The 71,094-nt window shown below is 46.4% G+C and overlaps 2 protein-coding genes and 1 long non-coding RNA gene across 4 annotated transcripts; 2 read left to right on the forward strand and 1 right to left on the reverse strand.

Annotated features, from left to right (window-relative positions):
• The first annotated feature begins 25,004 nt into the window (after window positions 1-25,004).
• On the forward strand, window positions 25,005-37,914 carry LOC115514517 (UL16-binding protein 1-like). Of its 2 annotated transcripts, none has more exons than XM_030316581.1 (5): window positions 25,005-25,186; window positions 31,231-31,494; window positions 31,731-32,003; window positions 32,712-32,843; window positions 37,720-37,914. In XM_030316581.1, the coding sequence occupies exons 1-5, from the start codon at window positions 25,096-25,098 to the stop codon at window positions 37,755-37,757; spliced, it is 798 nt and encodes a 265-aa protein (XP_030172441.1). In that variant the 5' UTR covers window positions 25,005-25,095; the 3' UTR covers window positions 37,758-37,914. The 2 variants fall into 2 exon arrangements, with proteins under 2 accessions (XP_030172441.1, XP_032449154.1); XM_032593263.1 differs by having other exon boundaries at window positions 25,005-25,174.
• A 2,001-nt stretch (window positions 37,915-39,915) lies between these two features.
• Window positions 39,916-53,038, forward strand: LOC115514519. The gene is made up of 3 exons (XR_003969002.1): window positions 39,916-39,927; window positions 40,965-40,967; window positions 52,864-53,038. It is a non-coding gene; the product is annotated as an uncharacterized LOC115514519 (long non-coding RNA).
• Window positions 40,519-49,556, reverse strand: LOC115514518 (UL16-binding protein 1-like). The gene is made up of 5 exons (XM_032593264.1): window positions 49,436-49,556; window positions 43,482-43,745; window positions 42,973-43,245; window positions 42,135-42,266; window positions 40,519-40,732 (listed from the first exon to the last, which is right to left on the reverse strand). Exons 1-5 carry the CDS (start codon window positions 49,554-49,556, stop codon window positions 40,725-40,727), a joined length of 798 nt encoding a protein of 265 aa, XP_032449155.1. The 3' UTR covers window positions 40,519-40,724.
• Window positions 53,039-71,094: the final 18,056 nt, after the last annotated feature.

Raw genomic sequence — 71,094 nt, forward strand, 5'->3', positions numbered from 1 at the left:
TTCTGTTTTGGTCCCATAAGAATTTCACGGTGAAGCCGGTCTAGGTTGTTGATCCCGGAGGCCAGGACAAGTCCCAGGGGGCAGACGACCACCCATGCCTCCTTAGTAGCATTCCTACCCGAACTGTCACCCACAAGGAGCCTACCCTTCCCATACCCACTTTCACTTCCCACGCTTTCACCTCCATAGTCAGACACACACGCACCCCTACATCCCACACTGTGCACGATAACCCACCCTCCACCCCGACCGTCCCTCTCCATACCGGCTGCTCCCCAACACCCTTCAGATAAACACATCCCCCCACTTATTCTTCATTTTTACTCATCCTCCTTCCACACACATACAAATCACCCCTCCTCGTGCTTTCCACACAGAAGGTCTCCTCACACCCCCCTTGACCGCCCTGCATACCCATTCCCCCACCACACATACTTTCTCCCACAGACACGAGCCCGCTTGCCCCCACCCTCTACAAAGACACACTGGCTTCCCCCTCCCCACCTACCTTCGCTCCCTCACACCCGATCCCCACTCCTTCAACACATCTTCTGCCCATCTTCTACAAAATTCTTCCACACAAAAGATTCCAACACACTTCCACTGTCATCTCCAGAAACATTGGTGTCACGGACACTTCCCTGACACACAGGTCCTCATACACACATGGTCCCACCCAAGCGCATCCTACCCCCTCACTCTGCATACACACACGCCTTCCCCTTCCATCCCACGCTGACCTGTGCAGAGTCGAAAATACAATCGTTTCTCAACACACTTCTGGGAAATACTAGACACACACACACACACACACACACGGCAACAACAACAAAACTCCCCAGAGTTCTCTCACACAAGTTGTAGTTGCCCCTCACACACACCCATATCCACCTTAAAAGTGAAAGAGCCATGGGAATGCAAACTGGTGCAGCCACTCTGGAAAGCAGTATGGCGGTTCCTCCAAAACTTAAAAATAGAACCACCCTATGACTCAGCAATTGCACTACTGGGCATTTATTTAAGGGATACAGGTGTGCTGTTTCGAAGGGACACAGGCACCCCCATGTTTATAGCAACACTATTAACAATACCCAAGGTTAACAACACAGGCAATAATAGATGCTGGCAAGGATGTGGAGAAAGAGGATCTCTTTTGCATTGTTGGTGGGAATGCAAGCTGGTGCAGCCACTCTGGAAAACAGTATGGAGGTTCCTCAAAAAACTAAAAACAGAGCCACCCTACGACCCAGCAATTGCACTACTAGGCATTTATCCATGGGATACAAGTGTGCTGTTTCGAAGGGACACATGCGCCCCCGTGTTTATAGCAGCACCATCGACAATAGCCAAAGTATGGCAAGAGCCCAAATGTCCATCGATGGATGAAGGGATAAAGAGGATGTGGTGTATATATACAATGGAGTATTACTCGGCAATCAAAAAGAAGGAAATCTTGCCATTTGCAACTACGTGGATGGAACTGGAGGGTATTATGCTAAGTGAAATTAGTCGGAGAAAGACAAAAATCATATGACTTCACTCACATGAGGTCTTTAAGAGACACAACAGACGAACACAAGGGAAGGGAAACAAAAATAGTATAAAAACAGGGAGGGGGACAAAACAGAAAAGACTCATAAATATGGAGAACAAACTGAGGGTGGGTGGAGGGGTAGTGGGAGGGGGGATGGGCTAAATGGGTCAGGGGCACTAAGGAATCTACTCCTGAAATCATTGTTGCACTAGATGCTAACTTGGGTGTAAATTTAAAAATAAATAAATTAAAATTAAAAAAAGTAAAATAGCCCGCTATTTTATTAGCGAAACAAGTTTATTTAGGAAGGGCAGAGGAGGGGAGCTTGGGTGGCTCAGTGGACTAAGCCTCTGACTCTTGGTTTCAGCTCAGATCCTGATCTCACGGTTTCGTCTCCCTCTCTCTGCCCCTCCCCAACTCCTGCTATCTCTGTTCTCTCTCAAAGTAAATAAATAAACTTAACAACAACAAAAAAGGAATAGCAGGGGAATTGCGATTTGGAACAAGCCACCTATGGCAACCCATAGGCAAGTCTGCAGGCAGAAAGGGAAGGTCGGCTTTTATTAGGGCTGAGTAGGAATCAGGGGAGGGTTATTTTGAACAGTTTCATTGGAGAAGAGCAAGCGTTTGAGGTTGTGGAGATTTCTCCTTGGCTGGTGGTACTCAGTGCGTTGTTGCTGGGGCAGGGGAAGATCTTCCTTCTTTTTCTTAAAAAAAAGTAGTATTCCATTGTATATATAAACCACACCTTCTTTATCCATTTGTCAGTTGATGGACATTTAGGCTGTTTCTGTAATTTGGCTATTGTTGAAAGTGCTGCCATAAACATTGAGATACAATGTCCCTATACATCAGCACTCCTGTATCCCTTAGGTAACACACCATGATTTTTGAGAGACAGAGAGAGAGAGAGAGAGACAGAGACAGAGCACAAGTGAGGGAGGGGCAGGGAAAGAGGGAGACACAGAATCTGAAGCAGGCTCCAGGCTCTGAGCTGTCAGCACAGAGCCTTATGTGGGGCTCGAACCCATGAACCGTGAGATCACGACCTGAACTGAAGTCGGATGCTTAATCAACCGAGCCTTCCACGTGCCCCCTACATCATGATTTAGAGGGGAGGACTTTAATATAAAAGAGTGACTATGTAAGGAGATGGCCTACGGTAACCCCAGGGCTGAGGAAGGACAGGCTTAGAAGCCCCTCTACTGCTCACTCCCTCACCCTTGTTTTTCCATGTGTTCATTTACTGGTCACTGCACCCACTGAGCTAGCCAGGCACCCTGAGGGCTTTTATGGAGGCTTTATTATATAGGTATGTAATAAATCATTGGCCATTGGTAATTACCTCAATCCCCAGCCCTTCTTCCCTTCCAGGAGGGAAGGGGTGCATGTGTGTGTGTGTGTGTGTGTGTGTGTGTGTGTGTGTGTATGAAAATTCTACCCATAGTTCCTCTGACCTCCATCCTCCAGTCTCCAAGGTCAGCTCATTAGCACAAACTCTTATTTGCTGCTAGGTTCCTCTTCTGAGTAACAAAAGGTACTCCTCTCACACCTACCACTCAGGAAGTTTACAAGCATTTTAGAAACTGTGCTGGAGGGGAGGGGGTGGCCTGGCTGGCTCAGTTGGTAGAGCATGTGACTCTTGATCTCAGGGTCAAGTTCAAGCCCCAAGTTGGAGGTAGACTTTGATTAAAAAAAATAGATAAAAAGAAATAATAAAGACAATAGTCTTAAAAAAAAAAAACACCTTAAAAAAAAGAAACTCTATGCCACAACCTAGTGCTAAGACCGTGTATATATTTCTTATTATGTCATATCACAGGCTACCAAACCAAGATACCACAGACAGGGAGCTTCAACAACAAATTTTTTTTCCCATAGTTTTTACTAATTCATAGTTCTGGAGGTTGGAAGTGTAAGATCAAGGTCCCGGCAGGGTTAGTTTCCTCTGAGGTCTCTCTCTTGGCTCATAGATGGACATCTTCTCCCACGTCTTCACAGGGCGTTCCGTGCAACATATCTGGTGTACTTCCTCTCCTTGTAGGGACTGCACAGGCAGGTTGGGATCAGGACTACACCCTAATGACCTCATCTTAATGTAATTATGTTTCTAAAGGCCTTATCTCTAAATATAATCACATTATAAGACACTGGGGAGTTACCGCTTTAACATATGAATGTGAGGACACACAATTCTGGCCACAAATCAATAGCAATGACTTCCGTTGTATAGAAAGGTAACTGTTACTACATAAAATACCTCACTAACTATATATATATATATATATATATATATATATATATATATGTAGATCCCTCATTTTCCTCTTAACTGAAACCAAAAAAATGCCGCCAATTCCACCCGACACGGAGGGAAGTCTAAGGGAAAGGGTGTCAGAGTAAAACTGTCAGGCCTCTAATCAATTGTCAGCAAATATATTACTTTTGCAAATTTTTCAACATGACCAAGTCAACACGTTGTAAAGCTCCTTCGGGGGCTATGGGAGGAACCAGAGCAGAGGAAGGTTCTGAAGCCGAAGCTTCATTAGCTTCTTAGCAAAGCCACCTGAGCTGGAAGACTCTTCGTTTGACAGCCAGCCTGTCCTCAATGTCAGTTTTTGGTCCAACATTGCTGCTCTCTCATGATCCAGAGAGACCCGAAGGTCTGACCTCGCTGCTGTCACCGTCATACTGAATGACAGACTTTTTGTCCACTGAGCACTTCCTATTAAGGGTGTCCAGGTCCAGACTGAGATTTGACGGTGAGGTCAAGGCAGAGAGAGTGAGTATCTGTGAGAGAGAAAGGGAGCCGAGGCCCCGACGCTCACTCAGAAGGTCCTTCTGCAGAGGGAGGGGTCTCCACTCCAGCTCCTCAACCTTCTGCGTCCTTAGTCCCCACCTCTTGCCGCCTGAGCTTTAGCAAAGTGCCTGGATGCCATAGACCCCTCGGACACACAGACTGTCACCCGGAGGATACGTCTGGCAAGTATTTTTAGTGACTTCTGCCAAGGTCTCAGGTAATAAAAGTACAAGGCAGTGTCTGCCCTCCTGGGACTTGAAATCTAGCCGGACAGGACTTTGAACCGAAAAGACACCACAGGACACATGGCTAATTCAGGATGGTTCCTGGGCAACCAGGAAAGGCTTCTTGGAGGAGAAGGTGGGACTTGGCAGGTGAGGGAGAGCTGCTTACCTGAAACGTGGGTGAGCGCCCACCCCCACCCCCTGCCCCAGGCAGTCTCTGGGGAATCACATGGCCCAGGGTCTTCCAGGCTTCCATCAGCAGTAGTATCCAAAAAAAAAAGAAGACCTGCCCTGAGAGATGCCAGTAGCGTCCTCCTGAAGCAGTTTTGGGAACAAAATCTGCAACCTACTCGGATGTGTCTACACACATTCACCCAAGGGCACTGTGCCGTCTTCACTTTGAGAAAACTGAAGGCTCTATTGAAATTGCAAAGTACGACGATACCAAAAGAGTCTTTTGTAAGTAGTCACATGTTACTCATAAAAACAAAGATGTGACTTAAAGAAAACAAAATTCAGGGTGCGTCGGTGGCTCAGTCAGTTAAGTGTCTGACGTAGGCTCAGGTCATGATCTCAGTTGGTGAGTTCGAGCCCCACGTCAGGCTCTGCGCTGACAGCTCAGAGTCTGGAACCTGCTTCAGATTCTGTGTCTCCCTCTCTCTCTGCCCCTCACCTGTTTGCTTGCTTGCTCTTTCTCTCTCCCGCTCTCTCTCAAAAGTAAATAAAACATTAAAAAAATTTAAAAAACCAAAACCCGAAAACAAAATTCACTACGAATAAGCTCTCTGCCTCCTGTCCAGAGCAATGAAAACAAACACCTTCAAAACCCAAAAACTAAAACCAAAAACAGCTATTCCGGTGTGAGCAGAATTGTCGGAGGTTATGTGCTCTCCTTTTCCCAACTCCCACCAAGTTCCTGTTCCAAATGCAGCCACTTCCTCTCTCCACTTCCGGCAACTTCTCAAGCACCAACTTTATCTCTCCATCCCCCACCCACTTTCTCTCCCTGCCCTCCACCAGTTCCTCTCTATATCCCACCCACTTCCTCTCTTCATCCCCCCACTTTCTCTCTCTGTCCCCCCCACCAGCTCCTCTCCACCTCCTACCCACTTCCTCTTTCTATTCCCCACCCATTTCCTCTTCCTGCCCTCCACCAGCTCCTCTCTTCTTCTCACTCACTTCCTCTCCCTGGCCCCACCAGGTTTCACTTCTCACCCACTTCCTCTCCCCCCCCCAACTTCCTCTCTTCACCTCCCACCACTTCCTCTGCCTGCACCCCACAACTCCTCTCTCCCTCCTGCCCACTTCCTCTCCCTGCCCCCCACCAACTTCTCTTCACCTCCCACCCACTTCCTTCTGCCTCCCACAAACAACTCCTGAACTGCCACCGTCTTCCTCTCTCCACCTTCCATTAACTTCTTACTTTCACCAACTTTGTCTCCTAACCATCTACCAACTTCCTCTCCCCTCATCCTCCCTTCTTTGCCCTTGCCCTTCCCATCTCCCCCACCATCTTCCCATATTCCTCACCTCCACTCTCCCACTCTTAACTGTTCAAACCCTTTCCTCTTAAGTGATTAAGATTTGCCCTCCTCCAGTGCTCCTCCATGTTAACCAAACTAGCTGAAGACAGCACCTGGTCAATCTACAAAAGATGGCTTATAATACAGTCCAACAATCCTGTTGCATCCAAGACCTAAAGAAAATCTAAGTAACGGGACGCCGGGGTGGCTCAGTGAGTTGAGTTGACTGCCTGACTTTTGATCGCAGGGGTGTGGGATAGAGCCCTCTGTCGGGGAGCCTGATTGAGATTCTCTCCCCTCTCTCCCTCTCTCTCTCTGCGCCCCTCCCCCCTGCTCTCTTTCTCTCTCTCAAAATAAATGCATAAATAAAATTAAAAAATAAAATACATGAATAAATTTAAAAATAAATAAATAAAATTTAAAAATAAAATAAATTTAAAAAATAAATAATAAACAAAATTAAAAAAAGAAAATCCAAGTATTACTGATGTAATGTGCAGTCCCGGAACAAACCGTCAGGAAAGAATTCTTGAGACTTTTTTTTCGGTGCAAAAGGCGTTTTTATTAAGGCATTGGACAGGATCCATGGGCAGAAAGAGCTGCTCTGGGATCGTGAAGGGTGACTGATTATATACTTTTTAGTTGGGGCGGGGGAGGGGCAGAGATAAAGGAAGTTTCCAAAGGGGTTTCATAATTTAAAGAAGACTAATAGGACCTTGGAGGTCTGGCTAATACTGAGCTTTCTGCCTCTAGCAAAGCATTAACAGTAAGGCAGCTGTCAGTTCCCCGAGGAATGTCTCCGCCTGTCTCGAATATTTGTCAATGGGCTGCAGGCTGCAAGGACACTTAATGTGATCTACATTTCTTTGGCCTTTGTTCTTCTCATCAGTTAGGAGTAGCTGGTGTGCACCTGCGTGCTGCAAACTCCTCCAAGGGCATGAGGAGCAAGGTCAAAGAAATAGGTCTTTGATTATCAACCCTTTCATCATCAGCCTGCAGTCCCCTTCCCCCCACCCCGTTGAGGACTCAAGGTTGATGACTTCTGGCACAACCCTGGGGAAGACCCCGGAAGACGCCCGGCCCAGCTCCCTCCCCCTTCTCACTCCCCTCCTGGAGTGGCAACGGCTAGCGGTCCCTGGGGCGGGGATCTGTGGCCGTCCTGCCCCGCCCCGACCAGGCTGCACCTTCCGTCCTGGTCTCTTTGGAATCATAATGGCCCTGAGTCCTTACTGTTCTCAGTCCTTACAATCAGAATGTAAGTACAATCTCTCCAGGCCCAGGTTCTTCCTCTAACCCTTCAGTTGTGCTTTTCCAATTTAGAGAACCGGGCTCTATACCCTATGAAACCGAAATGCCTGGAGAGGAGGCTTCCAGTCTTCCTGATACTTTGGGGCTTAGCCTAAGGTCAAAGTTCAGGCTGTAATTCGTTGGCCTCTGAGAACAGAGCAATTTACTAGACAAACGGCTTCATTTCTAATTCTCATAGTATTTGATGAGTAAAATGCTTCCAGGGGAAATGACAAGGAGCATTTCCTACGTGTGTATTGTGTACATTTCTGTGTCTCAGGAGGCTAGGGCTTTTTATAAAAACACTGACAAATCTGGGGCAGTTTGATTTCCTACAGGTTCATATATAATCAGGTAATTGCTGGTCTTTCCAAGTGGGACCAGTCCGCTGTGGTGAACTTGGGATGTCACACACAGAGGGACAGAGCCACAGCATGCATTGCAATATTTGCATGTCCTGTGGTACCAGCTTGGACATGTGGGTCGTGAAAGAGAAACATGGTTTGAAAAGCATGGAGCTGAGCCTGGTCCAAGGGGAAATTATTTTATTTTATTTTATTAAAAAATTTTTTTTAATGTTTATTTATTTTTCAGACAGACCAAGACAGGGCATGAGCAGGGAGGGGCAGAGAGAGAGAGGGAGACACAGCATTGGAAGCTCTGAGCTGTCAGCACAGAGCCTGACGTGGGGCTTGAACTCGTGAACCGCCAGATCATGACCCAAGCTGAAGTTGGACGCTTAACCAAATGAGCCACCCACTTGCGCCCTAAGGGGAAATTATTCTAATCATGAAATAATTCTCTTTGCACCTCTCCTCACCGCCTAAAGGGATGTGTATTAGTCTTCTGTTGCCGTGCGACAGATTACCGCCAACTCATCTGCCTCCATGACAGTCATTAGCTCACGGATCTGTAGGTCAAAAGTCTGGTGTGATGTGGTTGGATTTTCTGCCCACGGTCCCACAAGGCTGTGATTAAGGTATTGGCCAGGTACCAAGGGATTCTTAGAAAAGAGCTGAATAGGAGATGCTTACGAATTTTGACGCTCCAAGAAACCAAATGTGTTGGCTTTCTTCACAGACCCATGTGAACGTATTCATGGGCATCTGGAGTTAGAGAAGCTCCCAGTCTAGGTCAGCCCCCATCAGAAACTTCTACTGTGGAAAAACTACAGTTCAGTAGGAACACGCAGCCTACTCACAGGGGTCTCTTTGTTCTTGTCCAGGCCAATAACGCAAGTGGGAGACACGTCACTGCAGGGGCCTGAAGGGTATCTTGGTGGAAGCATCCAGTGGCATCCAAAGGGGTGAGTTTTCTCACAGGCGTTCCCCTGTAAAAGCTTAGCGTAGCCAGATCTGGCTGTTGATTTGATGTGCACTTGACAAGTCTTTGCCCTTTGATTTCTCCACCTGTGTGGTGGGATCATAGGAAGGATGGACTCTTCTCACTGCAGAGGAAACTCAAAGTCAACACCACATCCAAACTTGGTCACAGACTCTCACACTTCCCTTCTGTTCTTCTCAGGGCCCATTCATCTTTCCTAAATATCATGTACCCACTCTCCCTTGCAAGACCTACATCCACGCCCCCCTTTCTCTGTTTTTTTTTTTAAATAAAAACATTTTTTTTAAGGTTTATTTTTGAGAGACAGAGAGAGCATGAACGTGGGAGGGGCAGAGAGGGAGAGAGGGAGACACAGAATCCAAAGCAGGCTCCAGGCTCCAGGCTGTCAGCACAGAGCCTGACGCGGGGCTCGAACTCACGAATTGTGGGATCATGACCTGAGCCGAAGTCGGAGCTGATTGAGCCACCCAGATGCCACCCCCCTTTCCCTATTAAGATGGTATTTAAGGCAATTCTGAACTGCCTTGGGAGTTACTCTTTTTTCCCGGGCCTCTCCCATGTGTACACAAGGTATACATATTAATAAACTTATATTTCTTTTTCTCTTGTTAATCTGTCTTCTTACTGGGGTCTGGGCCAAGAACTTAGAAGGGTAGGGAGAAAACTATTTTTTTCTCTCCTATAATACTAATATTTAAAAAAAATCATCCTTTTCCAAGCTGAGGGTTTATCTGGCTTATGCTGTGGTGGCACGAGAATATGACCCTCGGGTCCTCGCCTACAGGTGCTCACTTGGTCACAGGCCCCAGGCCGTGCTCTGAGGTCCATTGCTATGGATGTGTCAAGCCTGTTCCCAGGCAGTGACTGAGCCTGAAGGGATACTAAGGCAGGTCCTTCCTGGGGGACATGGGACTCCTCTCTTTTACTTTTATGTAAGGACTTTTTTACCTTTTTACTTTGACTTAAAGACTTCCCTGAGGCCTTGTGGTACTTTCCCTAGACTGGATAGCAGTCAGGATACCGCCACCCAAACTCCCGCCCCTCTCTCCTTCACGTGGGGTCTGAACCTCAGCCTCCCCAGGGTGCTGCCTCTTTTCTCACGGGGGCTTCCCCCATCGAAATGCCTGCACATTAATCCCGTCTTGGCTTCTGCTTCTCAGAGGACCCAAGTCAGAAGGATTTGATGGCTGAAATTCTGTTTCATTATATCTCGTGTTCTGGTAACAACTAACATTCCACATTTCCTCTAATACATCAAAAGCGAGAAGCTGTGTGACTTCGTGATTTGGGCCCTTCAAATTCTTCGGTCAATTCAGCTCGGTGAGTTTTTTTTTTGTTGTTTTTTTCATTCTAGAGAAGTAGTTTGGGCAATGATGTAAAATAACACGTTTTGTTCAGTCAGAGCTCCCTAAAATAGAAATTGAACCCAAATGTTATTCATTTGCCAAATCTTGAAACTATTTCACATCTTTAGGGCAATTCTGATTCTTTGTTTCAGTTGGCACAGTAATCTGGAAAGAGGCAGAAAGCACCAGTTCTGATCTGAAAGGCGTAGGGAGGTAAAACTATCAATAAGCCAAGGTTAGAGCTTATTTTGTAAACACGTTCTTGAGTAAATTTCTCATTCCGCACAGAGGATGGTCCTGAACTTCATGTTTCTCGACAGCATCGCAAAGTCTTTGAAGTGGATGCTGTCTGTCCCCAAGCAGCTGAAAACTCCTCATAATCTTTAAAAAAAAAAAAAAATTTTAATGTTCACTTAATTTTTGAGAGAATGAGAGAGACAGAGCGTGAGTGGGGGACAGGCAGAGAGAGAGGGGGAGACACGAATCTGAAGCAGGCTCCAGGCTCCGAGCTGTCAGCACAGAGCCCAACGCGGCGCTCGAACCCACGAACCGCGAGATCATGACCTGAGCCGAAGTCGGATGCTTAACCGACTGAGCCACCCTGCCACCCCGGTCTCCTCATTTTTTGTTCCCAGGCCTCCAGGCTCCCGTGTGTCCTACATCCCACCTGAAGGTCCAGCCCAATCTCTAATGTAACGTAATAGGATACTTATTTTCAACACCAACTAAGAAGTAGTTTTGCAAATTCAAAAGTGAACCTCAAACTGATCAGGCCTCTGAATTGAACAGCTGGTTGATAGAAAACATTGTCAGCAGAACAGTAGAAACAGGCATGGGGATGCATTCAGCCAAGTGCAAACTATGAAAATTCTATAGGACAATCTTGTTCCTTCAAGACATTAAGTCCAAGGAGAAAGATAAGAAGGGGAGCATAAAAGTTAAACAAGGTTGTCCAGGTCTGGACTGCGTCATGAGTGGAGTCGTAGCCAAGAGAGTGAGCACGTGAGACAGAATCAGCTGGGGGCTGGATGGGGAGAAATGGTCCTTTTAACTCCCGGGTCTCCATGACAGCACAAGGAAGGCTCTGAAGGGCTGGACTGTGAGAGGGAGGAAGCTCCCTTCTTTGTTCCCACATCCTTAGCTCCTGAATCCTCGACCCGCTCTCCCCTCCAACTGTCTGGGGTTCAGGAATAGCGGCAAATTCTATAGACCATCGAGTGTGTGCACTGTTACCAGATGAATTCCTTTGACAAACGTTTTTGGGGAGCAGCTACTGTGTGCAGAGCATGGGGCTAGGTGCAGGGCAAGTAGCAACAGTATAAGGCGGCTCCTGCCCGCCAGGGGCTTATGGTCCATCTGGCTGACAGGAGGCTTAACAGAAAGTGAACAGGCAAAACATCCTGGGAACGTGGTACATGAGTACTGGGCACGGCCAGGTCAGAGGCCTCCTGCGAAGAAGGCAGGACTTCGCGACGGAACGGGTGAAGGGCGGGAAGATGACAAGCAGGGGCCCTGAATGTCCAGAGAGTGTGGGGGAGCAGGGTGAGGAAGGATTCCCTCGTTGGGGTGATAAGAGTCCAAGGTAGAGAGTGGGCGGGGCTTTCCAGGAGCCGGGGAGGAACAGCTTCCCTGGTCACCTCCCTGTTAATCCATAAGCCCCACTAGAACACATGTGGAAGATAGACAGACAGACAGACAGACCTGAACAAGGAAAGAGGCAAAGCCCGAAGCATCTGGGTCACAGGATTTACAAAAGGATGAAGAGTACTTGTCTGTCTTCCTGCGCCAAGACCGAAACTTTCCCTCCAGGACAGGACAGGACAGGACACAGCACAGCCGAAGCATGATATGTCCAATGCGAGAAAAGAAATCGTGCCTTCGAAGAAGCACCCACAGCAATGCCTGCAAGCCGAAGCAATAGCAAGAACGTCATCATCTAGGGGTCAGAGGGACTCAGTGTGCGAAGCCAGGTCTGAGGTTATCGCTCCCTCCTGGTTTACCAGGTCCTGCTTCTCTCTTGGGGGGGGGGGGAGGTGGGACCCCCCCAGCGGCAGGAGAAGCAGGAGGCAAAGAGGGGACGCTGGGCTTGGGACTAACCTAGTCATGTTTTAGATTAGCACGGCTTGTTTGGACTTACCTGGTGTCACCAGGGACAGGGAACTTAAGGCTCCAGATGGGAGAGGCAGCCCCCCGCCCCAGAGTGGTCACATGTAGGGTGTTGAAATGTTTCTGGGCAGTTTGGTCCTCCAGGATTGTATTTTCTCTGTTGGCCTGCAGGATGCAAGGGCCCTTAGCCTTTCTCTCCAGAGTTCTTAATTGCTAAGAAAGTACATGCTCACCGAGTAGTCAACTGGAACACAAAGAAAGTTCATCCCTGCTCACCCACTGTTCTCTTCGACTCTCACTCTCCAAGTGTCTTTTCCCAGTTTGACACAGATCCTAGCAAACTGTGTTTTCAGTGTAAGTATTTGCCAAGAGAGCTGTCCTGCTGTTCGGCACTTTGGTTCACTTAGTGAATCATGGACATCCTTCCCTGTCCCACACATGTCTACTTCGTCTTTTTTAACAGTTGCATAGAATTTCCTATGGTCTGCACTTAACACTTTGAAAATAATTTCTTTTTTAAAAAAAAATTTTTTTTTCAATGTTTATTTATTTTTGGGACAGAGAGAGACAGAGCATGAACGGGGGAGGGGCAGAGAGAGAGGGAGACACAGAATCGGAAACAGGCTCCAGGCTCTGAGCCATCAGCCCAGAGCCCGATGCGGGGCTCGAACTCACGGACCGCGAGATCGTGACCTGGCTGAAGTTGGACGCTTAACCGACTGCGCCACCCAGGCGCCCCGAAAATAATTTCTTAAAGAGACTGATTCTCTTTCTACCTGGTTTTGTCAATCTAATTAATTGGAAGAAACCCTAGTATGCAATGAAGCCATTCTATGTAATGAATAAACTGCCCACCTACGCATTAAAAACAGGTTCTGGCTATGCATCCTCGATGGGAGCTTTGAGGAAGTGCTCACTGAGGCAGTTCCTGTGATCCATGGTTCAAGAGGAGCCATAGTTGACACAGAGATCCTGGGGTCACACTGTGTGAGGAGATTAGATGGTCAGTAAGGGCAGCCGCTGTCTCCCTGCCTGCCCAGTTCCCAGCCCTGCCACCGTTCCTAGTAGATATTTATTGAATACACGCATGTTCGGTAAATGTCCCTTTTCTAGAATTAATGAAAAGGGTGCCAGTCCTGGATCATCAGTAGATGCTAAAACCATGGGCAGAAAGCTTGTTGGGGAACAAGATATTCACAAAGAGACTAAATGTCAACCCACATTTTTTCATCATGCAAATGCCATACAAATAAACTCATCCATTAACATCATCATCATCATCGTCATTTGCTAGTCTTTGTTGACATTCTGGAGACTGGCTTGGGACTAACTCACTTGATTTCCTTTTATCCTGGCTGAAGAAAATTTTTACCTCCTTATGTGCGGTCGCCATGTTGTGTATTTTTTGTTTAAAGATTTACTTATTTGAGTAATCTCTGCACCCACACAGGGCTCAAACTCACCACCCTAGGATCAAGAGTTGCATGTTCTTCCGACTGAGCCAGTCAGGAGCTCCACTCTTGTGTATATTTTAAGTTCTCAGTTCAGTCATGACCATGACCAAAATGGCCTTAATGTTCTAGTTCCCAGCTAGACTAATCTTAACATTAGCTCCTAACATCCCTTTTCTTAGAATACTTCTTTAAAGAAACTTGTAATTGTAAGTTCTTTCTATTTATAGCCCACGGATGGTCATTCTCAGGGCCCTGGGAGCGATCTCTTTGAAATGTAAACATCAAAGGAGATGGGGAGGCTTCAACTACAGAAGTATTTCTCATAGTTTTGGAGGTTGGAAGTCCATAATCAAGGTGCTGGCAAGTTTGGTCCTCCTGAGACCTCTCTCTTGGTCTCCCTCATGGCTGCCTTCTTGCTGTGTCCTCACAGGGCCCTTTCTCTGTGGGCACCCACTTCTGATTTCCCTTACCTTTCATATAAGACGCCAGACCTATTGGATTGGGGCCCCACTCTTAAGACCTCATTCATTCTTTTTAAAAAAAATTTTTTTTTCAATGTTTTTTTTTTTATTTATTTTTGGGACAGAGAGAGACAGAGCATGAACGGGGGAGGGGCAGAGAGAGAGGGAGACACAGAATCGGAAACAGGCTCCAGGCTCTGAGCCATCAGCCCAGAGCCCGACGCGGGGCTCGAACCCACGGACCGCGAGATCGTGACCTGGCTGAAGTTGGACGCTTAACCGACTGCGCCACCCAGGCGCCCCAAGACCTCATTCATTCTTAAGTACCTCCTTAAAGGCCCTGTCTCCAAATGCCCTTACCCTGGGGGTTAGGGCTTCAACCTATGACTTTGTCATAGACTCTGTCCATTACAGAAACTGACTTTGATGGGAGCTAATTAACAAACATAGATGGTCTAATTACAGACAAAAACATTTGCAAGCTCAGGAAATAACACATCCTGTTGATCAACCTCCAATACTTTCCACCACCTCTCCTACCTCTTAAACTGCCCCGTCCTTTGTTTCAGTGGAGTGGAGTTCAGGCTGACTTCTGGCCTCCCTCCTCTATTACAGTAGCCTTCAGTGAAGTCTTCCTTGCCTGTTCAACGCTGTCTAGTGCAATTTTTGCTTTGATGATGGGTATGTATAGATGTACATGGGTTATCTCTCCTGTTAACATCCATGATAAGTTTCTACATTTCAAAACCACGTCGTCCTTCTGAAAGCTATCATGTTTGTTGCGCATGACTGTGCTTTTATTTAGCAGAAATTACCTTGTTCCTTCAGAGCTCTAAGGGAATTGTATTATGTCGATGCCAGAGTAATTTTAGTAGTATACTGTGTGTGCTTCCCCCCCAATGTTTATAAGATAATTTTTTATTAATGTTTATTCATTTTTGAGAGACAGAGACAGAGCATGAACGGGGGAGGGTCAGAGAGAGGGGGACACAGAATCTGAAACAGGCTCCAGGCTCTGAGCTGTCAGCACAGAGCCCAACGGGGGGCTCAAACTCACAAACTCTGAGATCGTGACCTGAGCTGAAGTCGGATGCTCAACCGACTGAGCCACCCAGGCGCCCCAAGACAATTTTTAAACGTACAGAAAAATTGATAGAATTTTATAGTGAACCCCAATATACTGACCCCCTGAGATTCTACAGTTAACAGTTCACTAAACATGCTTTATCACATATTATCTGCCTGCCCATCCTTCCCTTCTTTCATCAACGTACCCTATTTCTGATGCATTTCAGAGTGGCAGATATTACAAAATTTGCCCTGAATGTTTCAGCATGCATCTCAGTAACTAAAATTCTCGTCTGCCTTTGAATCTGCACTCAGTTTCCCCATGACATCTTGAACTTCTGAAGAGCAGGGTCTGTCTCTGTCATCCTCATGAAAAATCTTCACTTCCTAGATCATTTTCTAACATGTAGGTATTAATATTTATCCAATGAATGTTGCCGAATTTCCTTTAACGGAATGTATAAAGTCTTTAGTGTTAGCGTTTAAACATTAAGGTTTAAAATTCAATTACCCCTAATAGAAGTGAAGACATACTGGTTTCTATTCTCGCTAAGAGAATAAATGGCCACTAAGTTTCTCACTAAATGGCCACTATTGGAGCCACACCCCTTCCCCCAACATAAGTGCTATAGGAGGGAGAGCTCTGGTCTGATAAAGGGGATCAGGAATCAAAATAGACTTTCATTGCTCTCCCGTTTTTATTAGCGTTAGTCCTGTTCAGAACTGTCATCTCCAAAATGTTTTCAGGGTAAGGTATATTGACCAGGTTCCCATCTCAGTTTTGGAGAACTGTAGGAATTGTGGCTCTGGAACTCAGCCAGAACATAGCAACCAAGTGTGCAAAAATCACAGGAGGGAATTACATGTTGTGTAGGGTTGGATTTGGGCATGAGACAATAGTGAGGGATGGTTAAGAACGGAGTTTATTTCACTTTCACATAGGAGTGTGGAGGTTGCCCTGGGCTCTGATAATTCATCATGGAGTCGAGGATCTAAGACTCCTTTTGTCTTGTCCCATTAGCCTCAGTTTGTTTTTCTTTTTAATTACTAATTAATTAGGAGAGAGAGATAGAGTATGAGCAGGGGAGGGGCAGAGAGAGAGGAAGACAGAGAATCCCAAGCAGGCTTTGCCTGGTCAGCACACAGAGCCCAGTGCAGGGCTTGATCCCATGAACCACGGGAGCATGAGCTGAGGCAAAGTCACGAGTTGGATGCTTCACTGACTATCCACCCAGGCGCCCCTCACCTTGCTTTTCATGCCACATTCCCAGATGGCTACCTGAGCTTGAGACATCTTGTCTATATTCTAGGCAGCCAGAAGGAGAGAAAGGAAGGGGGAAAGGACTTACATCAGATGTCTTTTGGGAGGATTTCTCACAATACTTTGTTTTAGGTCTTTGATGAGAGCCTGGTTACATGACTATACCTATGTACAGGGAATCTTGGGGAAACAAGGTGTGAATCGTGCAAGGTCCAGAGTCTAGCCATAAACCTGAGTTGTTAGAACCAAGAAAGAGTGGAAGCCAGATAATGGGTGGATACCAGTGCCTTACTTTTTTTTTCTTTCTTCGAGAGCTAAGATCTAGGCACCTGTTTATTTCAGGCCCAGAGCAGAGAGTAGCAGGGGGCTAGAAGTCAAATATCTTTGAGAACAAAGTTAGGGAAACAATGAGTCCAATCTTAGTTTCCTGCACGGGAGGAATTGTAGAGTTATAGAGGTTAGATCTTCAAATGGCTTGGAGGGTCAAGGGAGAAGGCTGCTTCTTAGCCCTGAGAAGTATATTTGGAGTGCGCCATTTTGGGGTGCTGGGTTCTTCTGCCCGCGACGGATAAAATGCCATACACCTGTAGCTTCCTTAGTGCTTTTGAGGCAGGGTAAGAACTCCTTTGGTTTTTAGAGAGCTGGAGGCAGACTTGTTCTGAGGACCAAATTCTGAGGACCAACACCGGGACCAAAAGGAATCAGGGAAACTTACGATGAGCAGGTTATCATCAATCGTTCATATCAACAGTTAACTACAACACAGTCATCATAATAAAATAGTAATTAATGCTGGAATATTGCCTTCAAGTTTCCTGAGCTTTTCCAATTTGATCTTCACAGTGTTTCTGTGTAGACACGATCCCCTCTTGCTGGCTTCTACGATTATGGAAGGGACATTGTGTAGAACGAGGCCAGGCTTCCGTCCTCCGCAGAGGAAGGGGAAGGTAAGCCAATGGAGGACGGTACGTCAGCGCATTTGCTCCGTAGCCAGGCCTTCGAGTACAGCCTGCTCACTGGCTCTCACACTGGTGTGCACCTTTGTACTGACTCCTGCCCGTCCCTTTGTCTAGATGATCTTTTTCTATCTGAACAAAGGGTCAAATTGCTTCAGGGCCCAGATAATGTCATCTTCCATCAAGTCTTCCCAGCCATTTCTGATGGAATTCGTTTCCTCTCTCCTATGTTCTAAAAGTTCGGGCTGCTGCCCGAATACCAGAATACCATTCTGTGTTCTAGGCAGGTATACATCTATATGGCTCTCACACCGGGTTGATTAGTTCTCTTCGGAAAGGGCACATGCTTGTTTGCCTTGACTTTCTAGGAGAAGGGTGACACATCCGAGATGTTCAGTGAATGTGTGAGGAACTAGTGTATTGAATTATTTGGGAGGTAGTGGGTGCTGAGGGTAGCATGCTGTGAGGGATTCGACAAACGCATTCACTGTATGTCTTTCAGGTCTACAGTCCATGGCCCTAACCACCTCTCCCTTCTCCTGAGTCCCCCACCCCCATCCCCTCCACCCCACCATCCTTCCTTACTGAGTGTCCTCTTGATCTATAACTAACAATCTATGTAAGAGTTCCTGCTCTTTCCTCAGAATCCTCATGTCTTGGGCAACCTTGGGTCTGAGTGGGAGAGAAGAGTCTTGGTCCTCTACTTTTCCTTGGAGCGTTTACTGGCAGCTTCCTCAGATGCCATGAGGCTCCTCTGATGGTGTCCTCAAAGTTCTGCAGGCTTTCCCTGACTCTTATCTCAGTGTCCTCTCAGCTTCCACCTGTTGCCCACTTCCAAAGCCACCTGCATGTTTTGTCACACTTCCAGGTACACAAATCTGTTATAATCGCCTGTTGTGACTTAACAGACTTCCCTCAAATTTAGTGGCTTAGAATTCCAATAATGATGTATTATCTTACATAGTTTCTGTGGGTCAAGAATTCAGGAACACGATAGCTATCAGGTTCTGGCTCAGAGTCCCCCATGAGGCTGCAGTCCAAATGCTAACTGGAGTTGCAATGATCAGAGGGTTTGACTGGGGCGGTAGCATCTGCTTCCAAGCTGGATCACTCCTGTGACTGTTGGCAGGAGGTCTCAGCTTCTCATCACAAGGAATTCTCCATAGAACTACTTGAGTGTCCTTAAGACATGAGAGCTGGCTTTCCCTAGAGTGAGAGAACCAAACGAGAATGGTGGACACTTCGATGTCTTCTGTGATCTGGACTTGGAAGTCATGTTTTAGTATTTCCATTATATCCTGAAAGTTGCAATGTCATCCCTGTTGAGCGTGAGAGGAGCTTACATGGGAGGATGGATGCCAGGAGGCATTTTGTGGGCCAGCCTCCACCATTCCTTTACTGGGATCATCCTTGTCTTTGTGGGTCTGGCCCTGTGGTCAGAGGGGGGCAGGACACAGCAGGAGCAGGACTCAGAATCCAGAAGGAATGCTTAAAACAGGAGTCATTTGGAGTGGGATTGGGATTGAGGAAAATATAAGGAAATTTTTTTTCTATGTACCCTGAACTAGTAGGATCACATAGGGGATCAATAGAGAGTGCCTTAGTCACTCTAAGAGCTGGCAATTACCAGGACCCCCCAGTGGGATGAGAGACAACTCCCCGTGGTCAGGAGAGAAAGAGGAGGTGAAGCAATGGCTTCCAGTTGTTTCAATTATTATTGACATGACTTGAGGTCTGTTCTTCCCATCATCCTCAGGTCTTCAGTCAAGAAACAGTGTTTGTTGAAGAGCCTAAGGAAACTCTGCTTGGGTTTGGGCTCTTTCCAGTCTCTGCACACCCAAGAACTTCTCCCATCTTCAGAGTTAGAGAATACCACAATTCAATCTCCTCAGAATTCCTGAGCTTCTCCTCACAACAACCAATGTATCTGGCCCTGCATTTTGTTCCAAAACAAAACACCCCAAACAAATATATTTCCTTTGTATTTTTTATTTTTTAAATTTAAAAAAAATTTTTTAATATGAAATTTATTGTCAAATTAGTTTCCATACAAAACCCAGTGCTCATCCCAACAGGTGCCCTCCTCAATACCCATCACTCACCCTCTCCTCCCTCCCACTCCCCATCAACCCTCAGTTTGTTCTCAGTTTTTTTAAGAGTCTCTTATGCTTTGGCTCTCTCCCTCTCTAACCTCTTTTCTTTTTTTCTTCCCCTCCCCCATAGACTTCTGTTAAGTTTCTCAGGATCCACATAAGTGAAAACATATGGTATCTGTCTTTCTCTGTATGACTTATTTCACTTAACATAACACTCTCCAATTCCATCCATGTTGCTACAAAGGGCCATATTTCATTCTTTCTCATTGCCACGTAGTATTCCATTGTGTATATAAACCACAATTTCTTCATCCATTCGTCAGTTGATGGACATTTAGGCTCTTTCCATAATTTGGCTATTGTTGAGAGTGCTGCTATAAACATTGGGGTACAAGTGCCCCTATGCATCAGCACTCCTGTATCCCTTGGGTAAATTCCTAGCAGTGCTATTGCTGGGTCATAGGGTAGCTCTATTTTTAATTTTTTGAGGAACCTCCACACTGGTTTCCAGAGTGGCTGCACCAGTTTGCATTCCCACCAACAGTGCAAGAGGGTTACCGTTTCTCCACATCCTTGCCAGCATCTATAGTCTCCTGATTTGTTCATTTTAGCTACTCTGACTGGCGTGAGGTGATATCTGAGTGTGGTTTTGATTTGTATTTCCCTAATGGGAGCGACGTTGAGCATCTTTTCATGTGCCTGTTGGCCATCTGGATGTCTTCTTTAGAGAAGTGTCTATTCATGTTTTCTGCCCATTTCTTCACTGGATTATTTGTTTTTTGGGTGTGGAGTTTGGTGAGCTCTTTATAGATTTTGGATATTAGCCCTTTGTCTGATATGTCATTTGCAAATATCTTTCCCCATTCCGTTGGTTGCCTTTTAGTTTTGTTGATTGTTTCCTTTGCTGTGCAGAAGCTTTTTGTCTTCATGAGGTCCCAATAGTTCATTTTTGCTTTTAATTCCCTTGCCTTTGGGGATGTGTCAAGTAAGAAATTGCTGTGGCTGAGGTCAGAGAGGTTTTTTCCCGTTTTCTCCTCTAGGGTTTTGATGGTTTCCTGTCTCACATTCAGGTCCTTTATCCATTTTGAGTTTGTTTTTGTGAATGGTGTAAGAAAGTGGTCTAGATTCATCCTTCTGCATGTTGTGTCCAGTTCTCCCAGCACCATTTGTTAAAGAGACTGTCTTTTATCCATTGGATATTCTTTCCTGCTTTGTCAAAGATTAGTTGGCCATACTTTTGTGGGTCTAGTTCTGGGGTTTCTATTTTATTCCATTGGTCTATGTGTCTGTTTTTGTGCCGTACATTTCCTTTGTATTAGGAGGATGTCCTTTGTTCTCAAAAACCTAAAGGAACTGATATATCTGCTGAGGGAGACAGACAGTACAACTTGTGAAACTACTCTGGTCAAAGACTTTAAGACACAAAGGAAGGCATGCTTGATTCTCTCCAAGAGGGTAGTGAAGACTTCATGAGAGGTGCATCCTGGGGAGAAATAACATTTAACTAGGTGGGAAAACGGGGAAAGTGATTTCTGGAGAAAGAGATGATCACATACTAAAGAGCTTAGGGGCATCCATGATCTGAGAATCCTGAATAAGATCAGGATGCCTGGATCTTGAGTTATTGTGGAAGAAGATCTCATAGAGAAGAAAGGTATCAGGAGGATAGGTGGGAGATGTCTGGAATCATAGATGCTGCACGGAGAAGAATCCAAAAATCATCCCAACAATAATCCATCTATCCATCCATCCATCCATCCATTTTTGCATTTCCTAACATATATTTTCTCTCCTTACACCCCAACACAGCACAAAAGAGGTAGTTATTATTAGTTTTTAGTGGGGTGCAGAATAAGAAGATACTCTGGGACAGACCCAACGTTGTCTACAAGCTGCTTGCCCATCAGGCGTACATTCCGAGAGATTTCATGGTGCCTGAAGTATCAATGGCAGATAAGGATGACTTTTTTTTCCCCCCATTTTTCACATTGGAGCAGGTTTCCTTTAGATTAACAGTTTTTAAATGAATTTTTTAAAAATTTTGATATAATAGGGGCACCTGGGTGGCTCAGTTGGTTAGGCAACCGACTTCGGCTCAGGTCACGATCTCACAGTTTGTGGGTTCGAGGCCCGCGTCGGGCTCTGTGCTGACAGCTCGGAGCCTGGAGCCTGCTTCAGGTTCTGTGTCTCCCCCTCTCTCTACCCCTCCCCTGCTCACACTCTGTGTCTGTCTCTCAATAATAAATAAACATCAAAAAAATTAAAAAAAATTTGACATAACTATAAATTATGTGTATAAATTCATACAGTTGTTGGAAATAATATAGAGGAGTCCCAGGTATTCTTTTTCTAGTTTCTCCCAAAGGTACCAGATTACAAACACTATGGTGGAGTGTCACGGCCAGGATATTGGCCCTGATACAATGCACATCTTATTCCAATTAAGGATGATATTTGGAGCCTTTGGCAGCCTCTATAGGTAGGTCACAGTGTAGACCTTTAGGATTTGGAGCAGGACCCTGCCCTCACCTACAGATAACTGCCCTCCTTTTGAAAAACAAATCTTGGCCCGTGCTGGGCCTTAATGGGGGGCTTGAATCACCATGTGACCTGAACTGCCCATTATCAGTTTGGTGTTTTCTGACCCAACAAGCCATAAAGTTGGGCACACGCAGCAGCTTTCCATCATCAAATGGAAGTGGGACGTGCATGATCTGGCCTGATCAGGCCCTGAAGACACAAAGAAGTTATGCGAAGAAGTTGCCTGAAAGCCCACGGTCCCCACTCCTGCCACACTGCCTTCTCTCTCCCAGCCTGCACCGAACGTCTCATGGAAAGTTCCCTACTGTCAGTGGACAGAGGAAGAGAAGACGTGGGCCTGGTTTTCAGACGGTTATGTAAGATATGCGGGTGCCCCCTGAAAGTCACAGCTTCAGCATCACAGCCCTTCTCTGGAATATTCCTGAAGGACAATGGGTAAAGGAAATTTTCTTAGTGGGCAGAACTTGAGGCACTATGCCAGGCTGTACACTTTGCCTGGAAGGAGAAATGGACAGATATGCAATTATATACCAATTTTTGGGCTGTGGCCAATGGTTTGGCTGGATGGCCAGGGATTGGAAAATCCAATTGGAAACTTGGTGACAAAGAGATTTGGGGGAGAAGTATGTGGAGAGAATTCTCTGAAAACACAAGGGTATTTGGGTGTCATGTGAATGCTCACCAAAGGGTGACCTCAGAACAGGAGGATTTTATTTTTATTTTATTATTTTTAATATCATTTACTGTCAAATTGGCTAACATACAGTGTGTGTAAAGTGTGCTCTTGGGCCAAAGCATAAGAGACTCTTAAAAACTGAGAACAAACTGAGGGTTGATGGGGGGTGGGAGGGAGGGGAGGGTGGGTGATGGGTATTGAGGAGGGCACCTTTTGGGATGAGCACTGGGTGTTGTATGGAAACCAATTTGACAATAAATTTCATATATTGAAAAAAAAAGTGTGCTCTTGGTTTTTGGGGTAGACTCCCGTGGTTCGTTGCTTACACACAACACCCAGTGCTCATCCCAAAGGACAGGAGGATTTTAATCAAATGGCTGGGATGACCCATTCTGTGAATATCAGTCAGCCTGTCTCCCCAGGCACCCCGCATTGCCCAGCGGGCTCATGAACAAAGCAGCTATGGTGGAAGGAATGGATGTTACGTGCTGGGCATTCCCCAAGGCTGACCTGGCTGTGCCCACTGCTGAGTGCCCAATCTGCCAGCAGCAGAGACTAACACTGAGCCGTGACATGGCTCCCTTCCTCAGGGTGATGAGCCAGCTGGCATGTGGATCCCACTGGAACACTTCCACCATGGAAAGGTGCAGCATTCTCGTTTTTGAAATAGATACTTACACCGTGGATATCGATTTGCCTTCTTTGCATGGAGTGCTTTTGCCAAAACTGCCGTCCATGGCCTTGTATACTTCCTTATCCACTCTCACTGTGTTTCATGCGCTGTTGCTTCTGATCAAGGAACTCACTTCACAGGAGACAAAATGTGGCAATGGGCCCACGCTCCTGGAATCCACTGGTCTCACCATGTTCTCCATTCCGAAGCAGCCGGGTTGGCAGGATGGTAGAATGGCCTTTTAAAAACTGAGTTACAGTGCCAGCTAGGTGGCAATCCCTTGTGGGGCTGGGGCGAGGTCCTCCCGAAGGCTGTGTATGCTGTGATCCCACTCCTCTCCCTGGGCTTAAACCCTGGACCCTCTCCTCTTAGCTCCTGGATGGAGTTCTCTTACCGGTGGTGCCTCACATGGAGCCACCATGCTGCTCCCACCAAATGGGAGTAATGCCCCTGACAGGTGCGCCTACCCCTCTCCTCCCCCAAGGAATCTGTGCTGAGTCAGGCTGGCTTTTCTAAAACTCTTTAGCATCGGGGTGTTTGGGTGGCTCTGCCGGTTAAGCATCCGACTCTTGGTTTCTCCTCAGGTCAGGATCTCACAGTTTGTGAGATACAGTCCCGCGTCGGGGTCCTCCTCCCTGACAGTGTGCAGCCTGCTTGGGATTCTCTCTCCCTCTCTCTCTGCCCCTCCCCTGCTCGCTCGCTCTCTCTCTCTCAAAACTTAAAAACAAGCAAAACACAGATGCTAATACAGCACATGCAGTTAACAAAAGCAAAAACAAACAAAAAAACCAACAAAAACCCAACCGTCTAGCATCAAGAGGTCTTAAGACTTAGCTTCCCACCCTGCACTCCCATCCTTGTCCTCTCGCTCCCATCTCCTGGAAGTACTTCTTTTCCTGTTTTTAACGGTTAATTAATTATCCTAGAGAGAGAGAGAGAGAGAGAGAGAGAGAACACGAGCCCGAGAGCAGGGGAGGGGCAGAGAGTGTGCGAGACAGAGAACCCCAAGCCAGCTCCAAACAGACACTTCCACACTGAAGCAGGAAACTGACAGCGCAGAGCTCGGGTTGGGGCTGAGGGGGGGGGGGGGCGGGTGCGAGAACTCAGGAATCGTGAGATCATGACCTGAGCCAGAAATCATGACAGAGATCAGGACCTGAGCTACCCAGGCGCCCTGGCTGGCAGTACTTTTCGACCAAGTTCCCTTTTCTCCATCTTTTTTTTTTCTCCATCTTCTTTTAAAAAAAATTTTTTTTAATGTTTTATTTATTTTTGAGACAGAGAGACAGAGCATGAGCAGGGGCAGAGAGAGGGGAGGGGCAGAGAGAGGGGAGGGGCAGAGAGAGAGGGAGACAGAATCCGAAGCAGGCTCCAGCCTCTGAGCTGTCTGCACGGAGCCCCGCTTCGGGCTCGAACTCACGAACCGTGAGATCATGACCTGAACCAAAGTCGGACGCTCAACCGACTGAGCCACCCGGGCGCCCCCCCCCCCCGCCCCCGCCTTTTCTCCGTCTTCTGGTCCAGAGACGCCAGGGCAGAAGAGGCTGAGGAAGGCTGCTAAGCAGGTGACTGGCTCCGCCCACAGGAGCCTCTACTCCTCCCACACCCATATTAGGGCAAGCTGCGCTCGTCCCACCCTCAGAGGAAGTCGGACCTCTTAGACGCCGGTTTTCTCCAGCTCGGAGTTGCTAGAGGACTCCCATCCGCCCTGCCGCGCTTTTCACGCCGCCCTCCCGCTGCCGACCATGGCTCGGCTTGGGGACACCACCCTCCGTCTTTGTCTCCTGCTCCGGTTTCTGCTAACAGATTCAGCGCCTCGCGGCTGTGAGTTCAGAGGTAGAACCTGGGCGGGGGGCAGTGCGGCGGTCGGGAGGAGCATTAAGACTTGGAAGGAGTTGCGGTGTGCCCCGAGGGGTTCTGGAGCCTTCTCGCCGGGTGGCGTTCCGTCCTCCTCCTCAATTATTCCCCTGCCGGCTTGTTCCGCGTCCGCGGCGTCTGCGGGTCGTGGGTTCCCGGGACCCGGAGAGGTAACTGTAAATGGGCAGTTTCCTCCGAAAGCGCTGCTGCGGCCGGGTGGACCCGGTGGGGGCGGGGCAGCAGAGCCGGAGCAGGGGGAGGGAAAGACGGCCTCCTCGCGGAGCCTAAGCCGGAGTCTCAGCCCCTGAGCCCCGGGCTTTGGGCAGGACGGAGGGCGATCCCTCAGCGAAGGAACTGCCAGATAAACCTGCCCCGCGACGCGGCTCACACAACTCTGCCCGCACGAGTCTCCATTCCCGTTACCGGAGCACTTGGACTTCTCAGTTCACTGCCCCCCTCCCCCCCTTTACCCCCCCGCCCCCTCCCCCCCCCCCCGCGTCCGGCTCCAGAAGCTCTTCCACCAGCCACGTCCCAGCACCTCCCAGCTCAGAGTGGGCAGGTCTGATATCCTATGGCCAGAGACCTCCTGGCTACCAGACCCCTGGACCTCACCTGCAGCCTCTTACTCCGTGTGACTTTCCCTGCTGCAAGTGGCATTGCCTGGCTCCAACACAGTAAAGGTCTCTTCCCGATATTCCAATGGGGATGTCACAAAGTGCACAGAGCACCTTTTCCTAACACAATACCTCTATGTCACAGCTTCTACAGGGTCCTATGACCGAGGAAGCAGGTTCAGCCACACTCATTCATCCAGGGATTGTTATGGCCGCTTCCCTGCTACAAGAGCACTGTCGGTTACTTACAGCAGAGACCCGGGAAAAATCTTTGCACCGGGCTGGCATTTATTTATTTTTATTTTTTTATTTTTAAAAAAATTTTTTTCAATGTTTATTTATTTTTGGGACAGAGAGAGACAGAGCATGAACGGGGGAGGGGCAGAGAGAGAGGGAGACACAGGATCGGAAACAGGCTCCAGGCTCCTAGCCATCAGCCCAGAGCCCGACGCGGGGCTCGAACTCACGGACCGCGAGATCGTGACCTGGCTGAAGTCGGACGCTTAACCGACTGCGCCACCCAGGCGCCCCCGGGCTGGCATTTAAATGAAAATAGAAGAGGGCTCCTTCATACCCTTGCATTCAGAGAGGTTTTGATGTTGGTACTCCTCTCTCTCACTGCATCCAGGATAAGTACTTTTTAAACATTCTATTTGGAGAGAAGAGAAGGCCGTGTAAGAGTACTGTACTTGAATTTCCTTGCAACCTAGCCCCCAACCCACAAGTAATTCAACTGCAAAGATTTTTCACTCCTGGGACAGAGGTGGGGGATGTGAAAGGACCACATGGTGATGTGGGTACCTGAGCCAAATGGTGTCGCTGTGAACAGGGGCTGGGAGAGGTGTCTTTTCACCCCCTGCCCTGCACCAGCTCAATAACAGGGGCCCCTGAGGACGCTTTCGATCCCTGTGGATGGTGTCAACTCACGCAGTAGGTTTACGCAGTGAAAACGTCCCGGTGGTCTCTGCTCCCCAGAGTACGCTCACCCCTGTAAATGACCACATGACTCTTTGGGGAAGGCCAGCAGGAAGCATTGCTCTTGCTGTTGACCTGAAGGGTCCCTCCTGATTGGAACCTGGCTTCTGCTTCTAGTAAAGAGTTGCAGTTCTGAGAGGCGGCTCCGTTCTGGAACCTGGGCAGAGGATCCAGAGTCTCTGTGGGGTCACCGCTTTCAGCTTCCTCCTCATCCATCTTGGGGATTGGTCTTAGTTTTTATTGTTTAACTCCAGCAGTCTTCGGGTTGGCTGTCCAACTACTTTGCCTTTACAGTCATGTGTTCTGTGAGCCAGAGGGATGGACAGCTTTCTGTGGGTCAGGCCCCTGGCTGCTTTCCAGCGTCTAGGATCATTCTAGGATCGTTTCAATCGTTGCCGCCTCCCTGCTTCGGACAGTTGAGCGCCTATACCTCAAATCTATTATATCAGGACTTCCCACCGCCAATACCACTGGGAGCCTGATTCTGCAACACCGTCCCATTACCGCCAAGCTTCTGCCTTCAAAGATAGCCATCACTAAGCTTCTTTTGTTTTATTTAGAGAGAGAGAGAGAGAGAGAGAGAGAGAGAGAGTGTGGGCGCAAATGGGGGAGGGGCAGAGAGAGAAGAGAGACAGAGAAGGAGAGAGAAGGAATCCCATGCAGGCTCTGCACTGTCAGTGCAAAGCCCGATGCAGGGCTCGAGCCACAAACTGGGAGATCATGACCTGAGCCAAAGTTGCACACTTAACTGACTGAGCCACCCAGGCGCCCTGCCATGACTAAGCTTCTTCAGGATTTTGGTGCCTTCTCACCATGCACTGTTTTTTGGTTTCTGTTTTTTGAATGTTATTAAAATCCAAGCTAACATAGGGCGTAATAATGGTTTCAGGAGTAGAATGTAGGGATTCATCAATTACATGTAACACCCATGCTTGTCCCAACAGGTGCCCTCCTTAATGCCCACCACCCATTCAGCCCATCCCCCCACCCATTACCCCTCCAGCAACCCTCAGTTTCTTCTCTGTATTTCAGTCTCTTATGGTTTGCCTCCCTCTCTGTTTGTATCTTATTTTTCGTTCCCTTCCCCTATGTTCATGTTGTGTTTCTTAACCTTCCACATATGCGTGAAATCATATACTTATCTTTCTGTGACTTATTTTGCTTAGCATAATATGCTCTAGTTCCATCCACATGGCTGCAAATGGCAAGATTTCATTCCTTTTGATCACCAAGTAATATTCCATTTATTTATAAAGTATATACATTTATATATATTTATACATTTATATATAAATGCATAGTGTATTTATACTAGATCTTCTTTATCCGTTTGTCACTCGATGGACATCTGGCCCATTCCATAATTTGGCTATTGTGGATAGTGCTGCTAAAACACTGGGGTGCATGTGCCCCTTAAAATCAGCATTTTGGTATCCTTTGGAGCGGTACCTAGTAGTGCAACTAAGGGGTCATAGGCTAGTTATACTTTTAATTTTTTGAGGAACTTCCATATTGTTTTCCCTACTGGCTGCACCAGTTTGCAGTCCCAGCAGCAGTGAAAAAGGCTTTACCTTCCTCCACATCCTTGCCAATAGCTGATGTTTCCCCAGTTGATGATTTTCGCCATTCTCACTGGTGTGAGGTGGTGTCTCATTGTACTTCCCTGATGATGTGTGATGTTGAGCATCTTTTCATGTGCCTGTTGGCCATCTGGATGACTTCTTTGGAAAAGTGTCTGTTCGTGTCTTTTACCTCTTTCTTCACTGGATTATTTGTTTCTTGGGTGTTGAGTTTGGTAAGTTCTTGATAGATTTTGGATAGTAACCCTTTATCGGATATCTCATTTGCAAATATCTTCTCTCGTTCCGTCCATGGACTTTTAGTTTTGTCGAATGTGCGGAAGGAAACAGACCTCGTCTTGATTAGGTCCCAACAGTTCATGTTTGCCTTTGTGTTCCTTGCCTCCAGAGACATGTCAGGTAAGAAGTTTTTGCAGCCGAGGTCAAAGAGATTGTAGCCTGTTTTCTCCTCTAGGATTTGGATGGTTTCCTGTCCCACATTTAGGTGGTTTTTTTAATCCATTTTGAGTTTATTTTGTGTATGATGTAAGAAAGTGGCCCGGGTTCGTTCTTCTGCACGGGCTGTCCAGTTTTCCTAACACCATTTGCTGAAGAGACTTAATTGCCACTGGATAGTCTTCCCTGCTTTGTCAAAGATTAGTTGGCCGTATGTTTGTGGGTCTATTTCTGGGTTTTCTGTTCCGTTCCTTTGATCTGTGTGTCTGTTTTTGTGCCCGTACTATACTGTCTTGATGATTACAGCTTTGTAAGCCAGCTTAGAGTCTGGAATTGTGATGCCTCCAGCTTTGGTGTTCCCTTTCAACAGTGCTTTGGATATTCGGGTCATTTCTGGTTCCCTGCAAATTTTGGAATTGTTTGTTCTAGCTCTGTGAAGAATGCTGGTGTCCGTTTGATAGGGATTGCATTGAATATGCAGGTGGCTTTGGGTGGTGTTGACATTATAACAATATTTCCTCTTTCAATCCACGAGCATGGGATGTTTTTCTACTTCTTTGTCCTCTTGAATTTCTTTCCGAGATTTCTGTACTTCGCAGCATATAGATCTTTCACCTCTTTGGTGAATTCATTCCTAGGTATTTTATGGTTTTCAGTACCATGGGGTTGATTCCTTGATTGCTCTTTCTGCTGCTTCATTATTGGTGTAGACAAACGCCACAGATTTCTGTACATTGACTTATATCCTGCAACTTTGCTGAATTCATGTATCAGTCGTAGCAGGTTTTTGGTGGAGTCTTTTGGGTTTTCCACAGAGAGTATCATGTCATCTAGGAAGCATGAAAGTTTGACTTCTTCCTTGCTGATTTGAATGCCTTTTATTTCTTTTTGTTGTCTGATCGTTGAGGCTAGGACTTCCAACGCTATGTTGAACAACGGTGGTGACAGCGGGCATCCCTGTCATGTTCCTGACCTTAGGGGGAAAGCTCTCAGTTTTTCCCCCTTGAGGATGATACCAGCGGTGGGTGTTTCCTACCTGGCCTTTGTGATCTTGGGGTATGTTCCTTCTATCCGTCCTTTCTTGTGGGTTTTCATCAAGAAGGATACTGTATCTTGTCAAATGCTTTTTCTGTATCTGTTGAGAGGATCGTGTTCTTGTTCTTTCTCTAATTAATGTGAGGTACCATGTTGATTGATTTGTGGCTATTGAAGCAGCCTTGCATCCCAGGAATAAATTCCACTTGATCGTGGCGAGTACTTCTTTTAATGGATTGTTGGCATGGGTTGGCTAGTAACTTGTTGAGAATTTTTGCATCCATGTTCATCGGGGAAATGGCTCTGTAGTTCTCCTTCTCAGTGGGACCATGCATTTTTTATGAGTTTCATTGAGAGTCCTCCAGACCGCTCCGTGAGCATAGTTGATGGGCATATTTTTGGTTTTGTTTCGGCATTTCTTACTACATTTGTTCTGTCATATGCACTTCTCCGGGCCTTTTTAATCCCTTACCACTATCTGTCATGGAATTCCTGATATTCTAGTCTGTGCCGTGTGGACCATCCTTCTTTCCAAGCCTCCAAGGCCCATCCTAATGGTAGATGATCACCATGACCAGGCCTGTGCTAAATGCTGGGACCCAGGATTGCAAATCTCTCTTCTCTGACTTTGGATCCTGTCCTCACCCTTCCCCGCCCTGACTCAGCTCCTCAGGAGTAGGCCCCCTCACGGTCTCTCATCTTATTAAAAAAATTTTTTTAATGTTTGTTTCTATTTAATAATTTAATTTTATAATAATTTTATTTAAGAATTATTTTATTTAATAATTTAATGTTTAATGTTTGTTTATTTTTGAGAGAGAGAGAGAGAGAGAGAGAGAGAGAGCGCATGAGTGGAGGAGGGGCAGAGAGAGGGAGACACAGAATCCGAAGCAGGCTCCAGGCTCTGGGCTGTCAGCACTGAGCCCGACGCGGGGCTCGAACTCACGAGCCGTGAGATCATGACCCGAGCTGAAGTCGGACGCTCCGCTGACTGAGCCACCCCGGCGCCCCTCATCTTCTGAGAGACACTGGGATAGATCCTGACCGTCAGCCGGCATGTAGACCTCTTCTTCCCATGGCCAGCGTAGCACGTGCCTGAATTGATTAAAGACTGAGTGACGCTGGATATCAGCCTGGTAGACACAGGGGACATGTCCCTGGCTCTATGGTTTCTGGTCAGGCAGAGGAATCCCGATCCTTGGTCCTTTTCCAAGAAGGGAAGTGCGCCAGCCTTCAATGGTTAGGGGCGAGGGGCTGTGCAGGGGCCGCCTTTGCTCTGCTAGGCCAGCCCTGCAGAGATACAATGACTGTCACATGGGTGGGAGAGGCACGCCTCTGGGTCTGTTCTTCCAACCCCAACCCTAACTTACGTTTTCATTTGCAGATGCTCTTTCTCCTGCCTTTGAATTCCCCATCACACCAAAGCCCAATCCCGGAGAACCATGGTGTGAGATTCGAGGCAAGGTCAATGGAAACACGTTTCTGTATTACGCCTGTGGGAACAAGAAGGTCGAAGTCTTTGGTCCTCTGGGGAGGAATGTGAATGACATAGTGTTTTGGGAGAGACAGACCGAAACTCTGAAAGACCTGGCAGAAGAGCTCAAGAAGAAACTACTTGACTGGAAAGCAGCGGATTTTACACCCAGTGGTAAGTCGGAAAGGCCCAGGGCAGAAGTAGAACAGTTTGTAGGGCCAGGGACCTATTGTGTTCACGTACAACTTAGACATGGGTCCCACACGCGTGGCCCAGCAGCCAGGGCAGTGAAGAGGGACAGAACAGGACCAAGAAGGGTGAAGGGGAGCCGAGGAGTGGACAGCGGGTGGGACAAGGGATCGGTCAAGACCAGAGGCTGACCTCATGCCCATGGTGGGGGTGGGGGACAGACTCTCTCTCCCTGCAGGGCAGGATGGTGTGTGTGCGTGGGGACAACGGACGCACCAGCGGATCCTGGGAGTTTCACATCAATGAACAGATGTCCTACTTCTTTAACTCAGAGAGTGGAAATTGGACACTTTGTCCTAGAGGCCGACAGATAAAGGCCTCATGGGAGAGTGACAGAGATTTGACCAATTCCCTCATGAAGATCTCAGTTGGAGATTGTAACAAGTGGCTTGAGCGAATACTGATGCACTGGGATGAACTGTGGGAGACAACAGGTAACTCAGAAGACTGGATGGAGTTGTTCTCTTGAAATCGGGCCTACCTTCTCCACTGTAGTGTGCGTGTGTGTGTGTGAGAGAGAGAGAGAGAGAGAGAGAGAGACAGAAACAGAGCCAGAGAAGGTGATCCATCCATGGTGAATTTCTTTAGGGGAGAGTAATGGCCACATTATGTTCTAGCGTCCTTCCTTTCCCTTCTCAACTCCTGAAATCTCTTCCTTGCTGCATGTCCTTTAGTTTTCTGGGATTTCTTGGATTCCCTCTTGGCCCCAAACATGAGGGTGTCAGTCTGATTCCAGAGATTCCTTCTCGCTCTTCCCTTTCCTGAGAATCATTGATCTTCTCATCTCATCTTGTCTCTGGCCGGGGATCATTCCTGGCCACGTGCACTGTTAGCTCCAGAGAGGGGGTCAACTGTCACCACCCTCATGCTCCGTGACCACCTCTTCTGCCACAGCAGGAGTGACCAGTTATGTTGGAACCCGTGCTTCCCCCTTTAGCTGTGCGAGGTCCTTCGGGACAGGTCCCGTGTCTTTCCTCGGTTCCCGCCCCAGAACCTGTCACAGCAGCTGCCACGATGTAGAGTGACAGAAAGCATCTGCAGCGTGGGATCATCTGCGGCAGGAGGAGCGGAGGGCGTATCTCTTCCGATTTAAGTCTGAAACAGGATTTGGGGTCTGAAACCCTCTTGTGTTTCCATTTCAGCCCCGCCAGGCACGCAGCAAGTCACGGCCCAGTCCGGGGCCACGGCCCTCAGACCCATCACCTGGATCCTCCCTGTGATTCTCAGCCGCTTAATCATAACTCGCATCCAGGCAGAGTCTTTTAGAGTGACAGGTACTGAGAGCAGATGGAGCGGGAAGGGAGGGGCAAATGGCCTGGTGTGAGGACAGGGACAGGTGACTCCCCCGCCCGACCCTGCCCACTCACTGAACCTTGTCATCGCAGAAGTGAGACGAGGTGATGAGTTCCCCTGTCAGTTGTTAGCAGTAACGTGGACAAGCTCAGCCCTGAGTTGTCATAAGGCCTCACTGTTAAGGCCGCTGAGAAAGGGGAGGGGCCCCCCAATGCATAAGGCCTGTTGACGCTAAGGAGATCTAGCAAGGTCAGGCCCGACTCAGACCTGATTCTAGATTGAAGAGAGTCAATTTGGCCCAGTGCGGGTGGTGTGCGGGGAGAGGGACACACCGCTTGGGCAGTACTCACATTGGAGCACGAGAGGCGTGGTGGCTCCACGTGATGTCTCAGGGGAGGCGACTCCATCCAGGGGCCTACGAGGAGAGGCACCAGTGTCTGTTCCGGGGGAGGGAGTGGGAAGGCCGGGCAGAGGCAACTGGAAAGCCTGGAGTTGCGTGCTGTGTTCCCCCAGACGGTGGCTTGGGTCTTAGCATGTGAGGCAGAAAGTGAACAGTGGAGACTGTGCATGGCAAGATGTAGAAGCGTGGGGAATCCGGCTCAGGCTGCTGCAGGCACTGGCAGCTCGCTTCCTGTAGACCTCAGATCCAGAGCCACTGAGCACCCCTGCTTGGAGCAGAGCTGACCCGGGAGACGGGGGGACAGAGCGGGCCCGGGAGATGGGGGGGCAGAGCTGACCCGGGAGATGGAGGGGCAGAGCTGACCCAGGAGATGGGGGAGCAGTGCTGACCCGGGAGATGTGGGAGCAGAGCTGACCTGGGAGATGGAGGGGCAGAGCTGACCCGGGAGATGGGGGAGCAGAGCTGACCCAGGAGATGGGGGGGCAGAGCTGACCCGGGAGATGGGGGGGCAGAGCTGACCCGGGAGATGGGGGAGCAGTCCGTCCCTGCCTCTATGGCCTTCACACCCATCGCCTCAGGTTATCACCATGATCACTCTGGCCATCCCCACATGGAAACCTGAACACGTCCTTGCCTGGTGTCTAGGCGGGCAGCCGGTATTGTGGGCACAATGGGGGGACATAGGGGACCAGTGGTCCCTGACTGCTGGGGAGGTCTTAGCCTGGTAGCAGGATGGGGAGACCCCCAGACTCTCATTCTGCTCGATCCACAGACACCTTTTCCCATTCAAGGAGAAAATAGACTAAGACCTCCTACTCTACACAGTCCCCATGTAGAAAAATGAATTCCAAGTGACCATCGTTCCTCACGGTCCTAAGGCTGTGGGAAAGTGGATGAAGCCTGTACTAGTGTGCTGAACCTGTCTCTACTCAAGAGCATAGGGAATAGAGCAAACTCTGTGATTTAACAGATATTTAGGAAATTAGTTCTGGGCAGATTCACTAGGAGCATATTCAGGAAAGGCAACGCTGTGTCGTTTGGAGGACGAGACACTCAAGGGAGGGTATTATGCTAAGTGAAATTAGAGAAAGACAAAAATCATATGACTTCACTCATATGAGGACTTCAAGAGACAAAACAGATGAACATAAGGGAAGGGAAATAAAAATAATATAAAAACAGGAACGGGGGCAAGACAGAAGAGACTCATAAATATGGAGAACAAACTGAGGGTTATGGGAGGGGTTGTGGGAGGGGGGATGGGCTAAATGGGTAAGGGGGCACTAAGGAATCTACTCCTGAAATCATTGTTGCACTATATGCTAACTAATTTGGATGTAAATTTAAAAACAAAATTCAAGAAAAAGATGCATGCTATGACTTCAATCTTCTTGAATTTGTTGAGTCTTGATTTGTGGGCTAATAAGTTATCTATTCTGGAGAATGTTCCATGTGTACTTGAAAAGAATGTGCATTCTGCTGTTTTAGGATGGAGTGTTCTGAATATACTATTAAATACATCTGGTGCAGCGTCATTCAAAGCCATCATTTCTTCATTCATTTTCTGTTTAGATGACCTGTCACTTGATGTGAGTAGGGTGTTAAAGTCCCCTACTATTATTCTGTTATTATCTAATAGTTCTTTAATATTTGTTATTAACTGTTTTATGTATTTGTGTGCACCCATTGGGGTGCATAAATGTTTACAATTGTTATATCTCCTTGTTGGATTGTCCTCTTTATGATATTATATGTAATTATATATAATCAATATATAATTATATTAGTATTATATAAATATGTTTATTAATATCATTATCATATTCCTTCTTTTTTTCTTATTATTTTTCTTTTTTTTAATGTTTATTTATTTTTGAGAGCGAGAAGGACAGAGTGTAAGTGGACAAGGGGCAAAGAGAGAGAGAGACAAAGAATCCGAAGCAGGCTCTAGGCTCCGAGCTGTCAGCACAGAGCCTGATGCGAGGCTTGAACCCAAGAACCGTGATAATGACCTGAGCTGAAGTCGGACGCTTAACCGACTGAGCCACCCAGGCGCCCTGCAAGTGCACAAGTCTTAATTCAATCTGGATGAACGGCAGTTAGCTATCTTATCATCTATGTTTTCTAGCAGATTTTTTGCCCTTGCAGCCAGACTTGCAGGCAAGCAGTGGGGAAAAGTTTGGGGCACCTGAGGGAAGAATTTATATTGCCATGTTTCCTTACCAGTGAGGTGCCAAACCCATCTATACTATGATCTGATTTCACCTTCTACCTGACATTTCCACATGTTAGCTTTAGCCTACTTTAGCACCTTCACTTTCATACTGTCTCAATCATGCAGCCATTAAACCAACATTTAAATAACTTAAAATCGGGGCACCTGGGTGGCTCAGTCGGTTAAGCATCTGACTTCGGCGTATGTCATGATCTCAGTTTGTGCATTCCAGCACCACGTCGGGCTCAGCTGCTGACAGTGTGGAGCCAGCTTGGGGATTCTCTTTTGCGCTCTCTGTGCCCCTCCCCCACTCACGCTTTTTCTCTCTCTCAAAATAAATGCATAAACTTAATAAATGAATACATAAATCTAGATATTGATTCATAAATAACTAACTTAAAATTCACAATTCACACCAATGTGGTGATGAAGGGGAAGGTCTTCACCTCTTGAATCTGATAGAGTTCTGAATCTTGGTTAGGGCTCTATTTCCACCTACCCAAAGAGACTCCAGTGACAGAGATGTTAAGGGGGGCTGCCCATCCTTCACAGCAAGAGAGACCCCAGCCCTGGCCTTCAGGGCAGGCAGGGCTAACACCTGAATTAGGAGACCAGGGGGGGCACCCTCAGCAGGAGCAAGCACTGGATTATTGCATCATCTCCCACTAATGTCTTATTTCATTCCTACTTGAGTTTAGGAAACCACCCAGCCAATGACTCATAGTGGTTTTTTTTTTTTTTTTTTTTTTTTTTGATTCATAGTTCTATGCAGACATTCCTCCCTAGTTGTGAGTGTATGACCAAGAGCCACTGGCTCTCCTGGGCTTTTGTATGCTGGCCCACACTGCAGCTTTTGGAGTCGGCAGCCTCCCTAGTCACATGAGCCAAGCCCTTCTTATCTGTCTACACCTCATACTGGTTCTATTTGTCAGGGGAGCTCTGACTGAAATAGGAGGGTAAGGAAGACTGAATGGAAGGTAGTATTTGTGCCCCCCTTTCCTGAGTTCCAGGCTGTTGGCCCATGTAATCCAGAACACCTGACCGAGGAATGTGCCAGAACACAAAGCCTAGAGGCATGATGGTGAGGACCTCAGGGTATTTGTTGGAGGGTAAGAAATGGGATGGGAGGCTGTGAGGGAAATCCCTTGGCAGCCATGAGTTTGGAGCAGGAAAGTATTTGGGCACATGCACGTACACACATACACACACGCACATACATACACGTGCATGCATGCACGCATGCACCCCCCCCACACACACACACACACATACACGGCTTGGAGGGCGATCTCACTGCAAAAGAGCTGATTCAGTTGCCTGCCTCTCCTGCACCAAAGTGAGGGTCAGGCTCCATAGAGATCAGTGTGCACAACTCCGATCCGGAACTTAGCGGCTTTCCTGTCCATGAGGCCCTGGGCTGGCCATGCTGAGGACGTGGAGGAGACAGAAGCTGCCGAAGGCCGGAGCACAGAGTCCGAAGGGGACAAAGAGGGAGGACCCGCCTTGAAAAAATGACCAGGCTGTGTTCCGAGTCACTTACCTTGTCACATCAAATTCTGAAACACGAGTGTTTCTTAAATTCCCATTTTTTGTAACGATAAAAATTTTTGAAACAGGCCTGAACTATAAAGAAGTTGCAAGTCCTGTACAGACGCTTCTCTTCCTGAACCATATGACAGTAAGCGGTCACACCAATGTCCTCCCAGTTTTCGTGATGTACTTTGGGATGTATTTCCCACCCACCGGGACATTCTCCCGCATCACCACGGATCATCCCATACTGAGTCAGGGCCCCTGACCACCGCCTCGTCCTCAGACTCTGCTTCAAGTTCCAACAGTGTCCATCATGGTCACAGACAGGGATGGACTTAGGCATTTTCCATTTCCTGGGTGTGCTGAAAATGGGGGTTACAGAGTTTTATGTGCCTTTTTGGTTGATTGCTTTAATTTTTACACGTAGGTAGAGAGATTTAGATTCACGAGGCCACTGTTAGGGGATGTCAGCCAGATGTCCTCAAATATACATTTGAAAGCTGTGTTCCCCTGGTGTTCGGGTCTGTCTTTGTATCACTTTGGAAAGTCCTTCTGATTATTTAGTCTTAAGCAGAGAGAAACAAATCTCTTAACATGGTGTATATGTTGTACTTCACTCGGATATCATATTGCTAATGGTTGCTACGGCACGTAACACCGCAGCGAAAACACATACATCTCCACGCTTTTTGGTCTCCGTGTTTTCCAGCCTGGAAGGAACACTGGGATTGCCGTGCAGTGGGCTGAACATCAACTACTGTCTGGACGTGATGAAATAGAGGGCAAATGAGTGATTCCATTTATACTCCTACCAACACCTAAGAGAACTCGTGTTAGTCTATTTCCTGTCCACCACTTGCTATAGATATATTTAGGATGTTGTCAAAAAGTAAACCAATAATAAAATAAAATTTTGTCCGTTTGATGCCTGTGTGGGGCCTCCCATTGTTATTTGTGTTATCTTGATTATTGAGGATGTGTTCAATGATTTCATAGGCTTATTTATCATCTGGAACTTGCTCTAAGCCCTTGCACAACTCTTAGAATGACTTATGTATCTGTAGGAGCTCTTTATATATTCTGGATACCAATCCTTTGCTCATGGAAGAATAACTTAATTTTTAGAAGCAGATCTGTTTCTGCCAGGAAGATTCACTGTGCACTGAAGGAGGTGACTCAGCGGGGAGAGACGACAGGAGAGTCACTCCTGTAGATGGGGGATCAGGGGAAATCAGAAAGATTCTCGATTACTTCATATTCAAATGTTTGTTTGCAGTTGGCATGTTGGATTTGCATTGTTTGCACTGGGACCCACAGATGGCTCCTTGAAATGTGATTTTGGAGTGAGCCTTAAAGTCTCTGCTTCCACAAGAAATCTAGCAGAATCACCAGTTATATTTACCCCACAAAGTGAGGAAGAGCAAGGAGTTCTTTATGGGATAAAACACAAATTCCGAGTTAACTACCATTTTTATTACAGTGATATTTTATTTAAATATATTTACATAGAAATTACTGCAGAGAACTATCACATATACATTGTTCTCTTTAGACGTCAATGAGGTCATTTATCAGAAAAAAAATCCCTGAGTTTCCATAACTTCAAATGATATTTTTTGGCACAAGTGTCTGCAAGAACAAGGCCAAAGTGCATAGAAGAATCTGATATTCCACAACCAAAGGACGAGATGGAAAACGTTCTCTTTGTTGAGATTCCTTAGTCAAGCATTTAAACATTTCAGAGCAAGAATTCCATCACTTTGGGGCGCCTGGGTGGTTCAGTCAGTTAAGTGTCCGACTCTGGCTCAGGTCATGATCTCAGGGTTCGTGAGTTCCAGCCCCACGTCGGGCTCTCTGCTGTCAGCGTGGAGGCTGCCTCAGATCCTCTCTCTCCCTCTGTCTCTCTGCCCCTCCCCCGTGCATGCTCTCGCTCACAAGAAACATTTGAAAATAAATAAATAAAATAATTCTATCACTTAGTATCAAAAGAAAATGAAATAACATACTAAGAAAAGTGCTAAATAAAAGTGCATTCCCCAAATGCATGAATGGACATGGATGTTACATGTGCTGCACCATGTGGTCTGATTTCTCTGGATTCTTTTTGGTTTTTTCATTTTTTTTTAAAAACATTTATTTATTTTTGAGACAGAGAGAGACAGAGCATGAGCGGGGGAGGGTCAGAGAGAGAGGGAGACACAGAATCCGAAACAGGCTCCAGGCTCCGAGCAGTCAGCACAGAGCCCGACGCGGGGCTCGAACTCACGGACCGCGAGATCGTGACCTGAGCCGAAGTCGGCCGCTTAACTGACTGAGCCACCCAGGCGCCCCTGTTTTTTTCATTTTTTTTAAATTTACATTCAAGTTCGTTATCATGTTAATGCCCCTTAGCCATTTAGCCTGTCCCTCCTCCTACAGCTCCCACAGTAACCCTCTGTTTGTTCTCCACATTTAAGAGTCTCTTAATGTTTTGTTCCCATCGCTGTTTTTATATTATTTTTGCTTCCCTTCCGTTGTGTTCATCTGTTTTGTATCTTCAAGTCCTCATATGAGTAAAGTCATAGATTTGTCTTTCTCTAATTTCGCTTAGCATAAAACCCTCTAGTGCCATCCACGTGGTGGCAAATGGCAAGATTTCATTCTTTTCGACTGCTGACTAATACTGCATTGTGTGTGTGTTTGTGTGTGTGTGTGTGTGTGTGTATAGATATATATATAGATATATGTATCTATTTTTAGTTTTTGGAGGAACCTCCATACTGTTTTCCAGAGTGGCTGCCCCACTTTGCATACCCACCAGCAGTGCAAAAGAGATCCTCTTTCTCTGCATCCTCACCAACATCTGTCGTTGCCTGAGTTGTTAATGTTCGCCATTCTGACAGGTGTGAGGTGGTATCTTATGGTGGATTTGATTTGTGTTTCCCTGATGATGAGTGATGTGGAGCATTTTTTCATGTGTCGGTTGGCCATCTGGATGTCTTCTTTGGAGAAGTGCCTATTCATGCCTTTTGCCCATTTCCTCACTGGATTATTTGTGTTTTGGGTGTTGAGTTTGATAAATTCTTTATAGATTTTGGATACTAACCCTTTATGTGATATGTCATTTGCAAATATCTTCTCCCATTCCATTGGCTGCCATTTAGTTTTGCTGATTGTTTCCTTCGCTGTGCAGAAGCTTTTTATTTGATGAGGCCCCAAAAGTTCAGTTTTACTTTTGTATCCCATGCCTCTGGAGACGTGTTGAGTAAGAAGTTGCTGCGGCCAAGATCAAAGAGGTTTTGGCCTGCTTTCTCCTCGAGGATTTTGACGGCTTCCTGTCTTACATTGAGGTCTTTCATCCACTTTGAGTTTACTTTTGTGTCTGGTGTGAGAAAGTGGTCCAGGTTCGTTTTTCTGCACATTGCAGCCCAGTGTTACTAGCACCACTGGGAAGAGACTGTCTTTATTCCATTGGATATTCTCTCCTGCTCATTAGTTGGCCATACGTTTGTGGGTCCATTTCTGGGTTTTCTATTCTCTTTCATTGATCTGAGTGTCTGTTTTTGTGCCAGTACCATACTGTCTTGATAATTATGGCTTTGTAATAGCTGGAAGTTGGTGACGTCGCTGGATTCTTAAAGTCTGGTCTAAAAACGAACAGCAAGTGATCCAAAGGGAGCCTAGCAAAACAGAGTCGCTAAGCGGGACGACGCTCTCGGGGGCTTCCTGGTATAATCAGCAGCCTTGAGAAAAGAACAGGTGTTGGTCTCGAACTGGGAAATTCCTGGGCCAGTTGTCCTGGGGCTGCCCTTCCCCACCTACCCCCGCACCCAGAGTCCAGCCCTCATTGAGGTACATGTACTTCCCTCCAGCCATCTCCCCAGCCCTGGGTCCAACCACCTTTACAAACCTCCTCCTTCTGAAAACAAATCACTGAGTCATTCTCCGGAGCTGTTACCAAGGGTTTGGACTCAGGAAGTAACAAATCATTCTGCCCACTTGACTCGGGTTCTAATTCTGCCTCTGATGGGCAGTCCTACAGGACCTGGTGAGGGATCTGACAGCAGACAGGGGCCTGCACTTGATACGTCTAACCTTGCGGAATTTTGAAGCAAAGATCCTTTCCTCTCCCTTCCCTCCCAGCCTCCCAGCTAGCAGCACTCAGAGCCCTTAGCATGATGCTCCTTCCCCCATCCCGTCCATTCCTGGTCCGGCTCTGCTGTGAGCACCCCCAGCAACTCAGCCCCCCATCTCCCGGGTCAGCTCTCCCCCCCCCATCTCCCGGGTCAGCTCTCCCCCCCCATCTCCCGGGTCAGCTCTGCCCCCCCGTCTCCCGGGCCAGCTCTGCCACCCCATCTCCCAGGTCAGCTCTGCCCCTCCATCTCCCGGGTCAGCTCTGCCCCCCCATCTCCCGGGCCCGCTCTGTCCCCCCGTCTCCCGGGTCAGCTCTGCTCCAAGCAGGGGTGCTCAGTGGCTCTGGATCTGAGGTCTACAGGAAGCGAGCTGCCAGTGCCTGCAGCAGCCTGAGCCGGATTCCCCACGCTTCTACATCTTGCCATGCACAGTCTCCACTGTTCACTTTCTGCCTCACATGCTAAGACCCAAGCCACCGTCTGGGGGAACACAGCACGCAACTCCAGGCTTTCCAGTTGCCTCTGCCCGGCCTTCCCACTCCCTCCCCCGGAACAGACACTGGTGCCTCTCCTCGTAGGCCCCTGGATGGAGTCGCCTCCCCTGAGACATCACGTGGAGCCACCACGCGTCTCGTGCTCCAATGTGAGTACTGCCCAAGCGGTGTGTCCCTCTCCCCGCACACCACCCGCACTGGGCCAAATTGACTCTCTTCAATCTAGAATCAGGTCTGAGTCGGGCCTGACCTTGCTAGATCTCCTTAGCGTCAACAGGCCTTATGCATTGGGGGGCCCCTCCCCTTTCTCAGCGGCCTTAACAGTGAGGCCTTATGACAACTCAGGGCTGAGCTTGTCCACGTTACTGCTAACAACTGACAGGGGAACTCATCACCTCGTCTCACTTCTGCGATGACAAGGTTCAGTGAGTGGGCAGGGTCGGGCGGGGGAGTCACCTGTCCCTGTCCTCACACCAGGCCATTTGCCCCTCCCTTCCCGCTCCATCTGCTCTCAGTACCTGTCACTCTAAAAGACTCTGCCTGGATGCGAGTTATGATTAAGCGGCTGAGAATCACAGGGAGGATCCAGGTGATGGGTCTGAGGGCCGTGGCCCCGGACTGGGCCGTGACTTGCTGCGTGCCTGGCGGGGCTGAAATGGAAACACAAGAGGGTTTCAGACCCCAAATCCTGTTTCAGACTTAAATCGGAAGAGATACGCCCTCCGCTCCTCCTGCCGCAGATGATCCCACGCTGCAGATGCTTTCTGTCACTCTACATCGTGGCAGCTGCTGTGACAGGTTCTGGGGCGGGAACCGAGGAAAGACACGGGACCTGTCCCGAAGGACCTCGCACAGCTAAAGGGGGAAGCACGGGTTCCAACATAACTGGTCACTCCTGCTGTGGCAGAAGAGGTGGTCACGGAGCATGAGGGTGGTGACAGTTGACCCCCTCTCTGGAGCTAACAGTGCACGTGGCCAGGAATGATCCCCGGCCAGAGACAAGATGAGATGAGAAGATCAATGATTCTCAGGAAAGGGAAGAGCGAGAAGGAATCTCTGGAATCAGACTGACACCCTCATGTTTGGGGCCAAGAGGGAATCCAAGAAATCCCAGAAAACTAAAGGACATGCAGCAAGGAAGAGATTTCAGGAGTTGAGAAGGGAAAGGAAGGACGCTAGAACATAATGTGGCCATTACTCTCCCCTAAAGAAATTCACCATGGATGGATCACCTTCTCTGGCTCTGTTTCTGTCTCTCTCTCTCTCTCTCTCTCTCTCACACACACACACGCACACTACAGTGGAGAAGGTAGGCCCGATTTCAAGAGAACAACTCCATCCAGTCTTCTGAGTTACCTGTTGTCTCCCACAGTTCATCCCAGTGCATCAGTATTCGCTCAAGCCACTTGTTACAATCTCCAACTGAGATCTTCATGAGGGAATTGGTCAAATCTCTGTCACTCTCCCATGAGGCCTTTATCTGTCGGCCTCTAGGACAAAGTGTCCAATTTCCACTCTCTGAGTTAAAGAAGTAGGACATCTGTTCATTGATGTGAAACTCCCAGGATCCGCTGGTGCGTCCGTTGTCCCCACGCACACACACCATCCTGCCCTGCAGGGAGAGAGAGTCTGTCCCCCACCCCCACCATGGGCATGAGGTCAGCCTCTGGTCTTGACCGATCCCTTGTCCCACCCGCTGTCCACTCCTCGGCTCCCCTTCACCCTTCTTGGTCCTGTTCTGTCCCTCTTCACTGCCCTGGCTGCTGGGCCACGCGTGTGGGACCCATGTCTAAGTTGTACGTGAACACAATAGGTCCCTGGCCCTACAAACTGTTCTACTTCTGCCCTGGGCCTTTCCGACTTACCACTGGGTGTAAAATCCGCTGCTTTCCAGTCAAGTAGTTTCTTCTTGAGCTCTTCTGCCAGGTCTTTCAGAGTTTCGGTCTGTCTCTCCCAAAACACTATGTCATTCACATTCCTCCCCAGAGGACCAAAGACTTCGACCTTCTTGTTCCCACAGGCGTAATACAGAAACGTGTTTCCATTGACCTTGCCTCGAATCTCACACCATGGTTCTCCGGGATTGGGCTTTGGTGTGATGGGGAATTCAAAGGCAGGAGAAAGAGCATCTGCAAATGAAAACGTAAGTTAGGGTTGGGGTTGGAAGAACAGACCCAGAGGCGTGCCTCTCCCACCCATGTGACAGTCATTGTATCTCTGCAGGGCTGGCCTAGCAGAGCAAAGGCGGCCCCTGCACAGCCCCTCGCCCCTAACCATTGAAGGCTGGCGCACTTCCCTTCTTGGAAAAGGACCAAGGATCGGGATTCCTCTGCCTGACCAGAAACCATAGAGCCAGGGACATGTCCCCTGTGTCTACCAGGCTGATATCCAGCGTCACTCAGTCTTTAATCAATTCAGGCACGTGCTACGCTGGCCATGGGAAGAAGAGGTCTACATGCCGGCTGACGGTCAGGATCTATCCCAGTGTCTCTCAGAAGATGAGGGGCGCCGGGGTGGCTCAGTCAGCGGAGCGTCCGACTTCAGCTCGGGTCATGATCTCACGGCTCGTGAGTTCGAGCCCCGCGTCGGGCTCAGTGCTGACAGCCCAGAGCCTGGAGCCTGCTTCGGATTCTGTGTCTCCCTCTCTCTGCCCCTCCTCCACTCATGCGCTCTCTCTCTCTCTCTCTCTCTCTCTCTCTCTCTCAAAAATAAACAAACATTAAACATTAAATTATTAAATAAAATAATTCTTAAATAAAATTATTATAAAATTAAATTATTAAATAGAAACAAACATTAAAAAAATTTTTTTAATAAGATGAGAGACCGTGAGGGGGCCTACTCCTGAGGAGCTGAGTCAGGGCGGGGAAGGGTGAGGACAGGATCCAAAGTCAGAGAAGAGAGATTTGCAATCCTGGGTCCCAGCATTTAGCACAGGCCTGGTCATGGTGATCATCTACCATTAGGATGGGCCTTGGAGGCTTGGAAAGAAGGATGGTCCACACGGCACAGACTAGAATATCAGGAATTCCATGACAGATAGTGGTAAGGGATTAAAAAGGCCCGGAGAAGTGCATATGACAGAACAAATGTAGTAAGAAATGCCGAAACAAAACCAAAAATATGCCCATCAACTATGCTCACGGAGCGGTCTGGAGGACTCTCAATGAAACTCATAAAAAATGCATGGTCCCACTGAGAAGGAGAACTACAGAGCCATTTCCCCGATGAACATGGATGCAAAAATTCTCAACAAGTTACTAGCCAACCCATGCCAACAATCCATTAAAAGAAGTACTCGCCACGATCAAGTGGAATTTATTCCTGGGATGCAAGGCTGCTTCAATAGCCACAAATCAATCAACATGGTACCTCACATTAATTAGAGAAAGAACAAGAACACGATCCTCTCAACAGATACAGAAAAAGCATTTGACAAGATACAGTATCCTTCTTGATGAAAACCCACAAGAAAGGACGGATAGAAGGAACATACCCCAAGATCACAAAGGCCAGGTAGGAAACACCCACCGCTGGTATCATCCTCAAGGGGGAAAAACTGAGAGCTTTCCCCCTAAGGTCAGGAACATGACAGGGATGCCCGCTGTCACCACCGTTGTTCAACATAGCGTTGGAAGTCCTAGCCTCAACGATCAGACAACAAAAAGAAATAAAAGGCATTCAAATCAGCAAGGAAGAAGTCAAACTTTCATGCTTCCTAGATGACATGATACTCTCTGTGGAAAACCCAAAAGACTCCACCAAAAACCTGCTACGACTGATACATGAATTCAGCAAAGTTGCAGGATATAAGTCAATGTACAGAAATCTGTGGCGTTTGTCTACACCAATAATGAAGCAGCAGAAAGAGCAATCAAGGAATCAACCCCATGGTACTGAAAACCATAAAATACCTAGGAATGAATTCACCAAAGAGGTGAAAGATCTATATGCTGCGAAGTACAGAAATCTCGGAAAGAAATTCAAGAGGACAAAGAAGTAGAAAAACATCCCATGCTCGTGGATTGAAAGAGGAAATATTGTTATAATGTCAACACCACCCAAAGCCACCTGCATATTCAATGCAATCCCTATCAAACGGACACCAGCATTCTTCACAGAGCTAGAACAAACAATTCCAAAATTTGCAGGGAACCAGAAATGACCCGAATATCCAAAGCACTGTTGAAAGGGAACACCAAAGCTGGAGGCATCACAATTCCAGACTCTAAGCTGGCTTACAAAGCTGTAATCATCAAGACAGTATGGTACGGGCACAAAAACAGACACACAGATCAAAGGAACGGAACAGAAAACCCAGAAATAGACCCACAAACATACGGCCAACTAATCTTTGACAAAGCAGGGAAGACTATCCAGTGGCAATTAAGTCTCTTCAGCAAATGGTGTTAGGAAAACTGGACAGCCCGTGCAGAAGAACGAACCCGGGCCACTTTCTTACATCATACACAAAGTAAACTCAAAATGGATTAAAAAAACCACCTAAATGTGGGACAGGAAACCATCCAAATCCTAGAGGAGAAAACAGGCTACAATCTCTTTGACCTCGGCTGCAAAAACTTCTTACCTGACATGTCTCTGGAGGCAAGGAACACAAAAGCAAACATGAACTGTTGGGACCTAATCAAGACGAGGTCTGTTTCCTTCCGCACATTCGACAAAACTAAAAGTCCATGGACGGAACGAGAGAAGGTATTTGCAAATGAGATATCCGATAAAGGGTTACTATCCAAAATCTATCAAGAACTTACCAAACTCAACACCCAAGAAACAAATAATCCAGTGAAGAAAGAGGTAAAAGACACGAACAGACACTTTTCCAAAGAAGTCATCCAGATGGCCAACAGGCACATGAAAAGATGCTCAACATCACACATCATCAGGGAAGTACAAGTCAAAACCACAATGAGATACCACCTCACACCAGTGAGAATGGCGAAAATCATCAACTGGGGAAACATCAGCTATTGGCAAGGATGTGGAGGAAGGTAAAGCCTTTTTCACTGCTGCTGGGACTGCAAACTGGTGCAGCCAGTAGGGAAAACAATATGGAAGTTCCTCAAAAAATTAAAAGTATAACTAGCCTATGACCCCTTAGTTGCACTACTAGGTACCGCTCCAAAGGATACCAAAATGCTGATTTTAAGGGGCACATGCACCCCAGTGTTTTAGCAGCACTATCCACAATAGCCAAATTATGGAATGGGCCAGATGTCCATCGAGTGACAAACGGATAAAGAAGATCTAGTATAAATACACTATGCATTTATATATAAATGTATAAATATATATAAATGTATATACTTTATAAATAAATGGAATATTACTTGGTGATCAAAAGGAATGAAATCTTGCCATTTGCAGCCATGTGGATGGAACTAGAGCATATTATGCTAAGCAAAATAAGTCACAGAAAGATAAGTATATGATATCACGCATATGTGGAAGATTAAGAAACACAACATGAACATAGGGGAAGGGAACGAAAAATAAGATACAAACAGAGAGGGAGGCAAACCATAAGAGACTGAAATACAGAGAAGAAACTGAGGGTTGCTGGAGGGGTAATGGGTGGGGGGATGGGCTGAATGGGTGGTGGGCATTAAGGAGGGCACCTGTTGGGACAAGCATGGGTGTTACATGTAATTGATGAATCCCTACATTCTACTCCTGAAACCATTATTACGCCCTATGTTAGCTTGGATTTTAATAACATTCAAAAAACAGAAACCAAAAAACAGTGCATGGTGAGAAGGCACCAAAATCCTGAAGAAGCTTAGTCATGGCAGGGCGCCTGGGTGGCTCAGTCAGTTAAGTGTGCAACTTTGGCTCAGGTCATGATCTCCCAGTTTGTGGCTCGAGCCCTGCATCGGGCTTTGCACTGACAGTGCAGAGCCTGCATGGGATTCCTTCTCTCTCCTTCTCTGTCTCTCTTCTCTCTCTGCCCCTCCCCCATTTGCGCCCACACTCTCTCTCTCTCTCTCTCTCTAAAGAAATTAAAACAAAAGAAGCTTAGTGATGGCTATCTTTGAAGGCAGAAGCTTGGCGGTAATGGGACGGTGTTGCAGAATCAGGCTCCCAGTGGTATTGGCGGTGGGAAGTCCTGATATAATAGATTTGAGGTATAGGCGCTCAACTGTCCGAAGCAGGGAGGCGGCAACGATTGAAACGATCCTAGAATGATCCTAGACGCTGGAAAGCAGCCAGGGGCCTGACCCACAGAAAGCTGTCCATCCCTCTGGCTCACAGAACACATGACTGTAAAGGCAAAGTAGTTGGACAGCCAACCCGAAGACTGCTGGAGTTAAACAATAAAAACTAAGACCAATCCCCAAGATGGATGAGGAGGAAGCTGAAAGCGGTGACCCCACAGAGACTCTGGATCCTCTGCCCAGGTTCCAGAACGGAGCCGCCTCTCAGAACTGCAACTCTTTACTAGAAGCAGAAGCCAGGTTCCAATCAGGAGGGACCCTTCAGGTCAACAGCAAGAGCAATGCTTCCTGCTGGCCTTCCCCAAAGAGTCATGTGGTCATTTACAGGGGTGAGCGTACTCTGGGGAGCAGAGACCACCGGGACGTTTTCACTGCCTAAACCTACTGCGTGAGTTGACACCATCCACAGGGATCGAAAGCGTCCTCAGGGGCCCCTGTTATTGAGCTGGTGCAGGGCAGGGGGTGAAAAGACACCTCTCCCAGCCCCTGTTCACAGCGACACCATTTGGCTCAGGTACCCACATCACCATGTGGTCCTTTCACATCCCCCACCTCTGTCCCAGGAGTGAAAAATCTTGCAGTTGAGTTACTTGTGGGTAGGGGGCTAGGTTGCCAGGAAATTCAAGTACAGTACTCTTACACGGCCTTCTCTTCTCTCCAAATAGAATGTTTAAAAAGTACTTATCCTGGATGCAGTGAGAGAGAGGAGTACCAACATCAAAACCTCTCTGAATGCAAGGGTATGAAGGAGCCCTCTTGTATTTTCACTTAAAGCCAGCCCGGTGCAAAGATTTTCTGCATCTATTAAATATTTCCCGGGTCTCTGCTGTAAGTAACCGACAGTGCTCTTGTAGCAGGGAAGCGGCCATAACAATCCCTGGATGAAGGAATGTGGCTGAACCCGCCTCTTAGGTCACATAACCCTATAGAAGGTGTGACGCAGACGTATTGTGTTAGGAAAACGTGCTCTGTGCACTCTGTGACATCCCCATTGGAGGTGGGGAAGAGACCCTTACAGTGTCCAAGCGAGGCAATGCCACTTGCAGCAGGGAAAGTCACACGGAGTAAGAGGCTGCAGGTGGTCCAGGGCCTGGTTGCCGGGAGGTTTCCGACTCTGAACTGAGATGTGGCTGGCGAATTAGGGCGATGGCGCTGCGTGTGTCTTGAACTACTGCCCCCGTGTGCTGGGTCGTCCAAGGGATGACAGCAGTGGGGACGGAAACCCATGAGGTAAGAGTTGTGTGACCGGCCAGAGTCGGGGATTTCCTGGGGTCCAGGCCCTGTGGGATCGCGGTCCGTCCAACCCGAGTTGGGCCGCAGGGGCTCGGGCTCAGGCTCCCCAAGCGGCCGGCGCCCGGTGGCGGCGCCCGCAGACCTCCCGCCGCGGCCCCGCTCCCTACCCTGCGCTCCTCGCCCCCCAGCGTCAGGCAGCACTTAGTTGCCCAAGTCGCCTCTTTCCGTCGCGGAGGATGCGACCCGTCCCGCGGACTCCGCCGAGCCGAACAGGAGGCCGCGGCGGGGACGTGAGAGGGCGGCGCGGCGGCGCTACCCCGCGACCAGTGTCCCAAAGCTCTGGCCGGACTCACCTGTCTTCTCGCGCGCCGCGCCCAGGAACTCACCTCCGCCTCGCGCCCCGCAGGAGCAGTCGGACAGCACAAACAGGACCAGAAGGCCAAGTCCGAAGTTGGTGGCCGCAATGAGCTCCATCTCGACCCGGAGCCCCGGGACGAGCCAAGTGCGGCGGAGCCGCGTGTGCACGGGGCTGGAGCGCAGGGAGAGCTGAGTTACTGCCCTGAAGCGCGGAACCTTGGCTTTGCCCCGCCCCACGCTCCCTCCCTCCCCTGGCTGGGCTGGACCTGGGCGCGCGCACGCGTCCGGAAAAATTGGGCAAGGATTCTCTGAAGTTTGCAGAGTCTCAGTGCTGTTCTGTTTAATGAGCAGAATCTTCTTGCTGATCCACATTGGACCTACGGCGTGAGGAATACAAATGGCATTAAAAAAAAGATTCAAAAAATGTTAAAAGTGATCAAACCCTAACATTTACCATCTTCCTTATTTTTAGTTTACATTCAGTTGTAAGCCTCTCAGCTTTTAATGTTGCCTCTGCAATGGACCTAGCCTGCAACCAGATCAGACCTTTTATTTTTAATCTTTTTCATTTTACTATTTTTAATCTTTTTCATTTTAAGGGTGGCTTTTTTTTTTAATGTTTATTTTTGAGACAGAGAGAGACACAGCATGAGCAGGGAAGGGGAAGAGAGAGAGGGAGACACGGAATGTGAAACAGGCTCCAGGCTCTGAGCTGTCAGCACAGAGCCCAACGCGGGGCTCGAACTCACGGACCGCGAGATCATGACCTGAGCCGAAGTCGGAGGCTTAACCGACTGAGCCACCCAGGCGCGAAGACAATGTATGTGCATTGGATTCTTTTCTAAATCTTACCTGAGAATGTCTAATTGGAGAGTTTAATACTTTACCTTTTATTGTGGTTACTAATACAGGAGGAGTTATCTCAGCCGTCATATTTTTCATTTATTATGCTTTAAAAAATTCCCTCTCCATATCTGCATTCTTTTTACTGTCCTGAGTTTTCTTCTGCTAGTTTGAACAGTATACATTCTATTTTTCTTAGAATCATCACCTTTAACTTTTGATCCATACTAATGTTTATTTACATTTATTTATTTATCATTGCTTTTGTTCATCCCAAAAAACAAAATATTTAGCATGTTTTCACATCTCTTGTGTGTTTTTCCTCCCATCCCATTTCCCTGATATTACCCAGATTTTCATTTCTGAGTTGTTGCTATACTTTTTCTTCTCTGTGATATAAATTTCCCTCACCCTTCCCGCCCTTTTTTAAGGCAACAGTAATCTTTAACAAATTAACAATTAAAAATTGTTTTTTAACAAAATTTTAACCATCTTTAACAAATTAAAATTTCAGTAAAATTGGTTACTCATTCTCCTTATTTCTCTTGTTACATCTCCTGGATGTGTTTCTCTTCCTATTGGAATACTTTATCCAAAAGATATTTTCAAGTTGGATCTTTCCGGGAAAAATATTTCTTAGGCTTTGTATGTTCAAGCCTTTTTTTTTTTTTTTTAATTTTTAAATGTTTATTATTTTTGAGAGAGAGAGAGCTAGAGCACAAGTAGGGGAGGGGCAGAGAGAGGGGGAGACACAGAATCTGAATCAGAGCCAGACATGGGGCTCCAACTCACAGACTGCAAGATGACCTGAGCCGAAGTCGGCTGCTTAACCGACTGAGCCACCCGGGCTTGCCTGTTCAAAACTATTTTTAATACACCGTGATAGTCAGAATTCTGAAGATTTCCCCCAACTTTTATGTTCCTTGGTTCTCAATTAAATGTTAACTTAGGTACTGTTATGCAGGGGCCTGGCGGATGTAATTAAAGTGACTACTCCCTTGACCTTAAGATAGGGAGATTATTCTAGGTCACCTGAGTGGGCCCAGTTAATCACATGAGCCCTTCAAAATGAAGGACTTTCTCAGACTGAAGGCAAGAGAGATGTGGCAGAGAAGTAGTGGAGAGATTTGGTGCCCTGTTGCCGGCTCCTAGGTGAAGGGAGCCATATGCAAGGCAGAGGCCCTACAGGGGTGAAGGAGGGCCTCCAGCTGGCAGCCAGAAAAGAAGAGGGACTCTCAGTCCAGAGACTCCAGAAATTGGATTTTGTCAGCAACCTGAATAAGCAGATTCCTCCTAGTGTCTCTGGCTAAGAGCCCAGCTGGCCGATGCCTTGATCGTGGCTTTGTGAAGCCCAGAGCGGAGAAACTGAGCCAGTTGAGATGTCGCACGTACTTAGCTGTGTGATAAGAAACACGTGTTGAGGGGCGCCTGGGTGGCGCAGTCGGTTAAGCGTCCGACTTCAGCCAGGTCACGATCTCGCAGTCTGTGAGTTCGAGCCCCGCGTCGGGCTCTGGGCTGATGGCTCGGAGCCTGGAGCCTGTTTCCGATTCTGTGTCTCCCTCTCTCTCCGCCCCTCCCCCGTTCATGCTCTGTCTCTCTCTCTGTCCCAAAAATAAATAAACGTTGAAAAAAAAAATTAAAAAAAAAAAAAAGAAACACGTGTTGATTTAAGCAGCTCGTTTGCGGTGATGCGTTATGGCTGCAGTAAAAAACTAATACATAGACTCTCCTACCTGAGTGAGAACTTGACGGGATATAAAATCCTAGGCCCAAAGCCCTTTGTCTCCCACACTTGAGAGATCATACCCCTTGGTCCTCCTGCAGCCACGATGGCTGTTGAGAAGATTGCTGCTGATCTCGCTCCTTCTTACCTTTATAGTTTCCCAGGGCTCCCTTGCGGGAGGGAGCCAGAAGACTGCTCATTTGTTACTTCCATCTGGTCGAGTTTGTACCACACTAGCTTGCCAGCGGCAGCTTCGTGGAGTTGGAGGAAGATTTTAAACACTTTTTCAACCAACAGATAGATAGATGTGCTGATGGGTATGACAAGCTCATTGCGTTCCCTTTCGTTCAGGTGCTACTAGTTTTCCTCCCCTTCACCTCTTATAAGAATCAAATTTGTTGAGATATAAGTTAGAGGCAATCCTCTCCTCCTTTTCGAACACACTTCTCTTTGGAAGTGTATGAGAAGCGTGTAGACATTTGGCCAAATTATAAGGCACGTTCTCAGGCTATGGAAGCCAAAATAGATGAATGATATTACACCAGCTATGAATCCTTTTAGCAACCTGTAAATTCTACAGAGAATCATATTTCCAAGCAGCACTACCTTCGGGTTTGCAGAAGGGAAAAAAAAGCAAACGATTTTTTTCAGTGAACACACTTTAGCTAATAGACAAAGTGAGTGCGGGAGCTAGATTATGTCACTTTCACTTAGGATCAATTTTATATTGTATAAATTTCATAAAATCAGCTCACATAATGCTAGATATATTATGATAGCTAATAAAGTATCCAACCCCCTTTCGTCATTGGAAGCACTTATATTAATTCTAGGCTTTGAAAGATAAATAGCCTGTAGCTTAGCCAGGCACAGTGGTGGCAGGGCCTAGCTGCTACAAAGAAGACATGTTTTAGACAATACTCATGTGTATGGGCAAAAAACTCGAGGACTGTATTTGTGACTAACTGTATAACAGGTTATTTTAGTTTCTGTTCTGTGGAAAGTGTAAAGCATTCCAACAAAGGGTTTTAATGTAGATTTTTTTTTTTTTTTGCACCCATGCTGTTGATTGCTAAATGTAATAGTCTGATCATGACGCTGAATAAATGTGTCTTTAAAAAAAAAAAAAAAAAGAAAGATAAATAGCCATATTGTAAAATGACAGCACTTTTAAAAACTGAACTCAGGGGCCCTTGGGTGGCTCAGTGGGTTAAGCGGCTGACTTTGGCTCAGGTCACGACCTCACGGTTTGTGGGTTCGAGCCCCGCGTCGGACTCTGTGCTGACAGCTCAGAGCCTGGAGCCTGCTTCGGATTCTGTGTCTCCCTCTCTCTCTGCCCCTCCCCCACTCGCATTCTGTCTCTCAAAAATGAATAAAAATGTTAAAAAAAAAACGAACTCAGCTGTATTAATCAGATATTGCTAGATATTTTTAGGACTCTAACAAGCTTAATGAATTATTTGATTTTATTTTAACATTTATTTATTTTAAAATTTACTGAACATAGATTTGTCTACTTTTGGCTTCCTTTTACAGAGGAACTAAAGACATTTGTGTCTAAGCATGTCCTGTGCCACCCCAAAAATTTTACTATGAGAAAGCATGCGTTTCTAAAAATTGTAAAAAGTATTTATAAATCTGCCAATCCACTAGGAATGCTAGGATAAGAGACAGTCCACAACTGTTTACTTCTTTAGAACAAAATTTTTTTTTTTTTATAAATTTTTTTTTTTCAACGTTTATTTATTTTTGGGACAGAGAGAGAGCATGAGCAGGGGAGGGGCAGAGAGAGAGAGCAGGAGACACAGAATCCAAAGCAGGCTCCAGGCTCTGAGCTGTCAGCACAGAGCCCGATGCGGGGCTCGAACTCACAAACTGTGAGATCATGACCTGAGCTGAAGTGGGACGCTTAATTGACTGAGCCATCCAGGCGCCCCCACAACTGTTTACTCCTTAATTTTAACCAGAAATTAAGGTTTTTAAGGGTTAAGAATTCTAATATAAAGCTTAATGAATAATGTTAAATAGTTTAAAATAGGTTTATTTAAAAAATTTTTTTTTAATGTTTATTTATTTCTGAGACAGAGAGAGACAGAGCATGAGTAGGGGAGGGACAGAGAGAGAGAGGGAGACACAGAATCGGAAGCAGCCTCCAGAGCCCGACTCGGGGCTCGAACTCACAAATCGTGAGATCATGACCTGAGCCGAAGTCGGTCGCTCAACCGACTGAGCCACCCAGGCGCCCCTAAAATACATTCAAAAAATATACTTAAACTGTGTGAATTGTAGTAACACTTAGCCTTTGAGGAAGAAATCATTAGTCTTGGATTTAACATGCAGAGTGGCACCATAGGAAAATCTGTAAGGTCAGAAGAATTGTACCCTTAAGAGTGCAAATGAGTAAAGAAAATACATATCACCAAAGTTACCATGGGATGCTTAGACATCTCCTTGCAACGCGAGCATTTTTCTGCCTAGAAACTGCATAATTGACTGTTCGGCTCCAGTTGGCAGATACCACGTGGAGTAGCAACAGCAGAGCAGGAAAACCGGGAAATCTTTCTGTTAGAAATCAGATGATTTCAAATTTGTTTTTGCAGAGCACTCTGGGGAAGGTGCCTGTTGCCTCCCAACAAACTAACAAGCACAGAAGAGCAGCAATAATGACAAGCAACGGTAATGGATGAAAATTATCAAGAAAGGGAATTCACAGGGCGCCTGGGTGGCTCAGTCGGTTAAGCGCCCAATGATTCCGGCTCAGGTCATGATCTCAGGGTCCGTGAGTTCGAGTCCTGCATCGGGCTCTGTGCTAACAGCTCGGAGCCTGGAGCCTGCTTCGGATTCTTATGTCTCCCTCTCTCTCTGCCCCTCCCGTGCTTATGCTCTGTTTCTCTCTGTCTCAAAAATAAATAAACATTAAAGAAAAATTAAAAAAAAAAAGAAAGGAAATTCACGTTTATCTGTAATACCTTTGTCACAAAGGTGTGTGGACATACAATGAAAAACTAGTGATACACATTTTTTCATGAGCATGTTTTGCTTTATCAGCAGGCATGTGCTAAATATTTAATTATACCTGTAACTAATCAGATAAGAATTTCATTTTCCAATTTTTTTTTTTTCTGATTTTGTGGGTGTGTTACGTTTTCTTCTATTTTTCTCTCCTACCATATTGGACACTTTAAAAAATTGCTCCTGTCGGGAAATGTCACCCATTTTAATTACTGTCAAAATATTTCTTATCTCTTGTTAACAGTAAACCTAATTCTCAAAGGAGTGTGCTTGCTTTCTGTTCGGTTTCTGCTTGCAGAACACTCTTAATCTGATGTTATTTGAACTCTCCTTTACCTCCCTCTTTTTTTTTATAAAGACCCTTCTCGGTCTCCATTCTTAGTCAAAAAGGAGTCATCTTTGCACTTTTCATAGTCTCTCTGCCTCCCCTCCTAGAAAACATTCAACCAGTCACTGGTACTCCATGACCAAATCAAAGTTTACTGCAAGGGAAGCTCATTTTTTTCACAAAGCCAGGGTTAATCGTCGTCCGTCGGTTTGGCAGCCATTGGCGGGAGGCACTGAGAGAAGGAATGGGGTCACAGCATGAGTCATCAGGAACCTGCCTCGGAAAAGAGGGAGGGGGAGAAGGGGAAAAAGAGAAGAAGCCTGAGACAGAATTAGTGAATCATCAAGAGGATAGAGGTAGCAGACGATGCACTGTTGTGATTCGTACAATGACCCCTTGTGCATTCTTTCTGACTAGTAGAGATTCATATGTGATTATCCATCCAGAACACAACCTCAAATAGACTGCAGGGATTTCCTACAGATAAGCCCTGCCAAAGAAACCTCATGACTTAATTGATATCAAATTATACGAGGGCATTAATTCATCTCACGACACGAATCCTCCCTGTTTGGAAACGCAACTAATCCCCAAGTAGGACATACAAAAATAAACTCACTCCTAGGCACATTGCAGCAAAATTGCAGGAAATCTTCCAGATCTTCCAAGAGAGAAAGGAGAAAGAGTGTAAAAGCAACTATTGACACGATTCCCTTCAATGGGAAGACAATCAAATTGACAACAGACTTCTAATCAGTTTTGAGAAATTCTCACCTATTATCTCTTCACATGTGACTTATTCCTGATTTTCTTCTATCTGTCCCTTTAGGATTCCAGTTAAACGTGGGGTAAACCACTTCGCCGTGTCTGCTGTGGCTCCTACTCGTATGTTTTTTCCACTCTTCAATCTTTCTGTGCCTTATTCTAGATAATTTCTTCTGATCCACCTTCCAGTCGACCGATTTCACTCTTGAGGCATGTATAATCCGCTATTAACGGCATCCACGGAATTCTTAATTTCAGCTATTCAATTTTACAGTTAGAGGTTGTTCCATATTTCAAATATCCCGGGTCACCTTTTACATAATTTTCAGTTCCGTATTGAAGTTTTTCAACCTCACTTTTCAAAACCTCCTTAAACATAGTCAGCATAGTTCTTTTAACATCCCTACCTGCTAATTCTAAAATCCAAAGCTTCAGGATTCAATACAGTAGTTAGTAGCCACCTTTGGCTATCGAGCCCTTGAAGTACGGCTAGCCTGAATTGAGGTGTCCTGTAAGGGTAACAATGCACACTGGGTTTTTGGAGATTTAGTATAAAAATGTCATAGACCTCATTATTAATTGTTACACTGATTACATGTTGAGATAAACATTTAGGTTAAATAAAAATTCGAGTTAAAATATACCGATTTAAATCAAACTATTTTAAGAATTAATTCCACTTGTTTCTTTTTACTTTTTCAATGTGGTTGCTAGAACATTTAAAGTTCCACATATGGCCCACATCATAGTTCCATTAGAGCAGTGATCTAGATAGTCTGTGTGTTTTCTGTGGCTGTTGTGTGTTCTTGCTGGTTCTCATTCTCACTGTCTTATTTCTTTTTTTTTTTTTTTTTTTAATTTTTTTTTTTTCAACGTTTATTTATTTTTGGGACAGAGAGAGACAGAGCATGAACGGGGGAGGGGCAGAGAGAGAGGGAGACACCGAATCGGAAACAGGCTCCAGGCTCTGAGCCGTCAGCCCAGAGCCCGACGCGGGGCTCGAACTCCCGGACCGCGAGATCGTGACCTGGCTGAAGTCGGACGCTTAACCGACTGCGCCACCCAGGCGCCCCATCACTGTCTTATTTCTTCATGTGCTTTGTTATCTTTGTCAGTGTGCTGGGCATCATATTTTGAAAACTGTTGCTGAAACAATGAGAAGTCTAGGCCGGTATCTCCTTTCCCCAGAAATGACTTTTATTTGCTTATATCAGGCACTCTGTAGCTATGTATCCAGATCACGTTCATCGCATTTTAGGAATTGAGATATTTTTGACTCTGTAGAAGCTTTGAAGGTGAACCGTCGTCTGAGGACTGGTTTACTGTAGTTCACCTTACCCTCGGGTCACCCTACCCTCAGGACTCCCATCCAAACTGCACGGGATTTATCAGCACCCCCCCACCCTGAGCAAGCCCTGGACTTCAATATTTGTTTGCTTGGCTCCATGAGTCTGTCCAAAGCCTGCACAAGCCACCAAGGGAGCTACTCCGTCTGTGATCAAAAGCTGCGGGTTCCATTACCATGGCACTATTGCCACAATTAGGAAGCCACCAAGATAAGGATGAGAAACTACTGTCATCAGGCGGTCACCGCAATCAGAAGCCATGGCAGCTGCTGCTGTCTCCAGACCCACACTGTGCCTGCGGTGAGCCGCACAAATGGACGCCCTGTGTCTTGTGCCCTGCTCTCAACACCTCAAAGCCAGTGACCAGAGCCCAGGACCTCTGCCGATGCTGCTACAAAAAAAAACCACATGTCTTCACAACCAGGCTTGCCGGCAGGAGCAACAGAAGCCTGGCCTCTGCTCCAATTCTGCTACATTTGATTGACAAAATCTAAGTCACAACCAGGACTCTGGCTGGGAAGGAGCCTGGGAAATACAGTTTTTAGTGTTTACGTCTCCCTAGCACAGGAAGGTGCACTAGAAAGAAGATGGGATGGGTGTTAGGCACTTCTTCCCCGCCCCCCACGCCCCCTCCCCCCCGCTGCCATCTACCCCAAGTGCGTGCAGTTACGCTGTGTTTTATTTATTTTTTGGTATTTCTTACTGAGTTCAGTGACTTGTTGTAAGGAAAACACACCCATGTGTCCACCATCAAGGTTAAGAAACAGAGTTTTGCCAGCCATCCCAGCGGCTGCCCCAGCACAGCATCCCGACCCAACCCCTTTCCTTCCCCTAAAGTCCTTATGTTTGTGCCCAAGTGCAAACATTCTTAGACATAGTTTAGACTTCCCTACTCAAAAAAAGGGTTTGTGTGCACTAAATCCATTTCTATCCATGAATTTCCTCCTTCCTCTGTTTCTTTTTTCATTCTAAAATATGATGCTATTTATTTACGTTTTGAAATATGTGAAATAATATTCTATCTTGCTTTTTGGTCTACCCTATATACACAAGTACATGCATATCCACATATCTGGACCTAGGTAGCCGTATAGCAACACCTATGCGCCCAATTTCTATAAAGACAGTGAGATAAGCAGTGGCTTCAAACAGTAGGTTCTGGAATCGGGCTGCCTAATTCCCAATCTGTACTTGTGTGACCCCGAGCACACGAGTTTCCTCAAGCCCTCTCCCCAATCTTATTTTTCTCTCCCTGTAAAATAGGTTTAATGATAGTGCCTACTCAGAACATTGCTGTGGGGCTCAAATAAGAGAACGTGTGTAACAGACTTATCGTAGCGCCTGGCTCACGAGAATCATGTGGGAAATTTAGCTCTTTTTATTATATGGTAGCGGAGGATCTAGGTGATAAACCCAATTCATTATATCACCTTGGCAAATCATTTAATTTCTTTGTGTCCTGATTTCTTTGTCTCTCAGATGAGGAAGTTGTCTTACCTCCAAGTTCCATTACTGGAGAGTCTGAGGCACTGGAAGAAGATATTTCCAGCATTTTATTAAGTAAGTCAGAGAGTCTGGCTTCTAGGCAGTATTTATTTTATTTTATTTATTTTATTTTATTTTATTTTATTTTATTTTATTTTATTTATTTTATTTTATTTTATTTTATTTTATTTTATTTTATTTTATTTCACTTTACTTTACTTTACTTTACTTAACTTATTTACGTCTTATACTCCTAACTTATCTCTAGGTGCTACTTAAGAGAAACAGGATAAAACTACCACCATTAAGCACTTTGACACAGGCCCTAAAAGCCAATGATTTGGGTTGCTAACATGAAGAGTAACACCAGAGGGCACTTCTGTTAAAGAGTGAGGTGGAAGAAAGTAAGGTTGGATGTAGCCAGTGTTTTTAGAGGGTAAAAAAAAAGCGTGAGCAGAGGCCTGCAGGTACAAGTGGTTAGGACATTGGTCTTCTATGACAACCAAGTGAAAAAATGCTATTTAATTTTAATCCAGCTACCTGGATGTGCATGCCTTGGGAAAATGCTTGTGGATGGTTTTGTTACCCTCATCTGGATTGTTCTTATAAAGCTTAACGAGTCACGTTAATAAAACCAAAACAACTTTGTTTTCTGCAGTGAGAAGCGCTTGCAGGATTCTAGTAGTTTGGTGAGAAAATGCCCTCATTTACGGTGTCTGCCAATACTACGGGCTTAATACCTGGGGGAGATGACCCGAGGAACTAACGTTGTGGCTCTATACACACAGTGACTTCGGTCTCAAAGGAAAATTTACTTTCAAAGAAATGCACACTAGACCATAATCAACATCAGAGATGGGTAAAGATGGATGGGTCATAACTGAAACATAATTAATTAAGATTATATTATTTAATCGAAGCACTTTTAACTCTTACAGAGATGATCCGTTTTCAAAATTGGAAATATAAGCAGCTTCATAGAGATCAGAACCTCATGAATAGTAAATGCTATACAGGGCTCTTAGATTACCTTTCAATATCTGTTTATGTGAAAAGGGTTTGTATACTGTCCTATAGTCTTTTTTTTTCCATTTTAACATAATTTCAAGGGAACAAATAAATGTCTGTATGCAAATGACCTTTTATAATACACTAAACCGCCCTACAGTTTAGAACTAATGAAAATCCAGGCAAACGAAGCATCTCACCGATTTAAAAAAGGTTTCTATTAACTATCGCCCTCCATGGTAATCTCAGAACTGCACGTTTAGAAAATTGGATGGCTGGAAAGTCTCAGCAGCTATAACTGGGCTCTGACATAGGAAGATTCCCCAAACTGAGCAGATGCCTATACATGCTCTAGGGACTTCCATGAAAGGAAGAGCTTAAGACATCCTTTTGGTTACTCAGAGGTATGAGAAGAAGCATGGGTGCTTTTCTTAAGAAGCTGATGATAGACTTGCTTAGTGCTTAGTAAGTGACGGAGTAGTGGTTCACATTTAATCTGAAGTCCTCCCTGTTGATGTTACTCCGCAGATTGATGGCGTACTCCTTCATTGAGCACGGAGCACATCTTACTTTCAGGCAGGCAACTCTTTACCTGACCCCTGGCTGATCTCCCTCAGGAGACACTTGGGTCCTAGGCCAGGCTGGTACGGGCACACGTCGGGGGTCTGCTCATTTTGGAGCTTATATAAATGTAAAAGTCGTTACTTTTAATTGTTCACTCAGTATTCATTATCAAAGATGAGTGTGACTTCACACCTTTAAAAACATTTTTGGTGTGTGTTTATTTTGAGAGAGGGAGAGAGAGCACACGAGCAGGAGCAGGGGAGGGGCAGAGAGAGAGAGAGAGAGAGAGAGAGGATCCGAAGCAGGCTCTGCCGTATCAGTGCAGAGCCTGACTTGGGACGGGGCTCCAACTCCTGGACCATGAGTTCATGACTTGAGATCATGACCGTGACCATGACCCAAGATCATGAACCGTGAGATCATGACCTGAGTCGAAATCAAGAGTCGGAGGTTTAGCTCACTGAGCCACCCGGGTGCCCTGACTTCATACCTTTTTATGTGAAGCCCAAGTAGAGGATGATAAGATATGGGGATGGAGATTTAAGAGGTTTATAATTGTCTGCATCTCACACTGGGGCGTGTGCACCTGTTAGTACACTGCTAAGTGACAGGGAGTACAAACAACCCCACAGGAAAAGGCCATGTATCGCTCTAGAGAATCTATTTCAGAGATTTGTGTGGGATAAACTCACTAATTTATGTTTATATTAAAACTAATCCGAGTATATTCTGGAGCAAAAAGCAGACCTGCCCATGATTTCTTATCAGTGAAAACAAGGAATTTCAAAGAAACTTCTGTCTTGCAGAGGGCTGCTTTGGGCTGGGTTTCTTGGTTCCTCGACGTAAAGCAAGTGCTTCGTCATGTTCTTCTGGCATTAGCAGTACTTCAGGGGAAACATTCAGAAATCTTGTTTAACAATCTTATCTGACCTCCAAGGAAACAAAAGCACAAAGAAAAATCTTCTAGGGGTGCCTGGGTGGCGCAGTCGGTTAAGCGTCCGACTTCAGCTCAGGTCACGATCTCGCGGTCCGTGAGTTCGAGCCCCGCGTCGGGCTCTGGGCTGATGGCTCAGAGCCTGGAGCCTGTTTCCGATTCTGTGTCTCCCTCTCTCTCTGCCCCTCCCCCGTTCATGCTCTGTCTCTCTCTGTCCCAAAAATAAATAAACGTTGAAAAAAAAAATTAAAAAAAAAAAAAAGAAAAATCTTCTAATTTATGAATGTGATTTGGGCTTTACATACCTTCCTTCTTGATTTAACCTTGGCTATCCCCTCCCTCTCCTAACCTCAGCCATAACCAATTAAAAAGTTCAGAAAAGCACGATCTAGTGGGAATGAAGAACATCGTGCTGTCTATAATTTTAGTCCCTGCTGTGCCACTAACCAACTGTATGACTTGAACAGGGATGTGATTTCTCAGTCCCTCAGCAATAAAGACATACACTTACCGATAAAGAAACCAAAGTACTCATCGTATTTGCCTGACGTGATTGTTAGAAAGATCAAACCAGGCAACAGATGTGAAGTTTGGAGTGCTGTAAAAAGAGACAGAGTCTGCTTTTCAACAAATGGTGCCGAGAAAACTGGGTATCCACCTGCAAAAGAATGAAGCTGGCCCTTTCTGTCACACCATACGCAAAAATTAACTCAGAGTGGATCAAGGACCTAAATGTAAGACCTAAAACAATACAACTCTGAGAAAAAAAACCATAGGACAAATATTTCCCGACACTGGATTTGCAATGATTTTTTTGGATATGACGCCAAAGGCATAGGTAACAAAAGAAAAAACAGATTGGACTCGATAAAAATTTTAAAAATTTGTGCATCAAAAGAGTAAAAAGGCAACCCACAGAATGAGGAGGGATATTTGCAAGTTATGTATCTGACAATTACAATCCAGAATATATAGAAAACTCCTGAAACTCAACAACCAAAAGACAAACAACCCAATTTAAACACAGGCAAAGGACTTGCACAGACATTTCTCCAGAGAAGATACACAAAAGTCCAGTAAGCACATGAAAAGATGTTCAACTAATCGTTGCAAATCAAAACTATGATGAGATATCACCTCACACCCAGTAGAATGGCTACTATCAGAAGAACAGAAAAGGGGCTCCTGGCTGTCTCCGTTGGAAGACCGTGCAACTCTTGATTGTGGGGTTGGGAGCTCAAGCCCCATGTTGCGTGCAGAGATTACTTAAAAACAAAATATTTAAGAAAACAAAAAAACCCACAAATGAACAGAAAATAAGTGTTAGCGAGAACGCGGAGACATGGGAGTCCTTGTGCACTGTTGGTAGGAATGTAAAATGGTATACCTGCTATGGAAACCAGTATGACACTTCCTCAAAAAATTAAAAACAGAGTTATCATATGATCTGGCAACTCGGCTTCTGAATATATACCCACAAGGACCAAAAGCAGGGTCTCGAAGAGATATTTGTACACCATGTTCATAGCAGCATTATTCACAATAACTGAAACACGGAAGCAGTCTATGTCCATCGAAGGATGAAAGGATAAACAAAATATGGGCACACACACACACTGGAGTATTATTCAGCCTAGAAAAAGAAGAGAATGCATGAATCTTGAGGACATTATGCTAAGTGAAATAAGCCAGTCACATGTACACACACACACACACACACACACACACACACTATTGTATAATTTCACTTACATGAGAAAGTTCAGAGTAGTCAAAATCATAAAGACAGAAAACACAACAGTGGTTGCCAGGACCTGGAAGGAGGGGAAGATGGAGAGTTATTATTTAATAGGTATGGAATTTCAGTTTGAGAAGCTAAAGAGTTACGGGAATGGCTGGTGGTGATGGTTGTACAACATGAAGGTATTCAATACCACTGAACCGTATACTTAAAAATGAAGCTGGTGGGGGCGCCTGGGCGGCTCAGTCAGTTAAGTGTCCGACTCTTGATTTCAGCTCAGGTCATGACCCAGGGTTGTGAGATCGAGCCCCACGTCAAGCTTTGCGCTGACAGCGCGGAGTCTTGGGATTCTCTCTCTCCCTTTCTCTCTGCCCCTCCCCTGCTCTCTCTCTCTCTCTAACTAAATACATAAACATGAAACAAAATGAGGATGGCAAATTTTATGTGTATTGTACCACGATTAAAAAGAGAGAGAGAAATATGGAGCCCAAACACTAGAATCCAGCGCCTGAAGGCATTTTGTTGAGGGGTGGATGCGGGCTTACCGTGAACAATTCTAATTTCAAGCCGTGTACTTAACTGCCACTTTGTCTGCATGGTCTATGGCTTGTGATTCATCAGTTTGCTTCCACTGCTAAGCTTTGTTTTATTGCTTGGCTACGGGCTAATTCTGAGCCACGAATGCTAGAAACACACACCCAGGCCACGAGCAGGAATGGGTAAAGCAAGAAGGAATCCCCATCAATCCATCCCCCGCTGTTGGGAACTAGGATCTTCTGGAGGATCTGTGATTGTCAGGCATTGTGCTCACCAAAGCACTCTAATCCCCTCAGTAGGCTGGGGGTACGCCTCTCACTTTATACCTAGAGAAACTGAAGTTAACGGTTAAGTGCTTTACTCACGTGTCCTTGTATCTTCAATGCCTGCCTCCGTTCTTGGCTGGTGAACTCCTGTCCCCCGTGTACAGCACAGCTCTGTGTCACCTCTCCAAGGAACCCTCCAGTTTCCGAACTCCTCCTTGGTGCTCCTGCAAGGTGGTGCCCGTGGTTTCCTCATTTTTTTCTCCCCAGTGTTTGTGCCTCTGTCTCCCGAGATGGACGGAGAGCTCTGCATAAATGACTCTGTGTCCCTGTCACCTAGTGCAATCTGCCAGAGGGAATGCTGGAAAATCCATGAATAAATGAGTGAACGAATGCATGAACAAATAAATACATATTTTAAAATAGTAGGTCCCCAAATGAGAAATTCACTGTGGTTTACGATTCTCTAGAACTTCTTACCAAACCTCTCTCTTTTCAGCTATTGACGGTCTTGGCCCGGTCCCAGCTGGTAGGAGTTCAAATCCACTGAGACAAGATTTAGAAAGGGGAATTTGTTCACTTCCTGCTGGCTCCAGGCCATTCAACCTTTTCAAGGTCTTTGCTAAGCCTGATGCTGGAAAGCTCCTTGATGGAGCAGGGTCTCTTGAAGAACACACAATCTGAGTACAAACAAGCCAGTTTAAACAATTCATCTGTTGGCAGTTGTTTTCAGCCCTCCATAATTAATTTAGTACTAATTGATTCTGTGCGTCCTTTAGAAAGACAGCAATTTCTCTGGAGGTTGTGCTGGTATCAGACAGGATTTTGATGGCCCCCAAGAGTTCTTTCCTTGTACGGGATAAAGTAACTGGGACGGATAGACAGGCCAAGAAACGGCTTTGCGCATGGGCCTTACTTTGCAAGGTCGTTGAGGGCAGTAACTTGACTGATCACCCACGCAGTCCTGCCAAGGAGAGAACAACATAGCTGTGCATCCACAAACCTTAGCTGCTGGCAATGAGTGGGAAAGGGACATGCTGGGGGCAGAGCGTGTCTTTAACACTCTTGAGGTGTGGGTTCCTTCTAATCTCAAAGTCAGACCGTTCAAATTGAAGGCATTGTTTTATGGCCACGCCTGTGTCAGGACAAGAGGCTGATGACCCATTGGCTAAGTGACTGTGATGCAAGTTCACCTTGGCCTGGTGGAAAGGTCACACAGAGCCATTTCTAAGTATCCCTCCCGCCCCTCCAAACTCACCCATGACATCTCTTTGATTTGTTAGGGATATGATGTGCTGATATTTGTCCTCCCCAGGTGGCCATCGTCTACTTGTGAACCAGGGCTGGGCCCAGGGCTGGGTCACTCATTTCAGTTTTTGGGCAATGCCACGTGCCTGAAGTTGTTATGTCATTGACATGTGATCTTATCTTTGATGCACAGGTAGGTTGGGTCCCGAGTCCCCAAACTCTGTGATTACTGCTGTAACAGGCAAGGGCAATCCAGAGACAGGCCAAGTAGAAAACACTGCTTCCTCGAAGAAACCTGTTGGGATTTCCCACCAGGTTGAATCTCACTGTTATAAGCCTCTACATCACCTTGTACTAGACATGAAATCCACAGAGTATGAACCACGTTCGTCCTGCTCAGCACTGTACGTCCAGCACTAAGCATATTACAGGTGCTTAACGAACGGTTGTCCAATGAATGAGGAGTCATGCAAAGGCTTACAGGGGTGATGGCATCTGAGGTGGGATTTGACAAATCGCACATGATTAGATTTATGTCCTTCCTAGTTAGTGCAGGGAAAATCCCTGGTGGTTACAGGTACTTTTGATGGCAGGATGAAGAATAGGCAGATGAAGGATTTTCAAGGTACTCCTAGGTGCAGAAAGTATTTGTGATTGTTGCTTTCAACACACTCAGGAAACCAATCTGTAATGAGAATAGGGCTTGGTGAGCAGGGGGCCCCAATCGGGGCAGGGAGGGGGATAGCAGAGTTTGCCTTTTCTTCATTCTTGCTCCAGTCTCCTACGAAAGAGAGCTGAGACCGTGAAGAATTAAGACTTGAAAGAAATCTTCGAAAGATTGCTATTCCTTTGGTTACTACTTAAAACCTTCCTCTCCTTTCTAATTGGGGTGAACACATTGGTGACAGGGCGTTTACCAGTCGCAGTGTAAATTAGGAGTCTTTACTTCATGATTCAGTTCAATTCAACAACTATTTGGTGAATACCCATGGCATCAAAGACCGTGTGTGAGCCATGGCAGAAAGAACAAGATGTGCGACCCATAGGCTCTGTCTTCAGGGATCCGATATTTAGTAAAATAAAATAAAATAAAATAACACGGGTAGCATACACAACCAGAATGCAATCAGAACACGATAGCCTGGAGAAATCACACAAGAATCAGAAATGCTGCACGGGGGAGGTAGGCTTGAAGTAGGAATCGGAGGGCAAGTAAACACGATGTGTCAGGGATGCCTGCCAAAGAGAAGAAGTGATACCGGAAGCTGGCCTGTTTGGGGAGGAGCTTGTCGTGGCTCCTTGCAGCAAAGTGACGGAAGGTGAATTTCAAAAGGGAGACTGGCACCAAACCGTAGGAAACACCAAACACCAGACCTAAGTGTTTCCAAGTGTTCGATATTCTCCATACGTGGCACGTTAGCCAGTGGTGGGGCAGGGATTTAAGCTCATGTTTGGTCTGACTCCGAAGCCTATATAGGTCTGTATATACCTGCATACACTGTGGCACGTATAAGCTATTTAACTGAATATCTTGGACTGAGGAGAAAAGTGACGGAATTTTCAGGAACCTTCTTTGTAATACAAAATCTTCCTCAATTGCTAACACATAAGGTCCACAGCCCACCGGTCTGAGCAGAAGGGGAAGTTTGAAAAAAAAAAAAAAAATTGGCACATGACCACCGTAGAATTTGCTCGAGCTTTGATCCGACAGGTGGAATTTCATATCTGGTTCCTGTTTTGTTCCTTCATTCAGTTCAACAAATGTTTTTAACTGAGGGCTGGGATAGAGAAAGGAAGGGAATAGTAAAGCTCTTCGTAGGAATGAAATAGGAGGGGGCAAAGGGAAGGTGGCCTCCCATTCCAGGGCCCCGTGTAGTCATTGTGCTATAGTTGAGCTACTCTAGTGCAACATGGATTTAGACCCTTGGGAAGAACACGCTGGGAATCCGGTTCCCACTCGTAGAATGGTTTCTGATAGAAGGCAAGTTCTGGATTCTAAAAATGGCAGGCAGAGGCTCCTGGCTAGCTCGTTTGGTAGACCATGTAACTCTTGATGTCGGGGCTGTGAGTTTTAGCCCCACGTTGGGTGTAGATATTACTTAAAAATAAAAATCTTAAAAAAAATGGCAGGCAGGGGAGCCTGCATGGCTCAGTCGGTTAAGCGTCCAACTTTGGCTCGGGTCATGATCTCACAGCTCGTGGGTTCAAGGCCCACATTGGACTTTGTGCTGACAGCTCAGAGCCTGGAGCCTACTTTGGATTCTGTGTCTCCCTCTCTGCCCCTCCCCCGCTCACACTCCGTGTGTGTGTGTGTGTGTGTCTCCCCCTCTCTCTCAAAAATAAATTAACGTTAAAAAAAATAAATGGTGGGCAAATGAGCTTTTGAATGCAACCTGTTTGAAAAGTGAGGTTATAATAATATTAATGATTTTAGGTCCAAAGCAAATTTTAAAATCTTGATTGTTGAAATACCTACAAACACAAATTAGGGTTGGCCAGAACATTAAACAGATGGGTATGTCGGACAATGAAAAGCTAGCGGTCTGACAGAGTTGAGAGAAAACGGTAAATCTATACATTCTTCCTTCTCTAGTACAAATTAGACTAAAATCCTTCACCACCAGAAATGACTCTCTTCCAGCCAAATGTTTTCTGACCTTTCTCTCTTTATTAGGTGAGCTTCATTTGTCCTGGTATAGTGCCTTTGAGGTATTTCACCTTCTATGTAGCAGTGTGGGTGATAATGAACTAATTCTTGCTGTATACAGGTGGGGCAGTGGAAGGATCCCCGTGACAGAAGATATGAGTGCATCCCCTTTCTCCCTTGGTCACTATTGGTAGAGGACCCGGTGTAACAACACTCAGGCTGGTCTTAAGGGTTAATTTTCTTCAAGGTAACACACTCCTCGCTTGCTGACTTAAGACCCTTGATGCATAAAAGAACTAATTTATTTTTTTCGAGATTTGCAGACCATTGGCCTTGGGGAATGACGGACCAGAACGTCCCCAGGCCAGAGAGGCCAGCAAGTCTGTTTGAAGCCCCCTTAGCTTTTTGATTAGCCCCGCAATCTTTTAGCAAAATGTTTTTCTTTTTTAAGGTCACGCAAATGACTTTACTGACCTCCCTTTGTGCGTCTGTAGACCTTGCCCTCCTTTGCAGAAAGAACGGTATTCTTGGACAACCCCTGGGGCCCAAGGAACCAGACCTTCTTACACAGTCTACCCCCTTCTTCCCAGGACACCAAGGAACTAGAAGTTCTTGTATAACCTCCTAGCACAGAGATAACTTTGTAGCTGACATGTTCCAGTCTGCATGTAATCAGGAAATATCACAGACCACTGCACTCCCTTAACCGGTTAAAGACCTTTAAGAAACTGGGCCGGGCAGATACCTTGGAGTTGGCCTTTGGATAGGAGTCTGCCTTCTCCCCAGGTGGCTGGCCTTCTGAATAAAACTCATATTCCTTCCCAATCAACACTTTTCTCTTGAGTGCCTTCAAGTGATGAACAGCCGAACTTGGGCTTCGGTAACACTTGGACAAGTCATTTGAGCGTTACGAGTCAGTTTGCTCATCTGAATATGAAGCGAGGCTTCATTCAGCTCTGAAAGTCTCTGATCCTATGTATTAAGCAAAGTTTTATAGTAGAGCTTCTCTGAAGATGATTTTTAAAATTATTGTTCAGTGAGTGTTTTTTTCCCCATCTCTCTCTATGTTGTCTTGTCAAGAATGGGTCATTGTTTCCTCTTAAAGTCTGTGTTTTGAAAAGATTCATATTGTTGAAAATTGAGTTTTTAAAATGTCACTTGAGGGGCAGTGGATATTTAGTAACAATTGTGGATCTTTTGTTTTCTTTCTATTTCCTTTCTAATATGCAGCTGGCAAGTTATTTGATTCCAGTAGACCATACGGGAGGAAATGAAAGTGTGAACATAGCAACTTGGAATTTAGAACGTTGACGGGTATACGAATTATTATGTTTTTAAATGTAAAAGTTGGACTTCTGAGAAAAAAAAGGTAGCCTGAGGTATCTTAAAAAGGGAAGAAATATTATTTTTTTCCACTGCAGTTCATCCTTAGGAAGAACTAAGCCGTTTTTTCATTTAAAATTTGAGGTGCCATTCATTTTTATCAAACTATTTTCCAGCTTCAGAAAGAAGCAAACTTTGTGCTGTGCATTTTTCTTTTGGAAATGGTTACTTCGTTCCAGTTTGGAGTGGGAGGGGGGGTGGCTGGTGGGCATAAATTTATTCTTCTTAATAGATGATCCCTCTATTTATGTGTGAATGAATGAGAATGTGTAAGTGGTCCTCTGGGATTTAGGGCAGTTTCTCTCATCCTGCGTTAGCCACGTTAACTATCCCACGGTGAGATCCAGGATGATGTATCTAGAGCAAAAGGAAAAGAAATACCAAAATGATACATCTTTTTAAAACTCATGCCTCAGGATGAGCTATTGAAAGCTCTGTGGAGAGACTGATTCTAGTTTTAAGGAGGCAGGGTTCTGCACAGGCCCTCTGTTCACGGGGAGGGAGAAATCTGTAAATGGAGGCATGCTGGGGAGCGTGGCCAGGGAAACCTGTATCAGATCTGCCTCTGGCCTGAGCAGGGAAGGGTGAGGTACAAGCTCTGGTGCCTTCCAACTGTCTGCCCCTCTCTTACACAACCACATTTCTGCCCTTGCAAAGCCAAACTTGTGTTTGGACAGCTCCTTCCATGGTACTCGCTTGACTCTTGTACTGCAAGTTGGTCGGGAAATATTATTGCCTCCCTTTGTCAGGTGAGAGAACAGACATAGAACGGTGACCGGGCAAGTCCAAGGACAGCCTGGTTGGCAGGAGACGTCAGGCTCGAACTTACCTCACTTGATGTCAAAGGTAATGCTTTCTCTGCATTCCTTCTGAATGCATTCTCTTTTTTCCTTCTGAAAGAAATTCTCAGAGTACTTCCTGCACTGATTTGCTGCCTTTCTGTTGTTAAACTTCTAGCAGAATGCTGATAACATCCTTTGTGACCAGTGGTTTACAACTGTTCAGAGACTACACGAACCTTACATCCTGTGGCCACGGGAAAGCAAACAGCCACCCTAACAAAGAAGGGACAAGGTCTCAAGATGGGATGGCTCTCGTCAACCAACTCGTCCTTCTCGGAGGCTGGCCGGGGGCTGAGCTGTTTGCAGAAGACTGGTGGACTCAGTGGGCTTCATTCACCCTCGGGGATGGGGCCAGGAGGGGAAAGGCGGGAAGGGAGTTAACATTTAGGGGACATCGGTGACCTATCAAGCTCCAGAGTAGGAGTGGAGACTTCGAGGGTAGACATGCTGTCCCCTCCAGTTCCCTGGCAGCTGTGGCCTGAGCCAGCTGACTGACGCTCCCTCCTGAGATTCTGACTTGGAAAGAGAGGCCCTCAGGCACAGGAAGAGTCAGGGATTGGTCACAGCAGCAGCGTGGAGTGAGTGCCCAGTGGGGCGAGTGTGACTTCCTAAGCAGAATGTTATGTGGGGCTTCCTGGCTGGGCCTTGCCTGGTTTGGTCCCCGCGGTATAGACAAGCCTGGATCTCCTGCCCTCTCATCGGTCCTGAGAGACCCCCTTTCAATAGGCTCTTTCCACCAGAGATGGTTTCTGTCCTGTGCAGCCGAAACCCCTCCTGGTAGAGCCGGGAGGAGATAGAATTCAAATGGATCTCTGAGATGCTGTAAACCATTATTTATTCTTCCACACCCCAAAAAAGTGATTGGAATCTGGGTGACTGCCAAACCCTGTCTGGTGTATGCTTTCGTGAGAAAACCATTTCCAAGTACATCAGTGATCAGAGAGATCAATAGTGATCGCACGTATACGTATTCACACACACACACA

This window comes from Lynx canadensis, chromosome B2, assembly GCF_007474595.2.
Source record: "Lynx canadensis isolate LIC74 chromosome B2, mLynCan4.pri.v2, whole genome shotgun sequence".
NCBI classification, from domain to species: domain Eukaryota; kingdom Metazoa; phylum Chordata; class Mammalia; order Carnivora; family Felidae; genus Lynx; species Lynx canadensis.

Bases quoted from the DNA above. Each gene is read 5' to 3' on its own strand.
- LOC115514517 (XM_030316581.1), top strand. From the start codon at position 25,096: ATGGCTCGGCTTGGGGACACCACCCTCCGTCTTTGTCTCCTGCTCCGG. The intron at 25,187-31,230 runs GTAGAACCTGGG...TTTCATTTGCAG, and splicing joins TCGCGGCTGTGAGTTCAGAG to ATGCTCTTTCTCCTGCCTTT. The intron at 32,844-37,719 runs GTACTGAGAGCA...CGTGTTTTCCAG, and splicing joins AGAGTCTTTTAGAGTGACAG to CCTGGAAGGAACACTGGGAT.
- LOC115514518 (XM_032593264.1), bottom strand. From the start codon at position 49,556: ATGGAGCTCATTGCGGCCACCAACTTCGGACTTGGCCTTCTGGTCCTG. The intron at 43,746-49,435 runs GTGAGTCCGGCC...TTTCATTTGCAG, and splicing joins CGCGGCGCGCGAGAAGACAG to ATGCTCTTTCTCCTGCCTTT. The intron at 43,246-43,481 runs GTAAGTCGGAAA...GGTGGGGGACAG, and splicing joins AGCGGATTTTACACCCAGTG to ACTCTCTCTCCCTGCAGGGC.